The sequence below is a fragment of the Gekko japonicus genome, unplaced genomic scaffold, assembly GCF_001447785.1.
Source record: "Gekko japonicus isolate JY-2015 unplaced genomic scaffold, Gekko_japonicus_V1.1 scaffold575, whole genome shotgun sequence".
Classification (NCBI taxonomy): domain Eukaryota; kingdom Metazoa; phylum Chordata; class Lepidosauria; order Squamata; family Gekkonidae; genus Gekko; species Gekko japonicus.
In genome coordinates this window covers 445,350-516,752 of record NW_015174291.1, presented here as the reverse complement: position 1 = coordinate 516,752, position 71,403 = coordinate 445,350, and the positions used below count along the sequence as shown (strand labels likewise).

General features: G+C 43.6%; 3 protein-coding genes across 4 annotated transcripts in view; all 3 read left to right on the top strand.

Annotated features, from left to right (window-relative positions):
- Positions 1–8,488, top strand: part of VGLL1 (vestigial like family member 1) — a 12,074-nt gene extending 3,586 nt beyond the window's left edge. The window contains exons 1-4 of one of the 2 annotated variants that reach the window (XM_015424036.1): positions 558–627; positions 1,055–1,283; positions 4,374–4,787; positions 7,941–8,488. In XM_015424036.1, the coding sequence (XP_015279522.1) occupies positions 1,076–1,283; positions 4,374–4,787; positions 7,941–7,981 (663 nt within the window). In that variant the 5' untranslated portion in view covers positions 558–627; positions 1,055–1,075 and the 3' untranslated portion in view covers positions 7,982–8,488. Of the gene's footprint in view, positions 1–557; positions 628–1,054; positions 1,284–4,373; positions 4,788–7,940 lie in introns of those variants that run through there. The other variant, XM_015424035.1, reaches the window with a different exon arrangement.
- A 15,861-nt stretch (positions 8,489–24,349) lies between these two features.
- LOC107121172 (pinopsin-like) lies at positions 24,350–45,202 on the top strand. Its single transcript, XM_015424037.1, has 4 exons — positions 24,350–24,920; positions 36,289–36,620; positions 40,389–40,625; positions 44,598–45,202. The coding sequence occupies exons 1-4, from the start codon at positions 24,551–24,553 to the stop codon at positions 44,739–44,741; spliced, it is 1,083 nt and encodes a 360-aa protein (XP_015279523.1). The 5' UTR covers positions 24,350–24,550; the 3' UTR covers positions 44,742–45,202.
- An 11,283-nt stretch (positions 45,203–56,485) lies between these two features.
- CD40LG (CD40 ligand) lies at positions 56,486–70,054 on the top strand. Its single transcript, XM_015424026.1, has 5 exons — positions 56,486–56,641; positions 61,575–61,721; positions 65,104–65,137; positions 67,023–67,085; positions 69,672–70,054. Exons 1-5 carry the CDS (start codon positions 56,486–56,488, stop codon positions 70,052–70,054), a joined length of 783 nt encoding a protein of 260 aa, XP_015279512.1.
- Positions 70,055–71,403: the final 1,349 nt, after the last annotated feature.

Sequence of the window (71,403 nt, the reverse complement as noted above, 5' to 3'; positions counted from 1 at the left end):
TGTGATTTGTGTTTTCCTGTTTGAGAGAGAAAATCAGAGATTGTATTACTTGTTCTCACAATTTTTTATAAAAAAAATTAGCAATTTTGAATTTTGTGTTTTTCATTCTTCCTAAAATGCATTTATGTTTGAAAATTGGTGGGCACACGGGGGGGGAGGCGCTAGAAGGTAGCCTCGCCTAGTGTGCAAAAAACCCTCTAGCCTCCGGAAGGGTTGTCAGTTCTGGCTTGGGGAATAACTGGAGATTTGGGGGCAGGGCCTGGGGAAGGCAGAGTTTTGGGAGGAGAAGGAGTTCAGGGTTGTGATGCCACAGAATCTGCCCCCCAAAGTTGCCATCTCCTCCCGGGGGACTGATCTCTGTAGCCTGAAAATCTGTTCTGATTCTGGGAGAACACCTGGCCTCACCTGGGGTTTGGCAGCCCACCCTCTCAGATTCCTAAGCTATCAATGGATGGTTTGAGCATGTTGACCTCCTCCCATTTGTTCCTTTAGCAGGATCTCAACTGTTGTCAACATTCTGTGCTTCTGGAGCGTAATCAGTCCCCGTCAAACTGTATTTTTTCCTTCAGTCTGCAGTCATGTTGTTCTGTACATCTGAAGTATTCCTGAGAATCTAGAGATTTTTCTGTAAGTGGCTTGATTTGTTGCTTCTGCCATCTGCACAGGGCCAGATGCTTATTAGATACGAGTGCCACTGTTTTAGTACCTTTTATTATTGTTTCCCCCCCCTGACTTTAGCTCCCAGGTGTTAAATGTTTGCTGTTCTTTAGTGCAGCTCTTTTCACTCCTGCTGTAATGTTTTTGTTTGGGTTTTTTTTACTTGTTTTGTTTTTAATTTAGCTGACTGAATTTTTTAAATTAATATTTACTTTTGTTAGTTGTTCTAGATATTTGCTAGAATAGTAAGGTGGGGTATAAAAATCTTGGGGGAAAACACATTTTAGACTTGCAGTAATGTATCCGGTATATCATGTAAGATAAGAATAAGATTCAGTTTCCCCATTTTAAACCAACACCCCAATCTGTTTCTGTTACACTGTTTTTATATTTTTAGGTGCAGGTAAATGTTCCCAGAATGGAAGAAAAGAAAGACTCTTCAAAACTGAGCAAAAACAAACAGCCAGTAAAAACAGAATGGGGGGCCCAGTATGTGGTATTCACTTACTTCCAAGGAGACATTAACAGTGTGGTAGATGAACATTTCTCGAGAGCTTTGAGTGCTACCAAAAACCCACAGGATTTGAGCAGGAAGAACAAGAGTGAGGATGTGATACTCAAAAATGGTGAGCCTCTTTTTCTTCATCAGGTGCAGTTGCCATGTTACATTCTGCAGTGACTCTGGAATCATTAACACCATGGACTAGTTGTTTCTGCAGAGACAATGGTAATCTGGCACAGCAGAAGTTGCTGGCAACATAAGGAACTGGACTTAATCTGAGATGTGAGACTTCAGCACTTTCTTCAGTGGTGTTGCTAAGCCTGGGGTGGTGTGAAGTAATAGCCAGCAGTACGCTTCTGGGTTTGTGCTGAGTGCATCTTGCATACTATAGTGTAAGCACACCGTCTAGCAATCCGGGTATGGGGGAAGAGAGCAGAGGGGTATGTGAGGAGTGCTTTGGTCCCTACAAACTTTTGTTGCATTTCTATGCCCCAGGAGCAATTCTGCAAAGTATTCCCGTAACTTGCAAATGTCATTTTGTGGAAGAATGATCTTAGGATTGTCAGGTCCTTGCTTAGAAACAGTGCTGGTGTCCAAAACCCAATGAGGCAGCAGTTGCTGCTCTCTTCACCCCCTTTCTTCCACAGATCCTCTCTGCCCTCAGTTGATAAAGAGCAAAATTAGAATTCTGCCAGTAGAGGAAGTTATATGTTAGGACAAAAGGTATTGAATAAGAATAATGGTTTCATCGGTTGGCTTCTGTGTTTGAGAGTCAGTATGGTGTACTGGCTGGACGAGGGTGGGGAGGCCCATGTTCAAGGCCCCTGCTTCCTAGGTGACCTTGGTTTAGTTGTTCTCTTGTTACCCACAGACCCAAGGTTATACATGTAACTTGACCCAGACCTGGGTTTCAGAATCTCAAAGCCTAGGTATACATGGATAATAGTTGGAATGGTATTTGTCAGGGAAAGAAAGACTTCATTGACTGCATAGTGGGCAGAGAAAAGACAAGAAAGGCCATTTCAGGTGCAAGCAGTAGTAAAAATACTTGATCAATGTAAACAAAACAATTTCTACTGTTAACAGTAATTACATTATGTGTAATATGTATGTGCCACCGGTGGCTAGTCAAAGGTGAACCCACCCAGGGTGTTCATGTTTCCAAAGGGGAAGAGAAGGACAATTTGGGGGGAGGAAGAGGAGAGAGAGAGAGGGAGAGGTCCTTTCTACATTTGCCTGCCACTCCAGATTTTCTCAGTGTTCGGGTCAAGGCAACATAAGTCCACAGCAAAACAGCATCCAAATAACCCAGGGCAACAGCAGGCTGAAACCGGGCTGGCCACTGAAGGGAAGTAATGCAATGCAGAATCTGGAAAAACCCTGGATTAAAAAAGGTTGAATTCAATTTTAGTGCAGAATTGCTTGGAGGACACCGTGGTGAACATAGACTAAAAGGAGAGTGCTGGGTCCAATGCTTTTTAACCTGTTCATTAATGATTTGGAATTGGAAGTAAGCAGGGAAGTGGCTAAATCTGCGGATGACACTAAATTGTTCAGGGTGGCTAGAACCAGGGAGGATTGTGAGGCACTCCAAAGGGATCTGTCAAGGATGGGCGAGTGGGTGTCAACGTGACAAATGGGGCTCAGTGTGGCCAAGTGCAAAGTGATGCACACTGGGGCCAAAAATCCTAACTATAAATATACATTGATGGGGTTTGAACTGGCGGAAACTGACCGAGAGAGAGATCTTGGAGTTGTAGTAGATAAATCACTGAAAATGTGCAGACAGTGTGCGACTGCAATAAAAAAGGCCAACACTATGCTGGAGATTATTAGGAAGGGAATTGAAAATAAATCAGCCAGTATAATAATACCCCTGTATAAATCAATGGTGTGACCTCATTTGGAATACTGTGTGCAATTCTGGTCACCACACCTCAGAAGGGATATTATAACATTGGCAAATGTGCAGAAAAGGGCAACTAGAATGATAAAAGGGTTGGAACACTTTCCGTTTGAAGAAAGGTTAAAGCGCCTGGGGCTCTTTGGAGAAGAGACGTTTGGAGAAACGATGACTGAGGGGTGACATGATTGAGGTTTACAAAATTATGCATGGGATAGAGCGGGTAGAGAAAGAAGTACTTTTCTCCCTTTCTCACAATACAAGATATTGTGAGCATTCAATGAAATTGCTGAGCAGTTGGGTTAGAAGGGATAAAAGGAAGTACTTCTTCACATGGAATTCACTGCCTTAGGAGGTGGTGGCAGGTACAAGCATGGATGGCTTCAAGAGATAAACATATGGAACAGAGGTCCATCAGTGGATATTAACCACAAGGTATAGATAGGAACTCTTTAGTCAGGGGCAAGTGATGCTCTGTATTCATGGTGCTTGGGGGGGGGACAGTGGGAGGACTTCTAGTGTCCTGGCCCCATTGGTGGATCTCCTGATGGCACCTGGTATTTTTGGCCACTGTGTGACAGAATGTTGGCCTGGATGGGCCATTGGCCTGATCCAACATTGGCGTCTCTTATGTTCTTAAGTTCTTAAAGGGCCAGAGAGAGTCCTTATAGCCAGCAGGGTTTTGCCACCCGAGGGAAGCAAATGAACAGATAGGACAGGGATGGCATGGAATAATCTGTGGCATTTGGACAAAGTGGGGATAGGCCCAGGATAGGGGCAGCAACAAGGTTGGAGGGGGAGGATAAGACCAGTGTAGTAATAAGACAAGCCCAGGGACAGAGGGGCTTCCTGCATTTTTACAGGGCCCCACTGCATCATTCTGGGGTGGCATTCTATCAACGCACTTCCTGCATTCTTGGTTTTTTAAATCTAAGATGGAGCCTGTCTGGGTCTTGGACTCATGGTCCTGGGCTCAGGGGGGCTCATCAGATATCACACTCAGAGTAGCTTGTTCATGGAGTTATTGTGGCAGTAAAATGAGTGAGGGGAGGGGAGACAGAGAGAATATGGATAAAGGGACTGATTGGAGGACGCATAATGCTGCACCCTTGCTGAAGCCAAGCACATCTGGTTTGGTCTGTGCTTGGATGGAATACCTCTGGCAAACCACCTATGTAAGCCACCTTGAGTTTTGTGGTTGAAGAAAGGCAGGATGTAAACATAACAAAATGAACAAACAGAAGCCCATTGGGAGCCTCTGTCACTTCTAATGGCGTACATTCATCAGAACCTGTATCTTTTTTTAATCAGACAGCCACGTGACTCCTCATCAGTGGAATTTCTCACCTCCCTGGGCTAAACCGTACCAAACGTCCCCTCCTTTAAACCTCTCCAGCTCTGACCTACACGCTGCAGCTCCTGTAGCTACAGACCCCTTCCAGTCCTCCATTCTACAAGGCGTTCCTGCCCCCGGTCCAGATCTATGGCATTTGCCTTCAGTGAACCATCCCAATTTGACTGCTCCTTCGGAATACCCTTCCTCTGTGCCTGACCTGCATATGGCACATGGATCCACGTCAGATGGGAAATATGGTTCTCTGCTAGGTCTTTTGCAACAGGAAAGGTGTCCTCCATCTGTACAAGAGTCTGCGGATTCCAGCACGGCTTGTCTTTCTGGCTCTGCAAGGTTACAAAACATGAACCACAGTTTAACTTCTGGGGGAGGTAAGTAAATATTGACTTGCTTCTGCTCACTCATTGCTTTACATATTCCCACCAACCCTCCCTCCTTTTCCTGGAAGGATGAATAAATTATTTTTAAAGCGGATATACTGGTTTAGAACTGCCTGGAAATTAATCTTTAGGATGGAAGAGGATTGTGAGATTGTTTAGGTGGGTAAGGATTCCCTAAAACTGGGGAATTCCTTGGTCTCTGTGACTGGAAAGATATGTTTTGAAAAGGTGTGGGTAAATGCCTCATGAAATTTCAGAAGCCACAGGACTTGCTCAGAAGATTTTTAATGGTCGAAGAATGGGGGTTCATTACCCTGGACAAGATCTACAGTTTGTTGGGTGAATAATTACAACAGCGCAATTTCTAACTATGTGTGGATCCAGTCCCGGGCATTGAACCCTATGCAAAAATCTGGAGGTGAACGATTTTAATTACAGAATATCCAACTACATGTGGATCTTATCCTGTTTAGCTTCTGGCTTCCTCATGCTTAGCTGCATTTTGCAGACTAGTAAAAATTACAAAAAAAGGTTTACATAGAGTAATGTGCTTATTTTACAAAATGTGAACAAGGCTGCAGAGTTGAGGTTGGATCTTGTCTACATTCTGCACATGGAAGCTCTCCTGCTGTATCCTAAAATGCCCTTGAAATGCTTCTGGGGTGTGTGTGGAGGATCCCACCCCCCTTAAGAGCAGCATAAGTGTGTGTGAGGAAGTTGGAGGGTTTCTACAGAAGGGAGGCAATCAGCAAAATTCTCCCATGGGATCCAACCCTTGGCTTTTTCTGGCTGCAGAATTCAGGTTACCTTGGTGCAGAATATCCTTCAGTTTAACTCTGTCCATTGCCTAGTCACAATATTCACAAAAACTGGAATGATTGGGAGGAGCCTGTAGCTTTCTAGCAAGCATTTCTTTGGAGGGGGCAGAACTCCATAGGAGAGGGCATTCATTTATGTGCAAAAAGTCCTGTGTTCATCCCTTGGTACCTCAACTTAAAGGCCAAGTGCTGGGAGAGACCTTTCATTGCTTGAAACCCTGGAGAATTGCTGCCACTCAGAGCAGACGGCATTGTGTTAGGTTCCTATTTTTCTGCCTCCATAATATTAATCTCCATATTATTTATAAAATGCTGCTTATAGCCAGAATCACACCTCTTCATTGTCACAACCTTCTTACCTCTTGTTGGCCCCCATCCAGCAAAAACGAGGCTAGACAATGGGCTGTGTTCATTAAGGCATATTTACACAATGGGTTTCACTATGGCTTACGCCCTCAACTGACATCCGAACAAAGTAGAAATGAGGAGTGGGGACAGGATTGCATGTGCCTGCAGGTCATTCCCTGGCCCCCCACACATTGATTGGAACTTGGAGACAGTGAGACTACACTTGCGCTTTGAATGAACCGCCTGGATGTTGCAAAAAAATGGGGAGGTGCGGTGGCTCAAGTGGTTAAGACGCTGAACTGCAGGCTGTGGAAGGTCAGTAGTTCAGCAGTGCAAGACCCGAGTGCCGCAAGAAAGGGTGAGCTCTAGTTCCAGCTCCTGCCAACCTAGCAGTTCGAAAGCAAGAAATTGCAAGTAGATAAATAGGTACCACTTCGGTGGGAAGGTAACAGTGTTCCGTGCGCCTTGGTGTTTAGTCATGCCGGCCACATGACCATGGAAACGTCTTCGGACAGCGCTGGCTCTTCGGCTTGGAAATGGAGCTGAGCACCACAACCCTAGAGTCGGATTCAACTGGCTTTCGAGCAAGGGAACCTTTACCTTTACTTTATAGATGACACATTGACTGCATCCATGTGGGGGCACAAGAATTGGGAAAACACTGGGGGTGCCATGAGTTTTGTTCAGAATGAGCATGACATCATGTCAATGTTCCCCTTTAATTCAGTGCATGGAGATATCCCAGTGTGGAAGCAGCCACAGGTGGCAAGGTCCATCAGACATGAATGTGTTACTCTCTTCCCTCTCCAGTCCATACGTTTATTTTGATCGTTTATCCAGGGCTTTAGGGCTGAGCTGCAGACTGGAAGGTCTGTAGTTCAGCAGTTCGAGATCCTAGTGCTGTGCGACAGTGTGAGCTCCCATCTCTGGCCCCAACTCCTGCCAACCTAGCAGTTCGAAAGCAAGAAATTACAAGTAGATAAATAGGTACCGCTTCGGTGGGAAGGTAACAGCGTTCCGTGCGCCTTGGCGTTTAGTCATGCCGGCCACATGACCATGGAAACATCTTCGGACAGCACTGTCTCTTCGGCTTGGAAACAGAGATGAGCACTGTCCCCTAGAGTCAGATTTGACTGGCTTTCAAGCAAAAGAAACCTTTACCTTTTTACCAGGTCTTTAACCCATGGCTAGTTTTAGATGGATTGAGGTTCTCAGCTTCAGTTTATGAAAGGTTTTATTCTTGTACTGATTTTGTGCCTGATAGAAACTTTCCCTTTAAACTCGTAGCAGGAATGTAGGAGGATATTCCTGAGTGCCTTGGACTGGGAATCTTTTGTGGATTGCTGAGAGATGTTTTGAGCAACCTGCCCATTTTGCAAAGTGTTAATTATGGCCTGTTTATAGTAACTGAAGGCACTACAGTTTCTTTTCTTTCTCTGAGTTTGGCTCAGAGCATTAGGAATCAAAGGGAACCTTCTTTCTCTCCAAAGTGGTCCTTGGCCCATGGAAATACTGTGAGATCCTGTCTCCTTTATGAAACAGGGATATTGCAACTGTGCTCTTTCGCACAATAACATCATCTTATAGGAACCTAAAATGTTTCTTATGTTTTTTTTAAATTTTAGACATGTGTTTTGTCTGTAAATCACATATAGAATTACATGTGATACTTGTTTTTCATCTTTTTGGGCTTTGTTTTCATGCACATGTGTTAGATGCAAAATAGAACATTATAGTACAACCATGTTAAGCAACCATTTGACCTGGTCTCTTGTGGTCAGGAAGCATTGCCTCCAGGCAATCAGGAAAGGAAGCTTTTGTAAACATTTCATTCAGCTTGTCATTGTGCCACAACAAATGGATAAAGCAGGTATACGTGGCCACACATCTCCCCAAATCTAAAGGCTGCAGTGACTTTTTCTCAACTCCTATCCCTAACATTATTAATTCCATCCCTGGTACCTTTCATGTCTTCCAGGTATTCAGACTAGTGATGGGAGAAGAGATGTATACTTTTAGAAAATGGACATGTTTGCCTATTAAATCTTCCCTGTGGATGTTAAAAACAAACCTGTGATTAAGAGAAGCTGAAGAACATCCGTGAGTTCACGTCCCTCTCAGTCACCCACTAGTTACACAAATGCACGTGTGTTTGAAGTGTATACACAATCTTTGAAATTCTCACATAGCACACACTTTCTTGTCTTCCTTGTGGTTGTTTTCTTGTGCATTGCCTTATGTGTGGAAACTCTCCATCTGGAAGTAGCACATTTCCTAATATGAATGCGAGGGGACAAAGGCCTGCCTTCCCTGTAGCTGGGGACAGAGGAGGTGGGGGCCTGCATCCGAGGAGCCCTGATGGCTGGGATTGACAAATCTGCACCTTAGGGCTGGTCGGGCCATTGCCTGTGGGATCCAGTGTCAGATTTTCTGATCTTGAACATGCTGCTGTAGGAGTGGAACTTCTAATTTCCTTAAGAATATTCTCAGTTCACCTGGTTATGAAATCCTTGTTGTTGTCCCCCCCCCCCAGGAGTCTGGTGCTAAATTATGTATAAAAGAAAATAGAAACATTGGCAAGGTATTTGCAAGATCTTCTCTGGAGGCAAGCAGGGTAACTGGAAGGAATCAGAAAACAGGCGCATGTCGGTAACACCAACTAATTTGCATAAGAATTTGGATTTTCTGGTTTCAGGAACTGAAGCTGGTTTTGTTGTTGTTGTTGTTCTGGGTTTTTTTTAGTACCACCATCAAGACTGCACATTTCTGCCTTGCTAGGAGCTAATAAGAGATTATTCCTTGGTTGTTCCACATCAACAGCCAGCATGAGCAGAAAATAGGACTTCTTGGAGGTCCCCCTCAAGGGAAAAACACTCGCCTCTTTGGAACATTGAAGTGATATTGCACTCGCTGGCAGTGACTTAGTTCTCCTGAGTGTCATGTGTTTTTCTTTCACGAGTGAAAACTTGAAAAATATTGCATTCTATCAAACGGCGACCATCTGGTGCTGCAGTTATTTTTCAAATGAAAGTCTCATACAGCTGTACAGCCTGCTCTTTTCTGATAACGCTACAGCTGTCTTGATCCTGAATATACTTCGGTATCAGAGTTGGAAGAGGAACCCAAAGTTACATTTGCATTCTTCTGTCTGAGGCAGGATAGCCTTTATCAAAAGTTGCAATGGCCTATTGTTTTGGCGGATGTGCTGAAAAGTCAAGCCCCTCAGTAATGCAATGTGGGCACCCCAGGCCTTGGTGTAACATTGCATCTAACCTGTTCAAATTGCAGCAGGAGGTGGGTGAAGTTTACAAGCCCAACAGGTCTTGCAGGTATCGAGTTTGTGACAGGTACAAACCAGGGACATAGTTGAGGTGGGAGAGCAGACAAGTGGGTACAGCACAGTTCACTCCATTACATAGCCATGCGTATTTGAAGAGTCAAGCCCAAGTCCTATTGATATCCTTATAATCTGATTTATATTGCTCTGGTACTTGCAATACCACTTCTGGCCATCCACAGTGGTGGCACTGAAATGCAGAGAAGATAGGATAGCAAGTCCCTACTCTGGCCATCCGGCAGGGCGGTGTATACAGCAAAGCAGTTGGTCTTGTTGACATGGCCCCTTATTCAAGACCTTTGGTGCCTTACACCTGGCTCCCCAGGTAAGCCACCAGTTCTTGCTTTTGACACGTGCTACCATCTGCCCTCAAAAGAAGCATACCTGAATTATTGCATTATTACAATTATTACAGAATTATTGCATGCCTCATTTTACAAAATGGCTCTCTGAGGCTTTGCTGTTATCCTTAAATGTTTGTACAGTGCTTAATATACTTGTAACCACTTAAATAAATGGCACCATATATGTGTGTGTGCATGTCTTCACTGACTTCCTAGCCCACGAATGCCTGGACAGTGGTGTTGCTTAGGCAACAAGGCAGATTTCCCCCCATTCTACTTTCCTAGAATAAGTTTGTTCAGTACAGGCCTGAGTTGTGATCACACACCAAACTACTATGAAAAGGTGAAAAACTGCACAGAAAGCACTCCCTGTAACCTGTGGGCAGAACTACATCACTGCGTTTTTCAAAGGGATGCTGACTGTGGTCCTACCATGGATTGACCTTCTACACATTCTCCTTCCCACCACCCCAAACACAAGTGATACCCTTGAATAATATCAAAACTGCAAGCTTAACCTCCAACTCTTGGAACTGTAGCAAGTCTCAGACTGGTGACTGGAGGGAGGGCAGGCAGAGGTTCTGGTTCAAGTAAGCCCTGCAGTCCCAGGTAGCTTTATTGTGACTTCTGAGACCATCTCCATTTACTGTCGTGTGAGTTGCTTAGCCAAATTAGTAAACAGAACTATCTGTTAATTTCCAGACAGCCCACGCAAAGTGACTCCGAAGAAGAAACTTCTGAGCTCTTGCCAGTTTAACTACAAGTTGCTTAAGTTATCTTTTGCTCCAAGATAGTTCTGGGGTAACTGCAATTGAGCAAGTCTTTATAGAACAGAAAGGTTAATTCTCAAAGAGATTAGGGAATTAGCTTCCAATCTAAACCATAAACTGCACACCTGTATCTGTTAGTTAAAGCAACATGAACCTATAGACATTCTGAAAAACAATGATTTACAGTAATATCGAAGCAATATGATTATTCTTTATTAATTCTCTGGGCTGTGTTACGGCTTCTTACAAGTACTTCTGATTTTTCTTTATATGACTGAAGGACACACAAAACAAAATTATTAGGCAGACAACATTGATTTTGATGAGGCATCTTTGAATTATCAGCAACAAATCCTTTGTTAATTGTTTCTCAAGTGGAGACGTTCATTACTTCCTGTGTTTCTTTGCCCCCCCCCCGAAATACTTGATGAGTATGGAAGAGATTCATTTATTTTTGTGATTTCCAATGTCTTAAATGAACCAGTAGATAGACTTGGTTTCTTTTACCTTGTGTGCTGTGTTGTCACAGTCCAAATGTGTACTTCCCGTGTGTTCACATACAGTGTTGCATTACCTGCATACCAGAAGAGGCTTGGTTCTCCAGAACCTGTTTTACTTGGTGTTGTATTTCAACTGGAAAATCTTACACCAGTTGCATCAATGGATGTCTAAAGATGGCAGTTCTTTGCTCCTGAGCTTGTGAATGTGCAATGGACCAAAAGCTGCTGTTTTCTCCATAATACCTAGCCTGAAAAAAGAGATGTATTATTGTTGCATTTTCTCCTGATGACTTTGGTGGAGAAAAAGAGACCAACAGTACAATCCTAAGCAGAGTTACATCCGTCTAAGCCCATTGATTTCAATGGACTTAGAAGAGTGTAACTCTGCTTAGGATGGCACTGTAAAAAGACCCTTGTGCCAGTTCATTCAATGAATTCACAGTGGGTTTGGGTTTCACTGCACCTTAACACTACATTTTCTGCACCAATTGTCTTTGTTTGGTGGTTACCCAGTTTAAAGGAATTTTTTGTTTGCTTGCTTGTACCTATATAAAGGAGATATAGGTCCCGATCACACGCAGAAGTAGCCCCACAATACGGACGAATGCTGGGCGGATTTAACGGGCATGATCACACAGGAACATCTGGCAAGCGTCCCGCACCCATCGCAAACCCGTTTTGCACGGAGTTAAAAAACACTGGCAAAAGTGCACTATCAAATGGGTCTGATCACACAGGAACATCTGGCAAGCGTCCCACACCCATCACAAACCCGTTTTGCACTGCCGAAAAAGCGGAGTTAAAAAACACTGGCGGAAGTGCACTATCAAATGGGTCTGCGACAAGCTGCAGACGGACTTCCCTGTGTAATCACTCTGGTGCGCTCCCATCGCATTAGTGATCCCTTGTTGCAGCACGCTGGAAACATGCCGTGGAGGAAAAAACCTGATTCACTCGCGTCTGATTGCACAGTGGTGGGTCAAATTACTACGGCGCAAATAGCCTCGCTTCCCCCATGCGTTATCTGGCACGTGTGACCGCACTCGTAATGTGTGGTCAGACGGCGTGCTGAGAGCGGGTTAAACTGCTCCGGTTCTAACTGGATTATATTTGATCTGGATAATTGTGATCACACTTACCTCCCTTATCCCACCTCACCGCGCAGTCACATTGTTCCCCGGCGTCTACACTACCGACGCGCGGGAGCATGTGTTGGCGGGTTTTTAAATTTTTTTTCTCAGTTTGCACATGCGCATAGATGCTCATCTGTAGAATGGGGGGGCCAAACTACCATGGCACATGCGCAGAACCACCAGGGCAAATCAATCCAACCCCTCCAACAAAAGACTTCCCTTTAAACGTTTGACCCGAAAATGGCCTCCGTGAGATCCCGAACTCATCTAAACTATAAAACGTGACTGTTTAAATGTCGGTTTTCTAAACATGGTAGCAGAGCTCCGCCTATGCACACACCGCCGCTCAAAAAAAATGGCGGGCGAAAAGCGGAAGCCTTGGGCAGCTTTTGAGCAGGGATGGGGTTTAAACCAGAAGTGGCTTGACACCGAAGGAGCGATCACACAGGGGGGAAATGTGGCTTTCAACGGGAGAGCTGAGAAAACACCACTTTGGGACCTGGTAACAAAATACTCCAGTTTAAAGTGGTTTTGAGCCGGAAACCAGTGGCTGGGGATGGGAGGCAGATGTTGACTGTGTGATCGTGCATATAAAATCCGTTGCTGAACTGTCATGACACCAGATCAAATGGCGCGACTGAACACACCCATAGTGTAGCAAATCCTGAGAACTGTCAAAAACTAAAACACTAAATACCAAAATTTCATTTATTTATAAATTGAGAATTAAACCATAGTCTATGGAGATGCAGGTATTAGGGGAAATATTAAAAAGTGGATGCTAATGCCAACACAGGGCATGAAACAGAAAATAAACCATGACACAAACTAAGCCTTTCTTCAGTGTTAGAAGTACACTTCCAATGAAGTCTAGTTTGGTTTATTGATTCTAGGAGAGTAAAGCCTGGTACTTTTGTTGTTGCTGTTGTTCAGTCACACAGTTGAGTCTGACTCTTCGCGACTCCATGGACCGCATCTCGCCAGGCCCTCCTGTCTTCTGCAGTCCTCCGGAGTTTGCTCAATTTCAGTTTTAATTCTCAATTCCAGAGTTTGATCCGGAGTTTGCTCAGATTCAATTTCAAGCCTGGTACACCTCAGGACAATTGTCCCAAGTGATTTCCATGCAGTCAGTTTTTATACTGTGTTGATTTTTATCAGGCATTTTTAATTCATTGGTTTGTCCTTCCCATGTTCTGACTATGAGTGAGACATAAAGCATTTGTTTGGTTTTTACATTTATGTGAAAATCTGCTTTTTTGTTCCTGTATTTCAAAAACCAAATTCAAAACTGAAATGGAAAGTGCAGTACATTTCCCCCCAGTAATAGAGGGTGTGTGTGCGCGGCTCACTCAATGATTCTGCCAATTAGTATGTGTATAGTAGGCCAGGTATCCCCAGTGTGATGCCCCTGGGTGCCATTGTGTCCTCTTATAGATTCCCTTTGGGGATAAAATCCAAAGGGTCCTGAATGGAACAGAAAAAATGGGAAGTTTTGGGGCGACAGTGAGCTCATCCCTGATAGGCATGTCATAGGCCTACACTCTTGGCTTGGACATTGACTCAGATTTTCTTATGTCTCTGGGCTTGGAAACCTCTTACGATAGGGTTGCCAGCTCTGGGTTGGGAAATACCTGGAGTTTTTGGGGCTGGAGCCTGAGGAGGGTGGAGTTTGGGACGTCAGTGGGGTATAACGCCATAGAATACACCCTCCAAAGTGGCCATTTTCTCCAGGTGACCTGATTTCTGTCACCTGGAGATCAGTTGTAATAGGGGGAGATCTCCAGCCACCACCTGGACGTTGGCAACCATATCTCATGGTGGCTGTGCAGTCCAGAGAAAACCCACCTCTTTCCATTTCAATTTTGAATTAGGTGTTTGAAATACAGGAGGAGAGAAGACTTTCCCATATATGTGAATCCAAGCAGTATCTCTTCCCCCAAATCAAAGAGCCAGTCTCAGGTGTCCTCTAGTGTTTGCAGTCAAACCTCTCCTGTGGAAGGGCAGTTTTACACAAGATGCCCCTCTTTAATTTCACCCCCCCAAATTATGCATGTGTACTGTACAGCCTGGACTAGAAGTGGAACCAGGATGGAGCTGGAACAAACAAAATGGACGCTGGTCAGACTGAGACAAGCCTGTGAAGAACATTTTTGAACAGGACTCAGTGTAGCTGATTTGCTAATAGCTCTCCTCCACACCCTAAAAGAGATACTTAATCTCAACAGTGGGTTTCTTACGAAAGGCAATACTCCACCTTGATGTGAAGTCAGCATACCTGGTCACACTTCCCCTTGTTCATTTACCTTAAATTAATGGGCTATTCATATAACCAAACAGCCTCACCCTTCCTGTATTCAAGGGTCATCAGAGCACATTAACACTTTCAGTTTACATTGAATAATCTCATTAAGTGCCATTAGCACCACTCATGCAAACTGTCATGAGTTTCCCCAGGTCTTGGCCACCCTGAAAAAGCCAAACAAGGTATTGTTTTAGGGGCACACACATCAAACTGCCCCAGGGCTAATTTTTCCTATAACTGGAACGCCCTGCTCCATGGAGTGTGTGTGTGTTCTCTCGGCGCCAAACATCGCACCCTCACTTGCTTGTGGGCTTTCTCTTTCTCTCTGGGAAATGCTGGCCATTTTTCTAGCTGTCTTCTGCAGACCTCAGTCTCCAGGACTTGGTAAATATCGCCCTCCCCGTATCACTTTCCCTGCTACTCCCTTTTATTTTCCTCGTAGATAGTTTTTGTGTTTCCCTGTATGCTTTGTGTGTATGTTTTTGCTCTTTATTTTTTCTACTGCCATCCATTTTAGAGTTCTCAGGGAACAATCCCCATAAACATTGGTGGAGATCCCCTAGTTACCCCATCTTGCTTGTCTCCAGTTATGCTAATTCCCCCAATTAATCAGGAGATCTCCAATTAGGGTAATACTAGGTCCTTGGAGCAGCTGGTGTTCCAGAGGAACCCAGGAGGCATCACCTTTGTGTCTGCAGGGAGCATCCCTTTAGAAGCAACTGCCTCCAAGGTAGGACCTTGCTTAACTTGGTCCCACACTGAAGGTTGCCAGCAGGCCTGGAGAAAAATGTTCTGTCCTTTTAATATAGGCTTCATAGAATGTTGTTTATCAGGCGATGCTATTTACCTCCATGCCATGAAAAGCTTCAACCACCCATTTCCACATATTAAGTAGAGTTGCCAACTCCAGGTTGGGAAATTTTGGGGGGTGGAGTCTGGGGAGGAGAGGGTTTGGGGAGGGATCTCTGCAGGATATAATGCTATAGAGACCACGCTGCAAAGCAGCCATTTTCTTCTGGGGGACTGATATTTCTTGTCTGAAGATCAGTTGTAATTTCTGGAGCTCTCCAGAGTATACCTGGAGGTTGGCAACCCTAACATTAAGCCTCAATTTAAAGGGACAGGACATTCTCTCTCTAAGCCTGTTGGCAATCCTACTCCATTCTCCATGGTAGCCATTTGTGATAAGCTTTGCCCCTGCAGCAGCCATTTTGTGGTCATGCTTACTACCCTTCCTTAACATTCCAAAAGTATCTGCAGACTCAGCATGGTTGGGGACTCCTGTGTTAGGCAGTCAAGTCAAGCGTGGAGGGAGCTCAAAGGTTGAGAAATGAGGTATGGAGTAGGAGACTGGAAGGAGGTCATGCTGAAACAGTGTAGGTAAACAATCATTTGGGGGGATGACCTGGAAAAGACCACGCTAGCTTGATAAGGCATTTGGGTCTTCTTAAACTTAAAAATAGAAATTGGGGAGAAGACCTGTCAGAGGTTCATCAGATCATGCAGCTGCAGCAACAGAGAAGATCTTCCTCTCTCAGTTTGGTGTAGTGGATAAGCGCATGGACTCTAATCTGGGAGAACTGGGTTTGATTCCCCTCTCCTCCACTTGCAGCTGTTGGATGACCATGGGCAAGCCATAGTTCTGTCAGAGCTGTTCTCTCAAGACCAATTCTGGAAAGAGCTCTCTCAGCCCCACCTACCTCACAGGGTGCCTGTTGTGGGGAGGGGAAGGGAAAGGAGTTTGTAAGCCGCTCTGAGACTCCAGGTGAAGGGTGGGATATAAATCCAATCTCGTCCTCCTGCTGCTAAAACTTGAGATCATCTGATGAAGCTGTCTCAGTAAATTCATAATTGACAGAAGAAAATGTAGATTCCTTCAATCTATAACTAACATATGGGGTTTGCTGCCCTCAAAATGTGGTAATGATGAGCGCTACCTTTCAGAAAGTTGTAGATACCTTCATGGAAGGATACGGTAAAGGAAGGGCTATTATTTCTGAAAGCTACATGGAGCCTCCATGTACAGAGACAGTAGATGTCAGAATGACAGATGCTGGAGATGGTCTATAGGGGAAGCTTCTGCCTTCATGCCCTGCTTGCTGACCACAGCTGGGCACAAAGTGTTCAGCTGGATGGATTCTGGAGTAGAAAGGCAATCTGCATGTTCCTAAAGAGGTATGTGTATCCCCCTGTTTTTTTAATTTTATGTATCCACAATTCTAGTCTTGCCAACTGTACAAAAAAAACAAAAGAAAGTTGAAGATCTGGATATACTGCACTGTAAGCAAACTTTGGACTTTCTTAAAATGTTTTTCCCCTTAATAGGGCAAGAAGATGATTGTTATTGAAATAATTTTAGTGCTCATTTTGATGATCTGTTCTAAAAAAGGAGGGGAGAAAGCTATTGGATACACAGGTAACAACCGGGCAAGTGAAGACGGTTTTATGCTGCAGACATCTGCCAAGAAGGATCACATCATGCTTCATGGTGAGAATTTATAGCCCAAAGTTGGTAAATTGCCAGCTTCGTTTCCTCCCCCACTACCATGTAGACACAAAGGAGGTGATTCAGTTCAGCCTCTGGCACAATCTCTCCTGCTCAAAGACATATCTATCAAGGCTGTGTGTGAAGCTGAAGGAACAAGAGTAGACAAAGAGTAGCCCTTTAGTGATGGGTGCTCTCTGATCTCTTGGGAATCCATGGCCTCCTTTGTGCCTGCTGGAGGACACTGTGGCTCTGAACCCAGGCACTGTCTTGGTTCTTTGTCTACACTTTGGTGTTTATTGGCAACACCCATCCATAACCCACACTTCTTCCTCTCAATTTATCTGTCAAGGAAATGGCTCTTTTTCAGCAGGTGAAACTTTGTTTCTTGCAAAAAAATTGCGGGATTACCTGGCATAACTTAATCCAAGATGCTAGCAGAGAGTTGGCTCCAACCAGTTTTTCTGTTCATGACCAAGTGAGGAGTGGTCCCCTTTGATCACCCAGAAGACTATGCTGGGGATCATAGGCCTGCACAGACAAAAGCTATGTGTGATGTGGGCTGTAGCAAGAAAGGGATTAAATAAAGTGGGGGGAAACAGGCTACACACAATATTTTTGTTATTTTTTAACATTATGTTTTTTAAGGACCACCTCTGTCCTCCCCTCTCCTTTCAGTTACATTTTCTTTAAAGAGCTAAATTGAACAATCTCAGCTTGCTCACAATTGCCTACTTGGTATTTGATGGTGGCAACATCCAGCAGGGGCATGTATGGCCACAGATGATGTGCGCAGCCAGAATTTGCTTTGCATCACTGCAAGCACAACATGAGCACAGCTGTCCCCACTCCCACTGCCTTCATCTATGCCCCTCAAAATCAGCCCTCCAGGGCCAGCAGACCCCAGAATATCATGGGGGGTCATAGTTAGGGGCTGCAGTGAGAGGGAGGAAGAGCCCAAAGGTCCTTCCTTTTCTTTTATTTATACCTTTCCTCATGGTTCAAGGCGAGTTTTATGGACAGAAGTGTCTACTGCAAGTGGAAAAACCAGTTTAGGATTCAAGCCAGTGTTTTTAAGGGCAACAGTCCATGCATTCAGCTGCCATTTTTTAAAAAAACTACGGTAACCAAATCTAGGAAAATGAAGTTATCTAAAGGCATGTGTGGCCCAGCCCATCCATGACACAAAAACCTGTATATGAGGTTTTCAGGAAGTAGAACATGCTGGTGCTGAATTGCAGCTGAGATTTCTGTTCTATAAATGATTACAGAGGTTTAGTCATCATTCTTTATATTACATCATCAGGCCACTTCATGCCATAACCAGCCAAATTAGACTTCTTTGCCCCAAGAAGCTTAACTTTTAAAGCTGGACAATAAGCAGAGAGATGCAAAGGTACCAAGAAACAAATCTCACCCAAATGCACTGATGCGGACTTGGACGTTGTTGTGACTAGGGTTGAAGAAGTGGGAGTTAAACAAGGAAGGGCTTCAATTTATTTCAGCAGAGGAACCAGACAGACATCTGTATGAGCCATGACTGACATACCTCTGAGCTTGTGTATCCCCCCATTCCTACAGCACAGGGCATACATGCGTCTTCCGACACAATCTTTCCAATAATGTGCCATTCCCTTCTGTACAGTGGAAACCTATCAAAAAAGGTATGCCAGAGAGAATGCAGAGGAAGATGCTAACTTAGCCTGGAAGGGTCTCTAGCTCCAGAGCTGATGCTTTCCCCTCTCCCTTAGAATGACCTCTCTTAGCACTTTGGCCCCTGTAGCCAGGCCCTATTAGCCCACTTTTTGATGGCTACTGGGGAACCAGACATTAGGTCCTCCACATCATTGCAACTCAGTTCTAGTGGCTTTGCCACTTCTCAGTGAATGTGGATTGCACATGGCAAGGTACATGCACAGAGAGGGTTCAACCTGTGCACCTATTTTGATCACATGGTTTGAGGACAAACAATACCAGTCAGACCCATTTATTCCCAGGCCTTTCAATGGGGATTGACCTCTTCATTGCTCTGTGCCAATGAACACAAGCCGACTTGGCTTCCCATCCATCTTCTCAGGTGGATATGTCTGGCTGCTATGCAAGGTGAGTCAGAAAGAACTCAAGCAGAGATATTGAACCCTTGAGCATCACACGTGGGCTCCTCACCATGGCAGTAAAAGGGAAACATCTACAGCCATATTTCAGGGAACAGTCAGCCAGTGGGAAGAAACAAGGCCCTTGGAGTTTTGTTGGCTGGCAGGCTGGTGGCTTTCAGCTTCCCAACAATTCACCAGGGGCCTTTCTTGCATAGATTACCTCTCTGGGGAATGCACTGGTGCAAATACAGACTCGGTAGATGAGCCCAAGGTGATGCTAGTAACAGTGTCCACCAGAGGCAACTCAAAAGACAAACACGAGAAGCGACTGGACGAGAGCAATGAGGATGGCTGTAAAAGAACTGCGTAATAACATAATATCTAGCTTATATCCTCTGTTCAGAAAACTTGTCTGAAAATGACTCCATTGTGGCTGTTACAGGGATATAAAAATGAGCCCATCTTTTGATTTATGACCCTTCCAGCAAGCCTAATATGCTTTCCTTTGGCTCTCCAAAAACAAATGCTAAGGACACAATCTAGCCAAAGCCGTGCCTCTTAGAACATTGCTGGTTTCATGGCCCTGACCTGGATAGCCCAGGCAAGCCCTATCTTGTCAGATCTTGGAAGCTAAGCAGGGTAGACCCCAGCATGTACTTGGATGAGAGACCTCCAAGAAATACCAGGGCCGGTATGCAGAGGCAGGCAACAGCAAGCCACCTCTTCGAAATGGCCAAGCTACACTAGGGGTCACCAGAAGTCAACACACACACACACAAATACACAAAAAAGAAGAAGAACATCACTGGTTTCAATGGGAGAGTTCAGCACATGTTTATACACATCCTATTGAATAAAATGTTCCTCAAAAGGACTTCGCTTTGCCTGGGGCATAACTCTCATTTTTTATCCAACAGACCCATAAACCAGTTAAGCTGGGCCATTTGTTTATTATTTATTTGCCCTGTTTTATCAGTTAAACATCTCCAGGGCAGCTCATTATAAAACAATACAGCGAGATGAAAACAGAGAAAAACATGCTAAAATCAAAAGGCAGACAGTTAAAAGTAGTATCTGATTTAAAAAGGGAAGATCTTAAAAATTCCTAAAATTCCAGGCTGGCTTCAGACAACAGTAGATTTCCAGATCATAAAGCATTGTCGGGGTTTATGTCACACAAATGTTTCCAGATCACCTGAAACTGTAGGTTTCCAGATCATCTGGAAAACTTAATGAAGATTAAATTGCATATGTCTAATGGGAACAATATTAATACTGACATGTTTTCAGGTTCTGGAAAACAGAGAAAGGAAGAAGAGAGAAGTTAAAAAAATCTGTAATGGAATTTGACTTAATTCTGTTTTCACTTGTAATGTTTAATGTTTAAATAATTCCTAAAATATGGTTTAAAAGAATGCATTCTGAGATTTTTACAAGGCGATGGTAGTAATCTAAAAAACTAATGTATGTGATAGTCAAATGAAATATTAAAAGCAAATATAAGTAAGTTATACATACATGATTTGTAATACAACTAGTAGTTTATATTTCATGTTTGTATGTTTTATATGTTTGTGAACTGAAATAAATATATATAAATAAAAAATGTAGGCCTGCTCACCACCTTTAAGGCTGGTAGATCATTTGGCTCATGAGGTACAATTCTGCTCACAACACTTGACAGCTTAGATGGGACATTGCCTGTGCCTGTCTTCCTCTCCAGAACCTGCACCCCCAACTAGATAGGTCCAAACTGAGTGTGATGGACAGGAGAACATTCCACTCTCTTTTCTCCCCTTCTGAACTGACCAATCAGATTCAAACAGGCAGAATGGAATGCTAGAAGGGGGGGGAACCTAAGGGAAGTATGACTGTCAACAATCAAAGGACAAATAGAACAGTTGTGTTTTGGAGGGAGAAGGAATAGGGCAGTGATGGCGAACCTTTTAGAGACCGAGTGCCCAAACTGCAACCCAAAACCCACTTATTTATCTCATAGTGCCAACACTGCAATTTAACCTGAATACTGAGGTTTTACTTTAGAAAAAACAACTCATACATTAATTTAAGATGATCCCAACAAAGTAAGGAAAGCAATCCCAAATGCTTTCATTTACTTAAAATTATTTGGCAGAAAATTCGACACTTTAATGATGGTCTGGGCCTGGCTGGGACGATGGCATGCGTGCCCACAGAGAGGGCTCTGAGTGCCACCTCTGGCACCCGTGCCATAGGTTCACCACCACTGGGATAGGGGGTATCTTGGAGTAGGCAGGGAATCCAGTAGGGACTGTAGTGATTGTTTTTGACAGGCGGAGTCTGGATGCTGTTCCCAGATAAAAACAGTGAACTTGTTCAAGCTGTCTAATTATGAAAGAAACAACATTGTAACCTTTCAGTATAACACACCTCCCAGCTCTAGTATCTGTGTCAGCTACCAGGCTAGAGTAGGAAGGCATTACAGGTCATGCTTACAAACTAAATAAGCTTATGTGTTTTGTTATATATGACTCCCATGTTATCCTCAGCCCATATAACCCACTAGACACTCTGTAGGATTAAAAGGGGTCTTGATTTGTAGCTGATGTGCTCTTTGGTGCAGGATTAAGTTATCTAGGTGTGTAAAAGACACACTTGCAAGGAGATCAAATCAATCAATCCTAAAAGACATCAACACTGACTGTTCCCTGGAAGTCCAGATACTGAAGCTGAAGCTCAAATACTTTGGCCACGAAATGAGAAGGGAGCACTCACTGGAGAAGACCCTGATGCTGGGAAAGATTGAAGGTCAAAGAAGAAGGGGACAGCAAAGGATGAGATGGTTAGACAGTGTCATAGATGCAACGAACATGAAGTTGAGCAAACTCCAGAGGATGACAGAAGACAGGAGGGCCTGGCATGGTGTGGCCCATGGGGTCACGAAGGGTCGGACTGGACTGTGTGACTGAAAAACAACAAAAAGATACACTAATAAAAGAAATGTACCTCACACACCTAAAGTTAATAGTGGACTTGGGATGGAAACAGATGAGGATGAGGTGAATCATGACTCTCCAGCCTAAAGGTCCTGTTATTGGCAAAGTGGCATAAAATAAGAGAAAAGCCTGGATCAGGGGTTGTAATATTGAGCCCCTGTGGCAATGCTAGCAGGGCCAGATTGAGACTCCCTCCCTCACCATCTTGAGGCCTCAAGCTGTAGCTTAAATTTACATAAATCTGGCTCTGACTTCCAGAGCTGAAGGGATTCAGTTTGCACCTGGCTGGAGGAGATGTCTTTGTTCATTTATTCCATACATTACATCCAATATTGAGAGTTATTATATTTTTGCATCCACAGTGTTTATAGTCTTTTGGTTTCTGTTGTTTATACACTGTGGTCCCGTTTGCCTTTGTTTACTTGCTTTGGAGGAGATAGCAGGCATCTTTCACTTGAGGTGACAAAATACCTTGAACCAGCTCCTCTGGTGACACTTTAAAGGTTGGCAAATTCCCACTAGCAGAAGCTTTCACAGACCAGAATTTAGGGTGCCTGCAAGCCTGAGCTGCTGGGAATTAACATACTGGAACATGGTCAGGTTTACTTTTGAGTTAAAACACATGGGATTGGGCTCTTAGAGCAATGAAGTGTGTCCTTGGTTGGAAGCTGGGCCAGCTGATGGTATTTTGTTGCCCCAGGCAAGGTACAGCCGTCCCCTCCTGTGCTCACTGGCTGGGTCCAAGCCAGGCTGCTGTAGCAACACCAGGGGGACTTGGCTTGCTTGGATCCAGATAGTGGTGGCCTGGTCCCAGAAGGTAGGATCAGGATCCATCTCCCCATGACTGGAAGTGAGTTGGTCCTCTTTGTGCAGTCACTTTGGTGGAGAACTAACTCTGAGAGGCATGGCAGGCATGTGAGCACATGTGTGCATGCATACACCCCAGTAGAGAGAAAAACTGCAAAGGGGTGGTGGTCAAAAGGCAGCGACATTGACATGCAATCCTTTTCATAGGTCAGATCAGGGCCATAGCCAGGATGTTTAACTCTGGGGGGCATTTAAATAAGTTGAGGGGCACCCCCCCACACACACCCCGGCTGTATCAGGAGCAAGAGAGTAACAGTTTTTAAAAGTGATGAGAGAGAGAGAGAACCGGTGGGCAGGGCAATGGCTCAGTGCAGCATGGGAATGGTGCTCATGAAATATAAAATAAACTGGCTGGATGGGAAGTTGGGAGGCCTGGGTGGTAAGTCAGGGGGCCTGGCCCCAAGATGCCCCACTGTAGCTATAGGCCTGGGTCAGATGCAGTGGGCTCCAGCGCTCCCTCTAAGCAAAAATTCTACTTTGTGAGCTACTGGCCTTAAAGTTGTGAGCGAGTGATTTGGCTGCTGCATAAATTAGTTTTCTCTGGAGCCCTCCTTCCTGAGCTAAGACAAAAATGTGTGAGCTGGAGGCTAAAAAACTGTGAGCTAGCTCACACTAACTCAGCTTAGAGGGAACACTGGTAGGTTCTACTCCACAAAATGGTATACACAATGGATCTGCACATCTTTAAGGTGCCTGCAACGGACAAACACGGTTATAGAGTGATAACCGTGTTTGTCCATTGCAGGCACCTTAAAGATGTGCAGATGCATTGTGTATACCATTGTGTAACTGATCATTGTGTAACTGATGCATTGTGTAACTGATCATAAAAATGCCACTAGGATATTTATTTTGCAGTAAACATTCCCAGGATCTGGTTACACAAAACTAGGAATCGGAAACCAAGGCAAGGCTTGGGAAGAGGATTTCAGATTGTGTGACATAACCCCCGACAATGTTTTATGGATCGCTGTAGGCTCTTGGCGTGTGGTAGTCAAACGGTAAGATTGGCTCGTCGTCCGCATGCAATCGGAATGAAGGGAGAAGGTCGCTGCTTCACAGGTGCGGGGCAGGCAGGGGAGAGGCGGGGGTAGAGTGGAAAGTCAGGGAGCCGTCTGGGGTCCAGATCCTCCGCTGCATCCACGTGGGAAAAGCACTTTCGAGAAAGAAAAACACCCTTGGTGTGTCATTATCCCCTTGCGCGGTATCTCGCCCTAGTTCTGGGACCGCAACTTTGCACCCGCTTATCAAGTCGGCATGAGATCAGTCCAGGACACGATGGTACAAGGAATGATCTTCACTCGACCGGCCAGCGTCTTTTTGCTTCTGGCACTGTCCCGTCTTCAACTCAGGGCAAGCTGGACCACCCACAGCGCACTTGGTTCTGGTCCGGCATGGACAATCCAGATAGAAAGAGCGCATCTGCCCTGGGGAGCTGGCCTTGGCCCACGGTGCTGATTAGATCCTCGGCCAGTGCCTTTCATACACAGTTTCACGGAACGGGGCCTCGGGGATGGTCAGGGCCCAGAGGGCAGGGCGTCACCGCCCATGTAAGTCGAACAGAAGGCTGGGCGCGTGTTTTCCTGGGCGAGGGCTCGAATGTCCTCTCGGGCACTCTCCAGGGAACCGCGATTCCCTGACGCCAGGAGAAAAATGGAGCTGCGCTCCCAGGTTTGTCTCAGACCAGAACGCACAGCGCCCAGTACCCAAGAGCGTGCGTAAAGGCGCACCGGGTGCCAGATCAGCCTCCCGACTTGACAGCGCGCCCTTGCCGCGGCCATGCACCCAGCTCTAGGCAACCAGAGCCTCAACCAGAGCGCGAGGGGAAGCGGCGGCAACCTGAGCGTAGAGGGTCCGCTGCAGGCTTCGGCTGAGGACCGCCTGGGTCGCAAGGGCCTGGTGGCGGTGGCCGTGTGCCTGGGGGTCATCCTGCTCCTCGGCTGCCTCAACAACCTCCTGGTCGTGCTGATCTTCGCCAGGTTCCGGGCCGTCCGCACGCCCATCAACCTGATCCTGCTCAACATCAGCCTCAGCGACCTCCTGGTGTGCGTCTTCGGGACCCCGCTCAGCTTCGCCGCCAGCGTGCACGGCCGCTGGCTCCTGGGTCGGGCAGCCTGCCAGTGGTACGGCTTCGTGAACGCCTTCCTGGGTAAGTTAAGTTTCATTCAAGGATCCCGGCAGGTGAGGCAGCTTCCCGTTCACACCTGGGGCCGCCGAAAGCGGAGGGGGAGATGGCGGGCTGGGGTAGCAAGAAGACGCCACTTGGGTAAGCGGGGAATCCTTGCTTGATTTGTCCACTCCGAGCTGCCGCCGCCGCTCCTCGGTGAAAACCACACCAAAGAGAGAGAAGGCTGCTGCCGCCCACAGAAATAATTCGGGGGGGGGGGGGGTTGTTTCGCATCCTCCAGTCCGAGTTGCCTAGCTCCAGTGACAGCGCCTCTCCAAGATCGCAGGCAGAGACAGACCACCCCTAAGGTTTGCTGCCGGGAATCCTTTAACTGGAGGTGCCAGGAACTGAATGAGCCAAGGCTCCCTGCCTTGAGGAAGGACATGTGTACTTGGCATGTCTGCAGTGCTTTTGCATTCGAAGCATGTCATATTGATTCTCAGAGTAATCCTTACAGCAGCTCAGTAAGGTAGGCCAGTATTATTATCTTCCTCTTTGATGAGAGGCTGGTAGAAAATAGCTTGCCTAGGGCCAGATTCAGATTCAGACACCTTTAATGGCATAATAGGATAGAATAAATACATTTAAGAAGCATTTAATTCCAGTAAGGAAATTTAGACAATAAAATATGCATATTATGTAAAAAGACTGTATCTAAGTGCGGCTGATTCTGCTAAGAATTCTGCAACCATAATTGTAGTATCAGTATTAACATCTTAAGAAAATATGAACAGCTGTAAGATTATTAGCCTAGGGCCAATTCTGTGCCTGAGATGAAATTTGAACTGGCAGCCTCCTGGATGACAGCTCATTCTATGACAGTGTCATCCTAAACAGGTCTATTCAGAGTCCTATTTGGGTCTATTCTACTACTCCTAGGAAAGTGCTCCAGATTGCACTGTTCAGTCCTTATGCTGTAGCAGAGCTTACTTATTGTACTCCTAAATTAGAACACCTTAATCATTTTAGCATTTAAGTTTTGTACAGGACTATGCCCTCGAATCACTGTCCTACTTGAAGGAGGGGAGAGGGTGATGGAAACAACCTGTGGTGTTTCTCCCCCTAGAATGGTGATTGCAGATCTCTTCCCTCAGTCTGGCATTCCAGAGACAGGGTAAAGTGTGATAATTCCAGAGAGGCAATTATGAGTCTGCAGCCGCAAAGGAAAACAGGAGTCCAGTGGCACCTGGAAGAAGTTGTGCCAGCATTGCCTTTTGTGAGTCAGACTCAGAACTCACTTCATCAGAGGCACTGAAGTATCTGTCCATTTAATAGTTACAACAGGAAGGGGTATGTGTGTGTGGTGGGGGATAAGTTCCAAAGTTTGGATGATTTAAAAATATGATCCAATCAAAACAGTAATTGTCTCACTCAGAGAGGGTGAGACCCACCCTCAACAGGGTAGAATTTGAAAGAGTGAATCTCAATATGATTTATTTATTTATTTGATTTCTAGCTCTCCCTCCCCTGCACAGCAAGGCTCAGGGTGGATTCCAATGTTCCCTCTAAGCTGAGTTAGTGTGAGCTAGCTCACAGTTTTTTAGCCTCCAGCTCACATTTTTGTCATAGCTCAGGAAGGATGACTCCAAGGCCAACTGACTTATGCAGTAGCCAGATTGCCTGCTCACAACTTTAATGCCAGTAGCTCACAAAATAGAATTTTTGGCTCACAAGACTCCACAGCTTAGAGGGAACATTGGTTACAACAATAAGTAAAATAACACAATACGATAGTTAGACATAATGTCAGCAATCATTAAAAATCCAGCATAACATCAGTCAGTAACAACATATCAAGTAGCAATCAGTGGCGCCCATTAAATATATTCGGAGGACAAAACTACACGAAGCATTGGGGACCCTGACATGTAAATTAAACTGCAAAAATAGCTGGTGGGGAAGGAGGATCTGGACTGAGGTGACAATTCAGGGGAAGATGGAGGTTACCATCCCCCACCCTGGTTGTTTCCATGATTGAAAATGGCTATCTTCTTGGTTTGAGCTCTGGCTGTGGAAAAAAGTGACAAAGGGTACCCTTGTTCTGCCAAATTCTCCCGGGCATCCATATCTCTGCAGCCATCTCATCCGTAGCCTTTGATGTCCATATATGATGCAATTAATTTTTTCATCTGTGAAATGTCCCTATTTGCCTGCCTCAACCAGATACTTCAAAAGGATGGTTTTTCCCTTTGCAGCCTCCCCCACTTTTTCAAATGCCTTGCTATTTTTTCCAGTTGCATTTCCCGTGAGGAGTTTGTGGTAGTTTTGTGTATGAATAAAGCTGTGGAGAGCTATATACTGAGGATGGCAGAAATAACCAGCCAGTCCCCACTTTCCCATCACAAAACAAAGCATAAATGATTTCAGTGTTTCTAGTGCATTCATGAGGTGTGCTGGCTTAAGATGAATGCACTAGAAACACTGAAAACATTTATGCTTTGTTTTGTTTAAGATGGGAAGCGGGAACTGGCTGGTTATTTCTGCCATCCTCAGTATAGAGCTCTCCACAGCTTCATAATGCATAATGCTAAGAGCTAGAACTTGCGGCTGCCAGACAATATTTGGATCTCCTGGCTATTCAACACACAATGCCATATGATGATAATAATTATTATTACTCAGTGGAAGTGTCAACCCAGTGTGTTGCAGCAGTGAAAAAGGCAAACTCTATGTTAGGAATTATTAGACAAGGGATTGAGAATAAAATTGATGATATTGTAATGCCCATATAGATCTATGGTGCGGCTTCATTTGGAATACTGTGTACAGTTCTGGTTCTGTATCTCAAAAAGGACTTTGCAGAGCTGTAAAAAGTACAGTGTAAAAAGGATACTGCTGTGGCTCACTTTATAGTTATTATCGTAGAGGTTCAGATTATTGTTTGTAATGTTAATACCTAAATATTTTACCTTTTTTACTACTTCTATATTGGATATCTGGTGCAAATTTTTTGTGTCCATTTTGTTACAGTTTTTTGTTATTATTTTCGTCTTTCCTAAATTTATTTTGAGACCTGCTTTTTCCCCATATACTTGTATAGTATTCAATAAGTGTCCAATCGAGGCTATGGGGTCCTCCAGGATAAATACCAGATCATCCGCAAATGCTAGAAGTTTATACTGTTCACCTTTTAGTTTAAGACCAGTTATCCCTGCATTTTCCCTCACCATATCGTTTAAAGTTTCAATACCAAATATAAATAGTAGAGGTGAGAGTGGGCAGCCTTGTCTTGTTCCCTTTTGTATCGGGATATTTTGCGTTAAATCTCCATTCACGATTATCTTTGCCCATTGTTCTTTATATATGGCATTTATCAGGGTCTGAAATTTATCGCCACACTCCCATTGGTTTAACTTGCTTTTCAAAAAGTCCCAGGTTACGTTGTCAAATGCTTTTTCCGCATCTAGAAAAACCATTGCCATTTGACTTCCTGGATGTTGTTCATAATATTCTATTATATCTACTATTATTCTTAAGTTGTTTTTTATTTGACGTTTTGGTAGGAAGCCTGATTGGTCTCTGTTTATTACTTGTGTTAGCACCTTTTTTAATCTTACTGCTAATATTGTCGCGAATATCTTGTAATCCGCATTTAGGAGTGATATTGGCCTATAGTTCTTTATCTCATTTGCTTCTGTCTTTGGTTTGGGAATTAGAGATATTAATGCTTCATTCCATGATGTGGGTAAGTTTCCTGTTTCCGTCGCGAGACAAGATGGACCATTGGTCTGATCCAGCAGGGTTCTTATGTTCTTGTGTTTCCATCTCTTCCCTCTCCTATTAGTGGACTTTTTGCTAGCTACTCTTTTGCTTATCAGTAGTAGATACATCACTGTAGTGTATAACTCTATAACAATATTTCTACTACTTCTAACCTTATTCTTTGTTCTTCATTAAATTTCTTTGTATTATGCTTTTCAAGAAATTCTTTAATTTCCTTCTGATCTGTTGGTGATTGACTATATAGTTTTTTGTAGAACTCTTCCACAATATTTTTCAGATCCTGGTGGTTGTGTTTTATTTCTTGATTTACCTTCTTTAGACTTGAGATTGTCCTTTTTTCTTTCTCTTTCCTAAGTTTATAGGCTAACCAGCGTGTTGGTTTATTCGCATTCTCAAAATAATACGCTTTGGTATATTCGATTTGGTTAGCTATTTCCTGTGTTAATATTAAGTTTATTTGGTGTTGGATGTGTTTTATCTTAATTTTTGTTTCCTCCACAACCCCCTTACTCTTCCATTTTGCTTCTTCCACTTTAAGCTCTTTTGTCAGTTTTTTTAGGTTTTCACGTTTTAGCTTTCCTTTCCATGCTTGATGTCTTATAAATAAGCCTCTCACCACTGCTTTCAAGGTGTCCCATATAATAGTTAACGGCATATTTTCTGTTCTGTTAACATTTATAAATTCTTTCACTTCTTTTTTGATCTCTTTTACAAATTTTTTGTCTATTAGCATTCCCGTGTTTAGTCTCCATCTTGGTTTTTTTTGTGGTTCCTGTAGTGTTAACCACATTGGGTTATGGTCTGCGAATGTGTTGAATGTCTTAGGGAGAATTTCAGTTTCTAGCACATCCTTTGCCATGCCTATAGTTATCCACATCATGTCAATTCTAGACCACGAGTCATGTCTCGCGGAAAAGTATGTGTAATCTCTTTTTCCTGGATTTCTTGTTCTCCATATGTCTATCATGCTTAATTCTTCCGCTGTTAATAAAAAGGTTTTTGGGAGTGTTGTTCCTGCTTTAAGCGTTTTTCTGGTTTTCTTTCTATCTTCTATAGGATCAAAAACGCCATTAAAGTCTCCTGCAATACATATCTCTTCTGGGTTGTCTTTGGTTAAAACCTCCTTTAATTCTTTGAAGAAATTTTCTTGATTCTGATTTGGTGCGTAAATATTTGCAATCCATGTAGTTCTTCCATTTCTGTTTATCTTTATAATTATTATTCTACCATCTTTGGACTTATAAATTAATTCCGGGAGCAACTTTTCTTTCGCATAAATTACCACTCCTCTTTTTTTTACCTTATCTGATGCGATAAATGGAATACCTATTTTTTTATATTCTAAGTACTTTGTATGCTCTTCCTTTATGTGTGTTTCTTGTAAACATGTGATATCTGAGCGCATCTTGCTGATTTGATATAGCACTCTTCTTCTTTTTTGTGGGCAATTTAGACCATTTACGTTTATAGATATTAAATTTAATTTTCCCGCCATCTTATTTCTTGTCCTTTGCAACTATTTTTTTAAATTTGAAGTCTTGTACATATTTGTGACTCTGCTCTAAATCTTAGCTGCTGTTTCTTTTTCTCCTTTTTCCCGTTTTTATCGTCCTCTATCTCACTGGGTTGTGCTGCTATGTCAAACTGTGTTTCCTCTTCTTCCTCTTCCTTCTCCTCTTCCTCTCTTTCTCTTTCTTCCTCCCCTTTCTGCCATCCTAGATCTTCTCCTTCCTTTTCTAAGAAATGTTCTACTTTAAAGAGAGAGTCGATCCTATATCTTTTGGATTTATAAGTGAATAGCACCCCTTCTGGCACCAACCACCTGTACATTATTTTGTTTTCCCTTAATAGTTGTGTTAGTATTGTATAATTTTTTCTTTTGTCTCTGACCCTCCACGGTGTGTCTTTTAGGATCTTAATTTCTGCGTCTTCTATTATTAGTTGTTTTGTATTTGCTTCTTGCAGTATCTTGTCTCTTGTCTTTTTATTATAAAATTTGACTTGCACCTCCCTTGGAATTTTACGTCTTTTCGCGTACGCTGAGTTTCTCCTATAAATGTTTTCTATATCTTCAGCCAGTTCTTTTTCTGTTCCCATATTAAATTGTTCAGTTATATTACATACTAATTCTTCTTTCAGCTTTGTGTTTAATTGTTCTGGTATGTTTTGAAATCTGAGAATAACCCCAGATTTTTCCATTTCCAGCATTATTAGTGTCTCCTCTAACTTCTCTGTTTTAGAGTTTCGTTCCTGTACCTCCATGTCTAGATCATCTACTTTTTCTTCCAGTCTATTTGTGTTATTCATAATTTTCGCTATTTCCGCCTTAATTTCTTCTGTATCTGTTTTGATTTGCTTTGAGATTTCTCCTATTTCCTTGTGTATTGGTTCTAACTCCACAGCTTCTGAAAGGAGAAGTAGAAAGGGTCAAAACCACTGGGGAAGCTTGGAGATAATTTAAAACTTCAATCCTAGTAGCTCAGAAAAGATATATACCACAGGGTAGGAAAGGCACAAATTGGTATAGAAAAAAGCCTGCATAGTTAACAAGCAAAGTAATGGAAGCTGTAAAAGGTAAGAAGGATTCCATTAAGTGGTGGAAAGCTAGTCTCAGTGATGTACAGAAAATAATTCTGTATGAGTGTGTGTGTTTCCCCAGCCTAATCTGAGAAAACACTCAGCACAATCCTGTAGAGTAGAATACTATGCTTTTATATATAAGGGAGAGATAATTAGCATTAAGATAGTAAAGCACTTAACTTTTAATGTAAGTAATAACTAACAATATAGGTAAGGTAAAGGTAAAGGTTTCCCTTGCTCGAAAGCCAGTCGAATCCGACTCTCGGGATGCGGTGCTCATCTCCGTTTCAAAGCCGAAGAGCCAGCGCTGTCCAAAGACATTTCCGTGGTCATGTGGCTGGCATGACTAAACACCAAGGTGCATGGAATGCTGTTACCTTCCCACCGAAGTGGTACCTATTTATCTACTTGCAATTTCTTGCTTTCGAAGTACCAGGTTGGCAGGAGCTGGAACTAGAGAAAGGAGCTCCCTCCGTCATGCGGCACCTGGGTCTCGAACTGCTGAACTACTGACCTTCCACAGCCTGCAGTTCAGCATCTTAACCACTTGAGCCACCACAGCTCTATAGGTAACAAACCACAATAACAAATATTAAATAGAGCAACCACTGAAGTGAACTGATAATAAAAGGCTGAAAATCTCTGATTTTATAATCCATTGATCATATGGTTATATTCTGAAACTTGCAAGAATAAAACGAACTTCAGTTTCCTGAAGTTACCACTACAAGATTCTTGATAGGTACAGCCTCAGCATTATGCAGTTACTATAATCCACAAAGTTAGACAAAATAACCATGTTATCTTATCATATCCTATCCTATTCAATTACTTTACAAGAGAAAGCTCCTTTCTTTTCCTTCCTTCTCTTAAGGTAACTGCCTTCTCCCTCTTCTCTCTGAGCCTCTTCTCAACCGTCCATTTTCTTCAACTGCCATCCAGTGGATTCGAACATTCTGAGCTCTCAGCCCCTCCCAATCAGAGAAGCTGCAAGAACAAGCTTTGAGTCAATCTTTCCTGAAAGGTCTTTTCTTTTAAAGAAGACTGTACAGCTTCATATGGTGAGGGTGAAACGAAGTTTACTGGATCCACCATTGCTACTGATATTAAACTGTGATTGGATGTCTGGGATGGAAGGCAGGTGGCAGCTAAACTATCTCTATTAACAATTGAGCCTGAGTCTATTCTACCATCTCGGGCATTCTCAAAGTACGGAGCATTCATTTTCCTCTTGAGTGGCATCTGGAGACAAAAAGGTAACTCAAAATGTATTTTCTCTACACAACTCTTTCCAAGTTTGATAGCAAAGTTCCAGAGTTCCAAAAACAGGCTGCAATAAATTTTTCAGATTTCAAAACAGGCAGGCAGGATACACAATGAATCTTTCAGCTGTAACAATACTAATTTTTCCCACACTCCAAAGCGCACACACACACAGAACAATGAATTCTTTTCCAGATTCCAAAGCACGTTTCCCAAATAACAGTGCCAGTTTTTAAGACAAACGCAAGAGGGTCTAACGTTTGGCACACAGACACTGACACATATACAGATTCAGAACAGTTTCCTGGCTATAACCCAACTCTCTCCCTCTGGAGAGAACAGAAAGCAGATTCAGAACAGAATATGTGGAGGAGACGTGCATCTACAGTTGCTTGTCAATCCTCCCATTAGTCTAGGCTGATTTCGCACTAGAGCTGCCTCGATGTTGCGCCGCCGTTTGCCCCGATACTATTGGTCAATTTCACACCTGAAGCTGTGGGGCTGCATTTTGACTCACAACTTTGCCCGATTTCCCCCGCAGTTTTGTGATCCTGTTTTTTGAGGATCACGAAACTGCGGAGGAAATCGGGTGGAGCCGCAGGTCAAATGCAGCCCCGCAGCTTCGGGTGTGAAATTGACCAAGAGTATCCGGGCAAACGGCGGCACAACATCGAGGCAGCTCTAGTGCGAAATCAGCCTAGGACTACCTTTCCCCAGGACTCCCACCAGTGAGTTTAAATGGATAAACTGTCTTCCAACACCAGCTACTAAGCCTTCAGAGAGATGCACTCGGACTGAACAAATAAGGATAGTATCCCAATCTCAGTAAAATATTCACAACATGTAACAAGGCATCAGCCAGTAAGCGATGCTGATTAAAACCTACTAACATCAAGAAGAACAAGGTCAAGACTTCCAGTGTACAAGCAATATACAGCTTTTGACCAATATAATAAGACCTTCATTCAAGCACTGTATAACCACATTATTTTCAGGGGTTTGAAAATTAAGGTCTTTCATAACCCGGTTCTGTAACATCCAAGTCTCGCAACAAGCTAACAATTTTAGAAGATACTAAAAGCATGATGGCAAAGTCAGACCTGGATAAAGGAATTCCATTTTCCCAGAAGCAAACCTATTCAGTTTTGATATCTTCTAGAGCTCTGGCAACATCTTTGAGGGACCCAAGGTTCCTGTAACTTAGCCAGTTTAACACTGAACATCAAGAAGCTGCCCAATTTTAAGAAACAATAATAATTGCATTATGCATTGTTGAACAAGCCAGACTTATTATTTTTTTGATACAGCAATATTGTAAAAGCACACACAGATTCAAAACAGTTTTTCAGTAACCAGTTCCTATGATACAAAACAGCAGAAAGCTTTCTTAAATTCAGAACAGAACAACAGAAAGCTTTCCCAAATCAGAACAGAACAGGTCTCGCTCTGTGGGGAGAGAGATGAAAACAGATCTCTCTCTGTGGGGAGAGAGATGAAAACGGCAGAAAACAGTCTAACTCCCTCCATGGAGAGATTAAACAATACAGAACAGATCTCTTCTGAAGGGGAGAAGCTCTGCAATAGCCCCCCTTTCAGGAATAATGGGGAGTAACTCCCTTTTCCAAAACAGCGTTCAGTTAAGGACAGATAGACAGACAGACAGACAGACAGTTAAAAACAAACAAATCCCAGATATCCCCTGACAGCAGCCATGAAATTAAAAGACGCCTGCTCCTTGGGAGAAAAGCGATGGCGAACCTAAACAGCATGATAAAAAGTAGAGACATCACCCTGCCAACAAAAGTCCACACGGTCAAAGCAATGGTATTCCCAGTAGTCATGTATGGCTGCAAGAGTTGGACTATAAGGAAGGCCGAGCGCAGAAGAATAGATTCTTTTGAACTATGGGGCTGGAGAAGACTCTTGAGAGTCCCTTGGACTGCAAGAAGATCAAATCAGTCAATCCTAAAAGAAATCAACCTTGACTGTTCCTTGGAAGGCCAGATAATGAAACTGAAGCTCAAATACTTTGGCCACCAAATGAGAAGGGAGCACTCACTGGAGAAGACCCCGATGCTGGGAAAGATTGAAGGTCAAAGAAGACGGGGACGGCAAAGGATGAGATGGTTAGACAGTGTCATAGATGCAACGAACATGAAATTGAGCAAACTCCAGAGGACGGCGGAAGACAGGAAGGGCTGGCGTGATCTGGTCCATGGGGTCGTGAAGAGTCGGACTCGACTGTGCGACTGAACAACAACAAAATATTTTTTCATGTCTTTTGGCTCTCAAGCATCTGATGTTTATTCTATGTGGCTCTAATGTTAAGCAAGTTTGGTCATCCCTGATTTAGACAATACTGACCTTGACAGACTGATGGCATGCAAAGGACAAAGGTGGGGGTTGTCCTGCTCACTTCTCTGAGAAGTTAAAGAATCCTGGATTTCCAAATTGTTCCCCCACCCACAGGTCCCTTATTGAGTTCCCAGATGGTATATCCTTAATAGTCATATCAGCCAGTGTGATGTAATGGTTAGAGAGTGTCAGGCTAGAACTGGAGAGAGTCTGGTTCTAAGTTAAACTCTGCCATGAAACTTGTGGGTTACCTCGGACCAGTCCCTCTCTCTCTTAATCTGTCCTCTTTTGCAGGGTTATTGTGAGGGTAAAATGGAGGGGAGTGTTATGTATACCACGTTGAGTTTCTTGAAGGAATGGAAGGATAAAAATATGTTAGATCAATTTTATTCAGTGACTCAGGAGCCACATGTGACTCTTACATGCTGCTTATGGCTCTTCTGCACACTGTTCCTCAATGTGGCACCTGGGCCACATGTTTCAGGGCTACCACCTGGTGGGGTTGGCAGCTGGTTCCCACTGAGCACAGGGGAAGGTTCTAACCCCCCCCCCTCTCTTGCAGCACTAGAGTTCAACATAAAAGGGCAGTTTTAACACCCAGCCTCATAAAGTTTTCTGGAGAATGTGAAAGCTTGCACACTGTTTTGTGTCATAAGTCCAGTTCGCAAGCCCTTCACCTCATTCTAGAAACGCAAGGGCTGGCTATGGTTCAACAGTGGGATGGAGAGGCCACCCTATGTGCTCAGAGGTATCCCAGTTATTAAAGAGGTTATAGTTATACGCTTACTTATACTTATATCTCAGCATGTGTATGTGTTTGGTGGGGTGGCAAAGAGGGTACACCGTAGCCATGTGGCTCTTTTCACTGATGGTAGTTGCAAAATTTCTACCCCAGAGTAGTAGAAACTTGGGGGGGGGGGTCAGCCTTGTGAGTAGGAGCATTTTTTGTTAATATTTATTTATAAACTAGCAGGAGTGTAGCCTTTAGAGCAGCATCAATTTCCTCTCTCAAGGCAAACCATCTGCAGCCCTTGGATCTGTCTCTCTCACAGGCACAGACACAGACACAGACACACAGAAGCTGCTTCTTGTCAGCTGGTTCCAAAACACAGGCTCTGTCCTCCTTCACAGGCTCCGTGTCAGCTGCCAAGCTGTTTTCCCCCCAGCCCTCACCCAAGGACATGGGGTGTGTCTGGTAGCTCACAGCTGCCAAACATCTGAAGCCATTAAAGAAACCTGTCCTTAGTCGTCAGTTATACAAGAGCCTGGAGATGGTTATCTCATCATGTGACACCCCACAGTAGCATTCCTGTTAGAAGAGATGGGTATGATATTTTTTGCATGTGCCACAGGCTGACTTAGGCCATGAGATGGGCAAATGCAAGCTGTTAACTTGTTAATTGGGACGGAGTCTCTTTTCTCTTGTCAGGCATTGTCTCCCTGGTCTCACTCTCCATCCTTTCCTATGAACGTTATGTGATAGTCCTGCAAAGACACACCAAGGCAAACGTGTCTAGCTACCAGAAGTCCTGGCTGTGCATAGCTACATCCTGGCTCTACTCCTTGATCTGGACCTTGCCGCCTTTCTTTGGCTGGAGCAGCTATGGCCCCGAAGGGCCTGGCATTAGCTGCTCCATCACTTGGCACCTCAGGACTCCCAGCAACATCTCTTATGTCATCTGCCTCTTTGTCTTTTGCCTTCTCGTCCCCCTCTTGACCATGATGTATTGCTATGGGAGAATCCTGCAAGCCATCAGACTGGTAAGGCTACTCACCCCTGCAGCTTCTCTGATTATATAAACTTTTGGCTTTGGCCAGGTTGTATGAGTAGCACAGTGACATTTAAATCTGGACAACTGCTGATGTCAGAGTTTAGAAGCATCAAACAACACAAATATACACTGCAAAAACCTTTTATAACTTTATTTTTATAAAATATCAAAATATTGCATCTCATTTCTTCAAATAACCATTTCAACAATAAATAAATCTCAATAATATGCAAAATTAACATACTTTGCAGGTAAGGCACTACCTGTATCATTTGTTTTATTAATATAATCAAAAAATCTGAACCATTTTTTGGTAAAGTTTTCTTTACATTTTGTACTCTCCTTTTCTCTTATTTGTGTTGCTATTTTATCCATAGCAACTTATCTTCCATACCTTCAAGAACCACTGTCTAAGAGATGGTATTTTATCTGTTTTCCAGACTTGTGCCAATATTGTTTTCGCTGCGATTAACAGTAAATCAATAAGCTCCCTTATAGTACATGTAAATTGACCCTTATTCCAACCATTTAAAATAATTCCCAACAGGGTTTTAGGAATCTGAATATCCATAATCTCCTCTATCTATAAAATTATTTTTGATCAGTATTCCTGTATTCTTAGACATGACCACCAACAATGAAACAACGATCCAAGCTGTCCACATCCCTTCCAACACATAGGGTCCTTCAATATTTTTGAATGAAACAATTTAAGAGGAGTCATGTACCATCTTGAAAAGATCTTATAATTTTGAAAACGTAATGCTGTAGTAGTATATAAACCCGAATTCCATATTTTATTCCATTGTTCCAAAGAAATGTCCATCTCAAGATCTTTATGCCAGGCATGTTGTTGTGCTGAAATCTTAGACCATCGCAAAAATGCCAAGGACTTATACAAGAGAAATACAATTCCTTTTTGTTCCGTCAGTTTTTTATGAATTAAAGTTTCAAAAGCCATTAATGGGCGATTTGAGTTCTCTATTATGCCATTGGTGGCGATCATATGAGATATTTGTTGCTCTTGAAACCATGGTATTTCCACATTATATTTCTCTGCCATTTGTTCTCTAGTCCATTTTTTCCTTTGAAAACATAAATCTCTAATTCTAAATTTTCCCACATTTCTCCAGTTTTTATATGTGTTTACCCCCTGTCCAGGGGGAAACCAAACCTGACCTTAAAAAACTGCTTCTGTAGAAATACCCAGAGGTAATACTTCCCTATTTCTATCCCACACTTCTAAAGTAGTTTTCAAAAATAGATTCCCCCTTATTGATTTAGGTCTATTATTTGGTGAAGCCCAAAAGACTTCATTTAACAAACCAGGGGAGGTATAACTTTTCTCTATTTGAACCCAGACGTTACCAGATTCTGGGTGAGTGTATAATAATGCGTGCTTCAATAGTGCTGCTTCATAATATAGTTTTAAATTAGGCAGTCCCTGCCCTCCCTCTTTCAAGGGTCGTGTAAGTAATCTGAAATTTATATGAGGGTTCTTCATTTGCCACAAAAACTGAGACAGCATTCTCTGCCACTCCTGGAATACTTGACTTTTTATACTAATAGGTAGATTTTGGAATAAAAGCAAAACATTAGGAAGAATTATTGTTTTTATCAATTCTGTTTTTTCAAAAAAAGATAAAATTGTCTTTGACCATGAATTTAGCATATTATTTATTAAATTTATCAATGGTTTATAATTACAATCAAATAAATCATTCAGATCTAATGGGACATATATACCTAGATGTCTCCAGGTTTTCATTACCCATCTAAAAGGAAATGTATTTATGATTTCCTGTCTTTCCACCTGCAAAAACCTTTTATAAGTTAATGTGTTCTATTTGTTCCATCTTATAAAGTGCATTGTGTGTTATTTATAATATTCTAAAACAGGTATATATTCATTACATGCAATATCAACAATAATAATCAGTTTATACAATTCTAATAACTACCAGTCAATTTACATCCTTTTTATACAATTTACATCCTTTTTACACAATCAACAATAAAAAGGATGTAAATTGACTGGTAGTTATTAGAATTGTATAAACTGATTATTATTGTTGATATTGCATGTAATGAATATATACCTGTTTTAGAATATTATAAATAACACACAATGCACTTTATAAGATGGAACAAATAGAACACATTAACTTATAAAAGGTTTTTGCAGTGTATATTTGTGTTGTTTGACTCTTCTAACACTGCAGCTGGAGTTTCTACAGAGTTTAGAAGCAGCCTACCTAGAAGCAAGGCAAATGCTTTTGTCCAGGTAATTGTATAACCAAGAAACCTGGCTGTATTCCTCTGTTAAATAGATAGATTTGGGAACAGAAGATTCAGGATCAGGTAAAAAAAAGAGAGAACATCATAGGCATGTAAGGATAACTTAGTTTCTTGTTCGAAGAATTTTATGCCTGAGATGCCTGTCCTTTGACAGACAGTGCAAGCCAAACAAAAGGGGAGAGAGGGGGCAACTTTGTCTTGTCCTTCTAAAAATTAAGGGAAAGGGAAACATTAATCTATTACAAATAACCTGAGCTCTGTTGGGATATTTGCGAGTTCTCTTCCTGTTTGTCATGAAAGCATTTCCCCATTTGTTATGCATGCCAGTTTATAGTTCGGGATCCAATAGTATTGTCTGCATGTTTTTCCTGCTAGAGCAAGGTGACAGAATGCATAATTAGCTAGTGTTGGGAATCTCCAATTGGTTAATCAATAGTTTGGGGATGAGCCAAGGGAGAGAGCATAGGGTTTCAACTTATTGGTCTTTGTTCATGAAGTTTTCTCTCTGAGGGTGATTCTGCATCTAGCATTCGCTCCACATTTTGTCAATTGGGAGGAAAAAGTGCACCTCAAAATCACATTCAAATACCTCAGGGCAATGCCGTACTGACTGCAAAAGCACCCCTGAACAGCCATAAAATGGCCATAAATCCATGCAGAAGGTACAATAAAATCCTATGATCAAAGAACTTGAAACTGGCATGGAGTGTGGAAGCTACCATAAAACCCAGTAATCAAAGAAAGTGAAACCAGCATGCAATGCAGAGGGGAATTTCTGTTCCAACATGGGTTTTGTAAAATAATGGAGGGAAAAGCCAATGCAGAATCAGCCTGAGTCACAAGTTAAGTTCTTAGAGAAGCAACATGTAGCTTAGAGCTAGTAAGGATGAGTTATTTTACTTTTGTAATCCAAGTATTCTTTACCTAATCTTTAGTAAAGTTATCTTTTTATAGACAAAATACACGTGTCTGGCTGCTTTAATCTAATTCTGCTATTTTGAATCTCATTACCTAACAAACTCTAGGTTCTTCATATAATAGCTCTAACAATCTAAGAAATTCAACGTTAATTAAATTAAATCCTACTGCGATCTATCAAAGGCTTTCTCCAAATCCAAGGCAAGGACATTCCTTCACTGGAAGCTGTTACATTTATAAGAAGACAAGTATAATTTGCCCCCTGCCTCCCTGGGACAAAGCCTACTTGCATTGGGTATAATATTTTAGCCAAGCAGACTCTCAGACATTTGGCTGTAATGGTGGGGAGGGTTTCAGCATTGATGTTTATTAGCAAAACAGGTGTCATGGAATGCTTGTAAACATTCCAATCATTAAGGAATTAAATGGCACTAAAGTAGTCTAGAGGAAGCAGAGATGATGTGCTTTTTGTATGAGAGGGTACAGAGCAGTGGGGGGGATGTGTGGGTATAAGTAAGTTATCTGTGCTGTCTTGTTTTAGCAGGTTTCTAGGTTTCACCAAACATCTATTCAGAAAAGGGAGCACCACATTCTGTTTATGGTAGTAGCCATGGTTACCTGTTATTTCCTTTGCTGGATGCCATATGGGATAGTCTCTCTGATTGCAACTTTTGGCAAGCCTGGAATGATCTCACCAGCAGTGAGCATCATCCCTTCCATTTTGGCAAAAGCCAGCCTGTGTGTTAACCCCATCCTTTATGTGCTCTTGAACAAACAGGTAAGGCTCTGTTTTTTCTGCATTTGTTCTTGTACAGAAAAACTTTGTATTCCTCTGCTGGCCATGATTAGCAGGTTGCTGCTGCAAGAAATCAGAAGAGAAATGTTACTTTTTTTTTAGCATATTGGGGGTGACCCCTGGCGCTTCTAGGACTCTGTTCGAATTAAAATATTTTAGCAGTTTAAGAGGTTAGGGGATTAGGCTGAAAGTCAGCCCAGGAAAAACTCTGAGGGCTTTGCTGATATTGCTTTGGTTTAATATTTGGTTACTTATGATTCCAAAACTCTGGCAAAATTTCACATGAGTTCATTGGTATATCAAATATCAATTGACAAAACTGAAATATTAGTTGGGGAAAAACAACTAGCATGAGAATCAGTTCAAAACAGCAGCACAAAATCTCATATCTCAAAATAAGCAGTACTTATTCAAATCATCACTAATTATTAAAATGCAGCAAATACATTTTTTTTTTAAGTTGCAGAAGATTTCAACGGATGGGCAGGTTCATATGAGAGAAGGTGTCCAAAGTTTTTTAAAACTGAGGTTTAGTACTACACACCTGTTTAGCTAACTATGGTTGCAACTAACCAAGAATTCCTCAAAGCTATGGAGTGAAATGAAATGAGCTTCCTCATGTCCTCATTTTCCATTTGTTGTCTTTTTATGTTTTCCTTGTCCTTTCTCTGTGCTTTCTCAAATCACCTGATTTAAGAAAGCAAAGAGGAACTACAAATAAACCATTTATTGTGTAGTGGGTCGCCACATGGAGGAACGACAGAAACTGACGTAGTGCATAGCACACTTTATTCGTACACAACAAAGACAGGGAACAACGGCCGGCAGGCCAACTATATACACACCCCGGGGACACACCCCTGGATCCCATTGGCGGGTTTAAATCTCCCGCCACGGTCCCATTGGTTCCCCAGTGGAGGGACTAGGATCCTAGTCCCTATTGTTATGCCGGGTTCAAGCTCAGGAGTGTACGCTGGCCCCTGGTGGCGGTCAGCGGACACAACACCATTGGAAGACATCAAATGGAAAACGACATTGTGAGAAAGCTTGGAGGTGTTTCTTGGCTGCAGCTTAAAAGGGAAAGCCCTGATAGCCCCATAAGCCATGATCAGAAAGAGAGTAGTGTCATATGGAAGCTCCCAAATAAAGCAAGGCATGCTGTGTTCCACTTGAGGAAAAATCTCTGTGGGCAAACAGCCATAATCAAAGTTGTATAAAGCCAAAGGTTGCCACAAGGTGGCAGTGTGCAACAGAGAATGATTGCATGCAGCTTTTGGCCACCAGTATAGAAATGACTGTAGGCTAGAAGGATCAATAGGACAGGGCCTTCTCTGCTGTGGCACCTCAGTTTTGAAATATCTTCGCTCTGTCTGACACTGTCTTGAATTTTTTGGCACCAGGTCAAAACCCAAGAAATGTTCTTGATAAGTGGATTGTGCGCAGTGGTCTGCTGATATATATATTTTTAAATACTAGTTATTTATTGCATATTTTATAAGGTTTTTGCCAGATGAATATATGGCCTTTGCCAGATGAATATCTTCTCTTCCCTCTTCTCTTCCTGCCCTTGACTTTAGTAGTAGGAAGGCAGTATGTAAATACATCCAATAAGCAAACATCAATGGCAGCCACTGCCCACTCCTCCTTGCCCATGCTTTGAGACAATGGCAGGAGAGCAGAACCATGCAAACCAAGTATGCGAGTCAGCATGTGCAAATCAGCACCCCTCCAAGTCCTGGCCCCCACTGCCCCCTTACAGGTGCTGGTTCCCAATACTGCAATAATGGCTGAGGTTACAGCAGGTATAATGGTCCCTCTATACCCTTCTTTAAGGCATAGGAGCCTCCTCCGAGTTTAGATGTGGCAATCCTGTGCTCCCTTGGCTTACTACCCCACAGCCCCTCAAGCTTTCCTCTACCACTGCCATTTCCATCTGCCCCTCCTTTAGCTTCATAGGCCTCACTCTGTTATTTACTGTCAGGCACCCTGGCTCCCCTCTCTGCCCTTTAGGTTGCCTTCTTTCAGGTTCCTTTCCTGTCCAGCCCTTAGCCTCTCCCACCACCATTTCCTTCCACAGGTCCTGTGAGAATTTTTAATCAGAGCCAAACTGACCACAGCTGGGGTGTGAACATCTGAGATAACGGTCAATTTCTCCCCTAAGCAGATGGAATAACAAGCTGAAACTTAATCCTAGTGTGTGAGAATTTTTAATCAGAGCCAAACTGACCACAGCCCCCTTCTCGCAAAAGCTGGGGTGTGAACATCTGAGATAACTATCAATTTCTCCCCTAAGCAGTTGGAATAACAAGCTGAAACGTAATCCTAGTGTGTGTGTGTGGGGGGGGAAGGTTTGACTCAGGAATTGGGATATTTTCTGTTCTGGATGGGGTTGCACGCACCCCAAAGGAGCAAGTTCATAGCCTGCTTCAGTACCCAGGTTGGATAAAGAGGTGGCAGTGCCAGGGGTCCCTTTCACCAGCTTGGCTGGTCAGCCAGCTGTGGCCCTTCCTGGAAGGGAAAGGTCTTGCCCCTGTGGTGCATGTCCTGGTAACATCTTGAGTAGATTACTGCAGTATGGGGCTGCCCTTGAAGACTGCCCAGAAGCTACAGAATGCTGTGACCAGAAAATTGATTGAAGACTGTCAAAGAGACTGTCTTGTTCCATCTACACTTATTTCCAGTTTGCCTCCGGGCTCAATTCCAGGTGCTAACAGGGCTATTTTGGGGCAGGAACGCACAGGAATGGAGTTCCGACTGGCTTCACAGTTGGCCACGCCCACTACAGCCAAAACCTCTGTGTCCGTGGCTATAGAGGGAAGGCCTGGAGAGTAACGCCGCCCGGCAACTCTGAGGCGGGCGAGCCAGGGGGGACCCTGGAAGAATCGGGGAGGCATTTAAATGCCTCCCCCTGCCTTCCCCAGCCTGTCCAAGGGACGGCTTGCCCAGGCTCCCCGCGGCAGCAGGGCGCCCTGGCAAACCAATGGAAGGCAGTTTAAACTGCCTTCCCTTCCCTCCAAGGGCCAGCTTGCCTGGGCTCCCTGCAGCCGCGGGGCGCCCAGGCAAGCCAAAGGAAGGCAGTTTAAACTGCTCCCCCTCCCTTCCAAGGGCCGGCTTGCCCGGGCACCCCGCAGCCACAGGGCGCCTGAGCAAGCTAAAGGAAGGCGTGGGTGTGGCCTAATATGCTAATGCATCAGGGGTGTGACCTAATATGCTAATGAGTTTCTGCTGTTGGGTGTGGCCTATTATGCTAATGAGTTCCTGCTGGGCTTTTTCTACTGGTATTGATCTATAAAGCCCTATATGGCTTGAGGCATGCTTACCTGAAGGACCACCTTTTCCCATATGAACCTACCTGTACACTCTGGTCATCTTCAGAGGCCTTGCTTCTGGTATCCCTGCCATCTGAGGCTAGATGAGTGGCAACTTGAGAAAGTGACTTCTCAGTTTTGGCAACAAAACTTTGAAACTCCTTCTACGTTGTCTTCCACCAGTGGGTGAAGACTTTTTCATTCTGTTTGGCATACAGTAACCCTTATTGGCCCTCCTCACTCGTTATGTTGACTGTGTTTATATGTTGTTTTAAATTGAAGTGTTTAAATATTTTATATATACATTATTTTAAACACTGTTTTAATGCTTGAACTGTTTCAGTGTTTGATGCTTTAGGGATCCTATTTGAGTAGAAAGGCAACACAGAAATATTTTAGATAAATAAACATGTGTGCTGCCATTCTATAACATCTCCTTAGTCAAAAGGCTTCAGTGCTTTAAGCACAAGTCAGGGTAGATTATTTCACCCAGAGGAACAAGGAAAATACACTGGCTGTTTTCTTTAAGTTGTGAGTTTGTGGCTAGCTGAACAAATAGACAAGGTGGGTACAAATAAACTGTGATGATTCTCTCAAACTGCTGGCATGCTCCTGCAACTGTTTTGTTTCCTTTCTGTCTCTTCAGTTTTACGAGTGTTTCACAATCCTTGTGAAATGTGGGCCTCCCCCTCAGCACATGAAAACTACTTTTGAGGTCAAAAGTGAGCCAGGATTCTCAAACAGCCAGCAGAGCAGAAGAAACCCACTTGCTTCAAATTCAGGACAATAAACAAGGAGAGGCCAAATGCTCTACAAGGCAGCCTGAAATGCTTGTGGTTCATTACTGGTTCTAGCTTTATATGCTCATTTGCCATTGCCATTGCCATTGCCATTGTTATTGTTTAGAATCTCATGTATATACTCCTGGAGCACTTTGGTGAAGTGCTGGAAGCACATTGATCTAGAGCCTTCTGTCTAGCAATGTCAGCAACAATTCAAATGTGCCAAACACTGGCCTCCGACCTGAGCAATGACCAAGTGACAAGTGGTGATCTTGGCTGTGTGGGTGCGAGTCCCCAAATTCCCTCAAAATTTCCAACATTGTCCATCACAGCAGACTGTTTCATAACTGTCAGTGTCTGAAGTATCTTCCAGATGTGTGTGTGGAGTTCCTGTTTCTGTTATGGACTTCTGTCCATTTGAATTACCATCTCAGTTTTACAAAATAACTACTTTATATAGGTAGGTAAAAAACAGAAGTGATGAACACGTATTACAAAATAACTATTTAATACAGAGTTTGGTAAAAAAAAATGATAATCATGCATTAACAATGTAATACAATAAACTCTGTAAATTATATATCAGTTTTTGTTTACTGTACTAGTTTCACTGTTATGGCCTCTCGCAAAGAATCCTGGGAATTTGTAAGTTGGTGGAGATTCTGGGACTTCTGTATCTGAGATTTCTGTGCCTCCCCCTCCCGCTCCATAAAACATTAATTTCCAGAGATAATGATTATTATACCAGGTTATAAATATGGTTGGAACTACCTATTACCAAGTACTGAGGCCTGCCAGCAAAAAGCAGTAGCCCCGTGCCATATTTCCCTTTATATACCATCTGGTTCAACTCACCCCACCTCCTGATATCAGTATGATATGTATCTCCTCTCCCTCTGTCAGTCAGATGGAACTCGATGCTGCCAGGAAAAAGGGTGGGGCATGACATGGGGTGAGTGTTTTCAGAAGCCGTCCTGTGTGATTGATAACATGTAGCTCTCCACCCTATCAGTGTATTACATTCTCAGTGCATTTACTAAGTGGTCAGGCCTGAGGGCAGGTGCTTGGATAACAGGATGTTATCCTTGCCTGGAGGTTAGACGGCGCAGAGGGTGGCCTTGTCTGTCTCTCTTGCATTTTATCCTGGCGTTTCACTAAGACTTCTCCTCTCCTCTGCTTTATCCTCAGTCATCTTGTGAGGCAGGTTAGGCTGAGTTCAAGTGACTGGCCCAACATTGCCCCATACAGTTCGTGGCTGAGGGGTTGAACCTGATTCTCCTCTGTTCTGTGGTCACTGTACCCATACCGGCTTGGTGAGGAAAGGCAACTGATGTGTGTATTCTTGTATCTCCTAAGGGCACGTGATTGGACCTCTGTTATTAGCAGACGCCCCAGGCAAAGAGCACTAGGGACTGTTCCATAACTCTCCTGGCTTGGAAATCCCTAGTGGCGCAAGGGACAGAGAACTGGAATCTGATCTGCAGGGCCCATGGTTCCTGATAACATATCTGCATTTCGGAGATGTGCCAAGGGCAATGTTCTGCTTTTCATGGGCTGAGTCTTGTCCATGAGTCCCCCTTCTGACGATTCAGTCTCTTCCTCAACTTAGGACATCAAGTGTTTTCAATTGCTAACACTGTTGGTTCTAAATATTATCCTGAAAGGAGATGCAGATAAGCATGTTTTTGATTTTGTTCAGGGCATGTTGTTTGAACCCTTGTTTTGACTTAGGAATCCTTGCCCTGATTTGGGGGTTCTCTTTGCTCTGCTGTCCCCCACTGGTGCCTATTGTCAGAAGAACCAAGAAGTGCATGAAACAAAAGCAAACAATGCAGCTCTTGTGTTATGAAGTTCAAATAAGTAACTCCATGCTTGAGTTGTTTCTGGCACATTAAGACTGAAGAACTGTACAGCCCTGTTCTGGAACTGTGAAATATTGCCATTAAAATAGATTCCCATTGGAACAGTCCACAGCCTTTCTGGACTTGCATGGTAACTTGGGGATGGTTCAGACGTCCATGCACATCTCTTGATTTCTCCATATGTGATTGCTGCATGCCTTATTTTATTATTAATAATAATATCTTCCACATTGGCAGTCTTTCTTCCAAGAAGCACATGATAGTATACATGGATACCCCTGTCATTTATCCTTTCAACAACCTGGCAAGGAGTTTTCTGATTGGCTGTTCTGACTCTGTTGAAAAGTGTTATAGGCCCCTGCCACACGGCAGGGAAAACACCAATGAAAGTGCAGCTAATTAGAGCTGCACCAAAATAGAGACGCTGCGGGTGGGATCCCACGGATCCTGTGAGCCGCGCGCCGTGGCTCCCCGGCACGATCAGATGCTGGGGAGGAAGAGATGAGTGCGAGGGGGAGGCTGCCGAACTGCACATGCTTGAGCATGCACAGTTTGCCCGGGGGCCGGGGATGCGCCAGCACAAGGACGCGCCGCCGATCCCACGGCCGCACTTGCCGCGGCCCTTTCGATTGAACCACCCGGTTAGGTGGTTCTTTTTTGGTGCGCTTTTTCGGCGGAAGGGACGGATGGGGGACGGGCGCAGCACGATTCCCAGATGTTGCTGTGGGGTCGTGCCCGTTTGCTGCGGCCCCAATCCGTCCCTCTCCCGGCCCAAAACCCCTCGTGTGAACAGGGCCATAGTAGACAAAGTGACCTGTGAGTTCCATCTGTGGTATGAGAGTTTGAATGGCCCTTTGAAGCATGTCTTCTTTTGATATTGCATTCGTTGGCTAGTGAACATCCACATGTGTACTGGCCTTTAATGGCTTCTGTCCAAATGAGAAATGGAAATATATGTGTGTTTGTGGGGAGGGGATATAGATGTTCTACCTGCCATGATTCTCTTGTGATGGCTCATTCACCCATGGAAGTTTTTACTTCTCATGGCTTAAATTGCAGGTGGGTCTAGAATGGATGCCCTGTCAGAAGAAGGGATTCAGCCTGTACGCCACCACCCCAGTCTGGCCAAAGGAAGGACATGTGGGGTGACTGGTCACATCAGCTAAAGATCCTCTTCAATAGGCCATAAAAGGTCAGGTTAATACTCCTGGATATTTATAAACACTTCTAGGTCAGAATGGCATTAAGAAGTATGCTGCCTCCAAGCATGCAGGTTCCGTTTAGCCCTTGTAGGACTCTTCCTCCATGAGTGCACCGAATCCCTTTCTAAAACCACCAAAGCTAGCGGCCATCACTATGCCTGCTGGCAGTGAAGACCAAGGCTCCTTCCATCAGCCTGCCTGGACAGCTATCTGCTGCCCCCTCCTCTCTCAGGCAACAGCAGAGACCAGCTACTCTGTGGGAGAAGGAGAGCCAATTCTTTTGACAATTCATTTTTTACATTTGTATTTATTTCTTTTGAATAAAGAAAGTAAGAATACAAACAAAATAAATATGACTATAATAATCAGTAGCTTTAAGTGTACCTCAAGCTGCTGGTCTTTCTACATGAGTCACTGTTCTAAGCATGACTCCTGATGGGGAAGGAGGAAAGTCCAAAGCAGTGGCTCATGCAGAGGTGCGACAGGTAGCTTAATCTGGGGAAATCTGTTGGATTTCCATTGAGAGTGATTGGTCCAGTCACATGCCTGATGCAAAGATATGGCAGAATTATTCATCCCAGAGCTGGGACCAGAGGAGTGTGCATCATGCAGATGGGAACTGTACAGCTTTGTCTGTGGGCAGGTTCTTTGGGTTCTTTGTTTTTTCGTACTGTGCTAGCTGTTCCCTTGAGCATGCCAGTGTGTCTTGGCACAGAGTTTGGAAATGACCTTCCTACATCAATGCAGCTGAGCTGCACCTGTGACTCCCAATTAAAGCTACCGCATATGGCATGGCTGCCTTGGGTGGTGATGGGGCCTAAGAGCTCTTGCCTGAAATAGCCGTCAAACCAAGCATTGACTACCTAAGCAACCACATCCTTTCTTCGGCTTTGCTCTTCGGCAAGTTGCACCAAACCTGCTAATGTTTGTCATAAACACCCGGGAAACTGATAAGCATTTCCGTAGGAAACAAATGAAACAATTGGCACATCAGCAAAAACATGTTTAACTAGGTCAGCAAGCATCCAAGTTGCCAGTTTTCTTGTAGGGTCCATTTTGTGGCGAATTTAAAGGCGAAAGTGACCTTAACAATGCATGGAGCTCCTGCTCATGTGGACCTCCATGTGTAGAGACTTTCGATTGTGGTGACAGTCCGTGCTCCCTCCAAGCCGTGGGGTCTTGTGAGCAGAAATTCTACTTTGTGAGCTCCTGGCATTGAAGTTGTGAGCGAACGATTGGGCTGCTGCCTCAATCAGTTGGCTCTGGAGCCATCCTTCCTGAGCTAAGACAAAAATGTGTGCGCCAGAGGCTAAAAAATGGTGAGCTAGCTCACACTAATTCAACTTAGAGGGAACACAGGTGACAGTGTATCCTAAAGCTAAGAGGAAGGGTCCATGGCTCAGTGGTAGAGCATTGCATGAAGGAAATCTCAGTCCCTGGCACCTCTAGTTAGAAAGCGCTCCCCACTTGTGATGGGGTGTAATTACCTTTGGCTGCTCTCAGTCCCTGGCACCTCTAGTTAGAAAGGATATCTGAAGGGTGTAGCGCTCCCCACTTGTGATGGGGCGTGATTACCTTTGGCTGTCTCCATTAAGAGATTGGGAGTATTGCTAGACTTCGTTCTTCCAAGAAGAGATGGGTTAATGTGGTGGCTAAAGTTCCCTTCTATTACTTGCATTTGGTGGAGAAATTGGCCCTTTATCTTGACTTGACCAGACTGGCCGTACTGATCCATGCTACAATAACCTCAAGGCTGGGTTACTGTAATGTGCTCTATGTGGGTCTGCTCTTAAAGGCAAGCTGAAAAATTCAGCTACTAGTGTGAAATGCTGCAGCTCATTCACAATTTGGAGTTGGCAGTTAGTCACATATTATAGGTTTGCCAACCTCCAGGTGGTGGCTGGAAATCTCCGGTGACAAAGATCAGTTCGCTTGGAGAAAATGGCCGCTTTGGACGGTGGACTCTGTGGCATTATATCCTATATTGAAGTCCCTCCCCTTCCCAAACCCCACCATGCTTTGGAGAGTGGTCTCTCTACTAGTATACTCTGCAGAGGTTCCTCCCCAAACCCTCTCCTCCCCAGGCTCCACTCCCAAAATCTCCAGGTATTTCCCAACACGGAGCTGGCAACCTTATATACCAGTGGTAAAGTTACTGCACTGGCTGCTCATTTGTTTCCTGGTCCGATTCAAGATGCTGATTATAACCTATGAAAACCCTTCATGGCCTAGGACCCACATACCTTCAGGATCACCAAATATACTGCAGAGTGCTACTTAGATCTGCATCCGATAACTCTAGAGCTTTTTTGGTGGTGGCTTCGATGTGGTGGACTAGCCTCCCTGTTCAGGTCAGGAGAGCCCTCATCTTATTCACATTTCAGCAGCAACACAAGACCAAATAATTTAGATGGACCTTTAAATAAAGGCTTTTCTGTTTGAAGTCAGTTTTGTCTGTTATACGTAGATTTTAATGATGTGTTATTCCTGTGCATTTTAAAAAATCATTGTAACCTGTCTTGCATCCTTTTAAGGAGAAAGGCAGGCAAAAAATGTCTTAATAAAAATACCTTGTTAAGTAGAAGGTGTTAGGAAAGACCCTTTTTGACCCTGGCTCTGAAAACAACAATTCTGAACTGGGGGCTTCCAATGGCATACATTCAAAGTGTACCAAAAAGCCTGTATTATCACATATGAGTTTGGTTGGTGAAGTGGCAGAGCATTTTCAGCTGTGACCTCCTCCTTTCTGTCCTTCTGTTGTAGTTTAAAGACATTTTTAAAATTCCAGAGAAACTCTGAAATTAGCCAGTGATCTGTTGTGCCTTTCTTCTTCTCTAAGGTTTCTTGGGATGCTGCTTTTATTGCTGTACTTATCTGATTTTTTTCACCCTGCCAACAAAAGTCCGCATGGTCAAAGCAATGGTATTCCCAGTAGTCATGTATGGCTGCGAGAGTTGGACTATAAGGAAGGCCGAGCGCCGAAGAATAGATTCTTTTGAACTGTGGTGCTGGAGAAGACTCTTGAGAGTCCCTTGGACTGCAAAAAGATCAAATCAGTCAATCCTAAAAGAAATCAACCCTGACTGTTCCCTGGAAGGCCAGATAATGAAACTGAAGCTCAAATACTTTGGCCACCAAATGAGAAGGGAGCACTCACTGGAGAAGACCCTGATGCTGGGAAAGATTGAAGGTCAAAGAAGACGGGGACGGCAAAGGATGAGATGGTTAGACAGTATCATCGATGCAACGAACATGAAATTGAGCCAACTTCAGAGGACGGCGGAAGACAGGAGGGCCTGGCGGGAGATGATCCATGGGGTCGCGAAGAGTCGGACTCGACTGGGCGACTGAACAACAACAACAACAAGCTGACCTGAGTGTTTGTAAAATGCAGGATTACAAATCTTCTAAATCAATAATTACCCAAGGACACACATTTCCAGAGCACCCAACAGCTATACACGAACCTACACGTTTCTAGTAGTAAAATCTATCTGAGAATCTACACGCATTTCTTTTTCAAAATCTACAGTTGCAGATTTGAAAGACAAAGTAGGATTCGGTTGCTGTGATCATTTTCTTTTTTTTAAATCTTTTTTTTTAACATGCAGACAACATTTGTAAAAATGCACACCCACACAGCAAATGAGAAGCAGAACTTGACTCGGTGCTTGAAATTTGTGGGTTTTGTACATGCTAAAGTTTGCTGAATTGAGGTAACTGATCCTATCACACATTCCGGTGCTGAGAGCAAACTCTGGGGCTAAGCCTTGGTAGGAACGGGTTCAGATGATACCCTGATTTTGGTTTTTATCAGTTTGGAAAATCATGCCTTCTCTTGCTCTCTGTCTCATTCTCCCAATCTCATTCTTAGTGCTAAGATTCCAGATTTCAGTGGCTGATAGTGATTACTCCTTCTTTCCAACATGCGTCAATATTGAAGTGGCCGCTTTTCTACATAGAGGCAGCACAGCATTGGCAAATGGAACTCTCCATGAGCAAGTCTGAGCAGGTCTCTTCAATCAAGGATTTAGACAACTCTAGGTGTGAAACCTCAGCTTCTTTTTCGAGAAAATCCTTCAGCTGTGGCTCACAGCTTCTGTCTGACTTTCTCAGCCTTGACTCAGCAGCAGTCATGGTATCCTGGCAGTAATGAGGTATGTGGACCATCACGGGCCACCAGATCATAGCAGACTAGTCATTCACCTACCTGACTGCCTGCGATGACTAAGAATGGCTTCTAGGTGACCAGGCAAGGTAAATGGACCATATATGAATGTGGCCATAAGAAATTTTAAGAGTACTGGTCAACAAATGTAGTATTGTCTATTCTGAGGGCTGATTCACATTTTACATGGTCCATACAACCACTATGAGGACTTTTGGATGAAATGTGTGTTTGGAGTTCTGTGCTGGGAATTCAATTCCGAGGTGTGCGGGAGCCCAATTTGTATCAGGACTGTGGCATATGGAGAGAAGGAACTTTGTTTGTTCATACTAAAGCAAAAATCTAAAAGGAGGTATAAGGAACAATGATGAAGGTACCTCTTATGGTAATTTCTGACTCTTTCTCCCACTGTTTGTCAGCCTTAATTCCACCACATCTGCAGATCATCGGCATTTAGTCTAGCCCATCACCAACATGTATCTGAAATGCCTATTACATATATATGTGCGTCAAGTCACAACTGACTCATGGTTACCCCAGCAAGGGGCTTTCAAGGCAACTGAGAAGCAGAGGTGGTCTCCTGTTGCCTTCTTCTGCAGAGTCTTCCTCGGTAGCCTCCCTTCCAAGTCCTGACCCTGCTTAGCTTCTGAGATCTGATGAGATCGGGCTCTACTGTGCCTCCTTCCCTAGCAAATGCCGATTAAAAGGTAAGGGTAAAGGTTCCCTTGCTCGAAAGCCAGTCGAATCTGACTCTAGGGTTGCGGTGCTCATCTCCGTTTCAAAGCCGAAGAGCCAGCGCTGTCCAAAGATGTTTCCATGGTCATGTGGCCGGCATGACTAAACACCAAGGTGCACAGAACGCTGTTACCTTCCCACCAAAGTGGCACCTATTTATCTACTTGCAATCTCTTGCTTTCGAACTGCTAGGATGGCAGGAGCTGGAACTAGAGAGGGGAGCTCACTCCGTCATGCGGCACCCGGGTCTCGAATCGAAATGCCGATTACTCAATGAAAAAGAGGCAGCAGCATGGCAACCCTTTCTTGTGCCTGGATCCAGTTCTAGCTTCCTCCTCCCATTAGTGAGGAACGTCACAAAAATTTAACATGTTAATTGACCTTTGAGTTAGTTTTAATTAAGCTGCTTTGAGAGCCACCGTTTGTTTTAAACCCTAGTGCTATGGGTGCCGTGTCCTGCGTGACTTTCCCCCCAGTTCAGTAATGAATATATTCCGGGCATCTTCTTTTATACTGTAATGAGGCATTTAATAGCATATCCAGGATGCTGGTGACTGAATGTAACCCTATGCCGAGTTACTGCTATGGGTTTAAACTGGAGAACCTCCACATACGATTGCCCTGATAGTTCTAAAAACCATCCTGCTTTGCTACGATTTGCATGGCTAAATAATTAGCTGTATCTGAAACATTCAATCTCCCATACAAGACCTTTTTAAATGTAAAAATCCATATATCGCTTTTTTCAATACCGTTTATAAACTTTAAAAGCTGTCTTCTTATTGGAGTAGTTTAATCTTTGGAATACTTAATGAGAGAAAGTGTGGTGGTTAGAATGTTGGGCTCGCGAGGAAAACTTGTGTCCAAATCATCCCTCACTCATGAAGTTTGCTAGTCGTTCTTGAAACACACACTCAGCCTAACCAACTTCAAGAGGAGGAAACAGAGGTGGGGAGAAATAAATGATACTCTGACATTTTCAGAGGAAGGGTTGGATAAAAATTGAATAGCGATACCAATTTTGCGAGGAAATTCATCTTCAGATTACCACCTGTGATGTTCAGAAGGGTGTAAGTTTTTCCTAGTGTTTGGCCCTTTCTGCACTCTCCTTTTAATCCATGTTCACTGTGGTGTCCTTCAAGCAATTTTGCACTAAAATCGAATTCAATCTTCTTTTTAATCCAGGTTCCCCGCCCCCATTCTACATTAAAATCAAGTTCAACCTTCTCTTTATTCAGGGTTCCCCCCCCCACAATTCTGCATTACATTACCTCCCTTCAGTGGTCAGCCCAGTTGCCCCAGGTTATTTGGATGCCGTTTTGCTGTGGACTTAACATTGCCTCAATTCAAATACTGAAAAAAGCCGGAATGGCAGGCAAATGTGGAAAGGATCAGTGTCATTGTAAGTAGAGTTACACCCTTCTAAGTCCATTGAGGTCAGTGTAATTTTAATAATGTAATTCTGTTTAGGATGGCACTGTAAATCTTTCTTTTGAATCCTTAGTATATTGATATTGGCCAACATTTTACCCTATTTTGCAAACTTTGTTATAGAAATTAAACTACACTCTTGTAATCTAGAATTCAACCTAATAATTCTGAGGTTTTTTTCATTACAGTTATAACTTGAAATCAGCACTTAATGCTTAATACTTCTTTTAAGGAATTAGCTGGGCTATTCGTGCAAAACCAGGCGTTTGGATAATTTTAAACCAACTTTTGGCATTTTAACACTGAGTTGTATTTTTAGTGATAGTTCTAAGCAAAGAAATTCACAGCACTTGTTTCCCACACAACCTGAAGTGACAGATCACTTTCTTGAGAAAGGATTATTTAACTACATCAAAAGTCTTATGTGTCTTAAAAAAATACCCCTCCTTTATTTTAATGTTATTATTGACTCCTATTAACTTGCAGTACATTTTTCACAGTGTCCTATAGTCCTTAACGCTGAATAAAACCCACCTGGAACTCTTCTGCACAATCTCCTGATTGTGTTTTATTATTTCAGAGGAAGTGCCTGATAACGCAGGATAGATAACCTGTTCAGAACCTTTCTTTCTTCCTACCCCCACAACGTTCCAGTTTTATACTGCCTCTTTTGGATACTTCCAAAGACCAGCAATTGAATGCTCTCCATGAAGTATTTTTACTAGGAAGCTGGATAGACTCACACAGGCCAGGATCTAAATAAAGTACTATGCAAACTTTTTCTAAGCAACCAAAAGCCAGGCTCGTCTTTTCTGAAACAACAGCCTCTCACATGTTATGGCAAACCACTTTTGAATTTGAGGGACACCTCAAAAACAGATTGCTGCTCTGCATATTTCTCTAGCATTCAAAAACTCCACTGGCTCTTAGGTGTACCTGGAGGAGCCCTTTGGATGTCATTCCCTGAGAGCTACTTTAACACCTGCCAGCTACCTCATGGACCCTGACCGGGGTGGCCTAGGCTAGCCTGATATCATCAGATCTTGCAAGCTAAAGAAGGTCTGCTCTTGTTAGTCCTTGAATGTGAGACCACCAAGGAAGTCTATGGCTGCTATGAGGCAGGCAATGGCAACCCGCCTCTCTTGCCTTAAGAACATAAGAACATAAGAGATGCCAATGTTGGATCAGGCCAAGGCCCATCCAGTCCAACACTCTGTATCACACAGTGGCCAGAAATACCAGTGCCATCAGGAGGTCCACCAGTGGGGCCAGGACATTAGAAGCCATCCCACTGTTGACCCCCCCACCCAAGCACCAAGATGACAGAGCATCCCTACAGGATTTCGACAATTTGGCTTTGACTTGATGGCACTTTCCATAACCAGTTACCTCACAGAGAACAGTTATCATTGTTTCATGTAGCTACAATTACTATTCGAGCATATATATATTTTTACCATCAAGTCGCAGCTGACTTATGGCAACCTTTTAGGGTTTTCAAGGCAAGAGCCATTCAGAGGTGGTTTGCCAATGCCTGCCTCTTCAGTGACTCTGTGTGCTTCCTTGGTGGTCTCCCATCCAGATATTTACCAGGACCAACCCTGCTTAGCTTCTGAGATCTGATGAGATCAGGCTAGCTTGGGCCATCCAGGTCAGGGCATTCAAGCACAGTGGTACATGAATTTGGCAATTTATTTTTAAACCACCTCAGATATACAAGTTAACATTTTTTGCATTAACGTGCCAAAAACTGGCCAGTTCACATGCTACCAACCACCATGAGAGAAGATTTCAGAAGACTGTTATATATACACTTGTAAAAGTGCAAATCAACCCTGCGTTGATTCATGGCTCAGCAGCTACCATTAATGTGTGGTGGCATCCTTATTTCCCTCCTTTCAGTGCATTAAATACATCTTCGCCTCTTTTTCTAGTCCAGCAGTTGAGCAAAAGATTATGTTGCTTTCCTGTGAGCTGGTTACCATGTTCAAAATTGACTTCGATCATGGATTCTTCCTTTCTTTGAAGTCCAGCGAGACAAAAACAGTGATTCGTGAGGGGGGGGGAAGTGGGTGGCAGTATGTGAACACACTGGGAGAGGAATACATGTGGCTTTTGACATAGTAGTAGGCAACGACCTGGAAGTGAAGCATCCTAGAGAGCTCAAACAATGACTTTGTTTTGCTGCTGCTGAGGAGATGACACCGATCAGAACGTCCCACAGTGGAAGACTAGCTTGTTCCCCAGGAAGTTGTGGGCAGCACACTGCGAGCGTCTCATCCATGTCTTGCGCAAAGTAAGTGTAAAGTGGTATTCATGCTGTGTGTGCAGTGGGCATCGGACGCTGGAGGCACATGGACCCGAACGAGCCATATTCCCCAACGACCCCTAGACCTGCTGCCACCACCGTCGCCATGAAAACAGTCCTGTACTTGATCATCGCGTTTGTGATAGCTCAGCTAGTTGGGGCTGTACTTTTTGGTTTATATCTTCACATGAAGCTGGACAAGGTAAGACTGGGTTTCATGACTGGTGTGGGTTAGTGAATAAGAATAGTTTTAACTGCTAAGCAACAGAAAGGCTTCACAAACATAAGAAGCTGCCTTAATCCGAGCCAGACTGTGATTTTGTCTCACTCAGCCTTATCTACTCTGACTGGTGGCAGTTCTTCAGTGTCTGAGGCAGAGAAAGGTCTTGCCCAGCACCTGCTTCCCAAGATGCTTTGGTAGCCATCAGTGACAAGGATTGGGACCTTTGGTACTCAAAGCAGGTGTTCTGCCTTTGAGGCACAGTGAAAATATCACACCCAGGACCACTAAATGTTCCTTCCCAAACCACAGATACTCACTGTGAGGGTTATTTTAACAGGGATTCTGGTATTCAGGCAACTATCAGGCAGCCTTCAAAGTGTACAACTCAGCAGCTACTGGAAAACAGAAGTAAAAGGAAAGGACTGCAGGTGCTGAAATGTGCATCCCATAACCACTCAGTTAACCCTTTTCAAACACTTGGCTACAGATGTTAACATATGAAGCTGCTTTTTAATGCAGGGGGGGGGGCTGTGGCTCAGTGGCCGAGCATCTACTTGGCATGTAGAAGGTTTCAAGTTCAATCCCTGGCATCTCCAAGTAAAAGAATCAGGTAGTATGAAAGACCTCTGCCTGAGACCCAGGAGAGCAGCTTCCAGTCTGAATAGACAATACTGACCTTGATGGACCAATGGTCTAATTCAGTATAAGGCAGCTTTGTATGTGTGTATATCATTCCCTCCAACTGGTGACAGTTCTCCATGATGACAAGCAGAGAAAGGTCTTTTCCAAGCACCTGTTACCTGACATCCTTTCACTAGAGATGCTGCAAATGGAACCTTCTGCACACAAAGCAGCTGCCCTACCACTGGGGGATAAACTACCCAATATGTTGGGAGCTTCACGTGTATACCTCCCAGCATTTAAAAAAACAACAACCCTCATTGGGTGCACAGGAGCCCAGCTCAGATATGGACCATGGCGTAAGAGGATGGTGCTTTTCAATCTTGCCTCCCTTGACATTTTCCCAACCAAAATTGGCCTCAAATGAGCATTTTTGTGTATGTTTATGCTTTCACAGCGGGACAAATTGCATGTTCCCAAGGCCACTATTTTGATCAGGGAAATGGCACAGGGGGAGATTTAAAAGAGCCAGCAAGGTCTAGTGGTTAGAGTGACCCAGATTCAAATCCCCAGTTTGCCAGAGAAGCTTTGATGGATGACCTTGGGTCAGTCACTCTGAGCCTAATTTACAGCAATGGGTTGATGTCGTGAAGATACATTGGAGTGCGGGAGAACAACGTTGTGCACCTCTTTGTGTCCCCAGTGGGGAAGCATGTGGGGTATAAATAAAAACATAAATCCCCTCTGCTGGCACCATAGCACCATTTGAAATTGGGCCCTTGTGTGCCTTGTAAATAAGTTTTAAAGAATTCTGGGAGCTCCATACATGGAACACCCAACATACTGTGTAGCCGGTCCCTGAGCTGCAGTCACCTCCTACTGCCTCCCCATGTCTCTCAGGGTTTGTTCAGGATGTGTGGACAACTGCAGCTTATCCATAGTTACTGCTGTTAACTACTGCAGTAATGCTTGCCTCCTGTTTCTATAATAAGACAGAATCCAGTTTGGACTGGGGCCATAGTTCGCATTCTTCAGTGTTTCAGAATGGTGCAATGAACCCCTTGGCTGTAGATTCAGTGACCCAAACTCATCTTTGGTTATAAACGTTTTTGTAAGTATTTGGAAACTGCAAAATCTGTGAACACTGAGGGCAATGACAGCTCTTAAATCCTTCAGTCCTTAAACTGTCTATTCCTTGCCAAAAATCCTAGAACCACCATTCCAGCCATCCCAGGAACAAGGAAGAATGTGGAACCCTTTCATAGCCTAGAGTGATTAATTCTGTGCTTTTCTATAGAATAGATTCAGGACAGACCAAAAAGAAGTATTGTTTCACACATTGCACAATTAATGTTAATTAATTAGTTGCCATGAGATAAGATAGCCACTAGCTTAGATGATATTTTGAAACACAAAGTAATGGAGGATAATTCCATCCGTAGTTCGCCAATGATAGCTGAACAGAACCTCCATCTTCAGAGCTGGTATATGAAGATTAAGGTCATATTATTTCCCCACCTGCAGAGCCCTAACCCTTTATGTCCTCTGTCTAGACTTCCTGGAATCATCTGGCTGGATGCTGGACAACGGTTGCTTCCACATGCCGGTTTGGCATGAATGGAGCCAGGTTTTCCCCCTGCTTTGCTACAAATGTTTGGGAAATATTGAATATTTTTCTTGCCCAACCCTCTCCCCCTATGTCTGTCTCCCCTCCCCAGACAACTGGAAGGCTTTCCCCAGTTGCTTTTTAAAATCAGAAGGTGACCTATTTTAGCGCTGTTGACCTGGAGTCAATCAAAGTACAGGAAAATCTGCCATGTGGATGCTCCTTTGCTGCTGTGAATGCACAGGCATTCATGGCAGTGGTGAGAGCTCCGTGGAGAATCATCAACATGTGGAAGCAAACTAGATGGACCTTTGGTATGATCCAGCGGGGCTCATCTTTACGTTCTTGAATTCTTAGCTCACACCAATGGCACTAAAGTCAGCTCTTGGAACAAGAAAAAGTACTGAAAAAGAGAGAGACAGAGAAAAGCCAGTGTAGTATAGGGTTGTGACTAGAGTTTTAAACTAGGACTGCAGATAAGTAGGTTCAAGTCTCTATTCACCCATGAAGATTATTGTGTGACCCTGGGACATTCATTAGCATAACCCACTGGCTAACCCACAGAAATATAAAATGGAGGAGGGAGAACCACGTATGTCATCTTGAACTCCTTAGAGAACTGGCTGGACAAAACAATAATAGACGATAGAAAAGCCAGAGAAGATACAGTAAAATTAATAATCTGATAAAAATTAAAAACCAGTTTACAGGTGGCTGTCTCAAATAGGTCCTGAGTGTGGAAAGACCGTAAGACATTGAACTAATTATTTATATTAGAAATGCTATTCCCCCCCTCCAAAATGGTATGAACTCAAATTTGCTTGCAAATCAACTGGGGAGCTTATCCAGTCTCTCCCCAATATTTGCAGCTATCTGTGCAGCTATCTGTGCAGCTATCTGACTCTCGTACACAGAACTTTGCATGCATTAGGAAAAGGGAAAAGGGAAAAAGGCAGCAAGGGTCAGAATGGGTTCCTTTATAGATTATATTTCTAGATTCCAAAATAGTTTGCCATCTTTCCCAATTATTTGGGCTGTTGGATTCAGGAATTTGGGGTGCAGGGAGGTGCAAAAGCTTGAATGTTGGGGAGGGGAATTAGTGTCCGAGTCTTAAAATTCATTTCCATTTTAAAGGATATGCTTTTGTCAAATGCAAAATCAACTTTTTCAAAATTCACAGTCAAATTCAAATTCTAAACTTTCCTCAAATCTGAAATGTGTTGCAAAAAGGTCAGCCCTATTTATCGAAGGAAGCAGCAGTTCATTCTGTCTTAGAGCCGAGGTACACAAGATGGCGGGAGATCCTGTGGCTATCATGTGAGCAGCCCCATGGGATTCAGAACCGGCTCAGGATGTTGTCATTATTGTTGATATTTACTTCAATTGTATTTGGTTTAAGCTGTTTTAAAAATTATATTTCATATTTCTGTATGTCCCTTTGGGTCCCCACTGAGGAGAAATGCGGAGTACTAAATTACCTAAACCTAATCAATCAAATCGTGTTTGGATTGCCTGGCCTTTTAAACAAAGCGACGAGTGGGGTAATGCTTCAGAACAGGCTTGCAATGCTGGGGTAGGCAAAACCTTTCCTTTGTATGCCCCCTGGTCCCAATCAAATTGTTCCACCCTCTCTGTGGCTACTTCTAAGAAAATGGAAGAAAAAGACCACAGATCTTCTGCCATCTTGATTACTTTGGCCTTTCCTCTCCAAAAGCTCCTGAAGTCATGGGATCAAGTTACATCGGGACTACTTAACACTGACAAGATGAGACTGATTTGGAGTAGTTATTGTGGGAACAGGACCAGAGGCAAAGGGGAAAGCTTAGACAACTGACCTTCACAAAAGCGTGGAAGCAGAATTTGTTGCTTGCTTGTAAGACCAAAGTCAGAGCATGCCGGTGAATGTCCTCACACTGAGCTTCTCTCAGAAGGATATTTCTCAGTGCTTTTGTACGCAGGGAACTGAATGTTTATTTGGGAAAAATAACTGTATCCTCTGATACATGGGAAGCTGCCTCATGCTGTTTCGTGACTGTTTATCACCCTAGCTCAGTACTTTGCACTCCGACATCCAGTGGGTCTTTAGGGTTTCAAGCCAAGAAACTCCTTTCCCACACCTGCTAACCTCTTTTAACTAAAGTTTCGAGGGACAAAACCTGGGCCCTTCTGCATGGAAAGCAAGCACCCAGCTATGGAGCCATGGCTTCAAAGGTGAGGATAAAATGTGAAGGAAATGAGCATGCATCCCTGAATTCCTTAGAGGAAGAAGGAGAAAAATGTAACAAATGTAACAAATAAATCTTCTTGGTGGTCTGAAAATAGACCTGGCTGCATAGTAGAACAGTCAAGGAACTGCTTTTCCGATTGGTGAGCTGTTATATGCCAGAGATTCACTGACCACAATCAAACACCAAGCCCAGAATCCTTAGGCCAACTGATTTCAATGGAGGGTCTCAGTGTCTGGCATTGCACTGGGAATCATCCTGAACACCTAGAAAGCAAAATACTCATCAGATTTGTTAGAATTAGACCAGGGTGGGTTTCCGGCATCCAGCCTTCCTCTGCATATTTATTTATTCGTTTTCTCTCTGGAAACTAAACCCTTGTTGTTTTTCACAGTCCAAGATGATTTGTTACATTTATCACACCTTGGTGTAAACAAACTTGCTTTCTCTGATTTTTCAGGTGGAAGATGAGATGAATTTACGAGAAGAGTTCTTGTTCCTTAGAAGATTGCAGAAATGTCTGAAACCACGAGATGCTGACACAACTTTGCTGGATTGTACAGCAATCTTAAACGTTTTCTCAGATCTCCGGGACCAAACAAGTGTTGCACAAAAACTGCATGGTACCCGGGACTCTGATTTGCCCTCCAGAACATTTTTCCCCGCAACAACAAGGAAGGTAAGGCATCATCTAAAATGTGGCTGGTTCGTTTCTTTAAATATGCAGCTAAAGGCACTGCAAACTTTTTGAAACATACTGTATTTGATAGCCGTCATGGCTGAACCTTGAAACAACCTTGAACATCCAGCATAGTGTAGTGGTTAAGAGTGGTGGACTCTAATCTGGAGAACCAGCTTTGATTCCTCACTCCTCCACATGAAGCTTGCTGAGTGGCCTTGGGCCAGTCACAGTTCTCTCAGAACTCTCTCAGTCTCACCTACCTCAGAGTGTCTGTTGTGGGGAGAGGAAGGAAAGTGATTGTAAGCCACTCTGAGACTTCTCATGGTAGAGAAAAGCAGGGTATAATTTTTTTTCTTCTGCTTCTCACCTTCCCATGGCTGGTGTTGAGCAGCTGTTGAGCAGCTTTGCAGCTTCTACACTATTGCTAGAATGTTTCAGTTCAATTTCCTTCTGCCTTGTAAGCACTTTTTGCATCTGTGCACCAGTTGAAATAAAATTGCCCCTCAGGGTTGTGGATGTCCAGGTCAAGAACCAGCTTTGATTCCCCACTCCTCCACATGAGCAGTGATCAAAGGGGAAGAGGGGGGGAGGGGAATCTAGGACTATCTTGGCTGTGTAAGAATGCCCATTCATGAAGTACTGCTGATTGCATTGTGCTAAAATGCACTAAAAGCAAGTTTAAAAATGGGTTTGAGCTGCACATAGACAGCTGAACAGTCCATCAAAAATGGGCTCCCTGCTTGTGAATGGCAAGCAGAATATAAGCTAACCAGGTTGGTGTTTGAGCATTCCTTTAGGCAACAAGCCCTGCAAAATTAGATTTGCCCACCTCTGCTCATCTGTGGTCTAGTTGATTCTAGCATTGTTTCGTCACACTCCAGTAGGAAGACAAGAAAGGGCTCATTGGGGACCCAATTTACCTCAGAGCTGTGCAGGGAAGAGAGAGGATGTTTAACCCTGCAACCTCCTCTTAGTTTTGCCATAAAAATAAGCACCTAGCTTTGTTATTAGCATTTTAAAGGAGAAAAGATATGTTATTTAACAAACACTCCCCCCATGCTAATAACAAAGCCTGGCTTTGAATGGCAAAACTAAATAGAAGTTGTAGGGCTCAATACCCTCTCCCTTCCCTGTATGGCTCCTAGGCAAACTGAACTGCGATGTGCATTTCATACTTGGTATAAGACACATTTCTGACTGTGCCCAAGGGTCTTGTAATTGGAGAGTATATGAATATTTGAAATGTTACTTTCTTCATCGAAAGCATGTGCCTGGCCTCTGACTCATGCCCCCTGCTTTCAAGTCAGATTATTTGTCTATCTGGCTCAGTATTGTCTGTAAAGACTAGTAACGTTATCTCTAAAGTTTCAGGCAAAGAATGCTCTTCATCAGCATTTGCTATCTGAAATCTTTTTAACTGGAGATGCCAAGAATTGAACCTGGGCCTTTCTATGTGCAAAGCAGATGCTTGAACAGAGATTGCTGTCCAACCCACCTTGACCTTTAGTGCCTTGATCAGGCCAAATGAGGCAATAAGAGATTTCTCTCTCGTTCTGCCTGCCTCAGCCAAGATAGGATTTCCATGTCTCCTGCTATAGCGAAGACCTACTGCCAGCACCGCCACTTGGTGAAGAAAAAATGCTGTGGATTTTTATTTCTGGGATGATGTCATACCATCACCAGAAATGATGTCATACCGTTCTCAAATTCCGTTGAAGTTCTATGGTAAAATCATGGAGTTTCTGCTGAATTCTAGAGTAATGTGATGTCACTTTCAGGTTTGGCCTGGAAATTATTTCATGCCATCAGTGTAACAGTGCCCCCCATGACTCTGCCCTCCTAATCTACCACAAGGTGCCAGTCACTGCTGGCAAGCTCACGATGCCAACTCAGTTGCTAACAGCCTGCTGCATGGCATGCAGAAATGCAGTAGGTGACCTTTTCCTGGTGGAGCGATAGCCAACCTGCCATCACCAGCCATGTCGCTGCACAGCAGGCAGGCAGCCCATTCAGGCAAAGGAAAAGCAAAAGCTGCCACTTCGAAACTAGTTCTGGTGGTGGTACAAAGGAAATCAACAAAGTTGCAGCCGCCTCGTTGAAGATTTTCATGCCCTTGTTTTAGACTTTCCGTTTATATAATAGCTTTTCCTGTCGCAGCATTCTCACCATGCAAATCCAGTAAGAACAAAAGCTTTTGAAGACTCTGAGTCACAGGCAGAAGGCCTGCCCCAGATAACCTTTACAGGGGAAGTATTTTCACAGTCAGCAATACACCGTCAGGATATGCATTCAAGATCAGTTGGTGGGGGTGAACAGGACTGGCTCTGGGCTTTGAGGGGCCATTGGCAAGATGTTCTCAAGTGTCCCCTCCATTAAGCACATGGTTCCCTCATGCATGCACACTCTCCATACACATAGTTGGAGAAGGAAGTGGAGTGTGACATTGTAGCATGTCTTTAAGCCCTACCAGGAAAATGTTGCATTCTGGGAAAATGTTGCACTCTGCTGCCTCCCTGGGTGCTTCTCCCAGCAGGTGAAACTACAGGGGTTTCTAGGGCATTCACTTATTCCTGCTTGGACCAAGCAACCTCTGCTGGGCCATGGGCCTCAGGGGATGTTTAACTATGCCAGCCTTTGACTCACTGTCCCAGATAGGAACCATGTCATTGGACCAATCCAAATGGGTGTGTCTTTATAAAGGTTATACTAAGTTAAGTTAGGAACAGGCCAGTGGGGGGGGGGCAGGTAACCTTGCTACTCCAGGAACATATGGATTGATTCTGTGAACAAAAGTATGAAAGGGTAGTTACTCCTTCTGAATTAATATGGAGTAAATGGAACCTCCATGTTGAGAAGCAGTATACCTTTGCATAACAGTTGTTGAGAGGGCAACATTGGGGGAGGCTTCTTGCCCTGCTTGCCATTGGGGCATCTGGTTGATTACTGTGGGAAACAGAATGCTAGACTAGGTGAGTCATTGGTCTGATGCAATCAGGCTCTTCTTATGTTCTAATGGTGTCTCATAATTTTGACCCTATTTTCCACCTTAAACTAGGACCACATTAATCATTCCTAGGGCCCAAGACTTTGATTCTCCCCCGCCCCACCCTTACACAACCATCTAACCTAACCCTGATAATATAATCCTATTTGGGGATATGTTCTTGATGAGAAGTCTAGAAGGGTTTCCCATAGGATAAAATGTTATCTGCCAGCCACTGAGTTTTCATCAATGTCTTGTGTAGCATGCATTGCATAGATGCTATTGTGCTTTCACTAATAGGGCTTTTAAATCATTTTGTTCCAGGTTCCTGAAGAAAGTACCATTGCCATGCAAAAAGGTATGTGATTGACCTTAAGAATTAGGCCGAAAGAAGCAATGGGTTGGATCCAGCCAACTTTCCCACTAAATTTTGCCCATTTGCTCTGTTTATTACAGTACCTCATCAATGGCTGTTGTTCGTGCAGATCCCATGATTCCCAGTATAACCTTCTTGTTGACCAAAGGGGACTTCCCCTCTCCTTTTTCACCAGTAGAAAAACTGGCTGGATCCAACCTGATGTCCTGAGGGCTGGAATGACTCCTTTCAAACTTCAGTGCCCCAAAGAGGTTAAATAATTTGGGACAGACTGAAAAGCCATGGGTTGTGAGTTTCAAAAGAGCAGAGCGAGGTTAGAATGTGTTACCCAGAAAAACAACTTGTACTGAGTTGGACCGTTGAGGCATCTAGTCCAGTGTTGCCCACTGTGGCGGGTGGTGGATCTCTGGAGTTGGGAGGGGCAGGTGTGTGGTATGTTTCCTGCTGCCTGTGTGTCTTTGTGTGAAGATGCCAGGGATATGCAAAGCTATAGCCCCTCGCCCCCGCTGTGCTGTCTTAATGTATGGCAATTGGTGTGCCCCAATTGGGCTTTGAAAATCGGGCAGGCCTAGGTATATGATGGAAATGGAAATGCTGGAACTAATTCCAAATCCAAACAAAACAGACCTCCCAGTAATCACACAGCCAAGGAAACAAGACAAAACTGGGGCCAATATAGAACCAATAATACACTCTGAACCATGAGTAGTATTATTGGAACTAATTCCAAACCATTTTTTAAACTGCTAGAGCCCTTGTGAAGGGCCTCAAACTTTTTTTGAGCCTGTGGGCACCTTTCGAATTCTGACACAGGGTAGTGCATACAACCAGAAAATGGTCAGTGTAGAAGGCAGAGCCAACCACAAAATAGCTGCTGTGGGAGGCAGAGCCCCCCCCCCAAAAAAAGCTGAAGTGCAGAGGACGTGAGGAATTATTTTTAAAAATACACTGGGAAAGAGGAATGTGGTAGAGAATAAAACCAGCACTGTGGTGGCAGCTTCTGCCAAAACAAAGTTATTTTAATTGGTCCAGCCAATCATATCTGTCACCTCCTATGAAGATTCCCGTCAATGTTCCTCCTCGTTGGACTTGTTATGACTGCTCCTGACATGCCCCCACCTTCTTAATTTGCACTTACACACATCGGTTCTGAATTCGGTGGGGCTAACTTCTGGGAAGTGACAGGTTGATCTGATTTGATATCTGTTCCCAGTCAAGTTCATCAAAGAGTTTTGTCAATTGTGCTTCCTGCATCTCAGACAAGCTTGCCTGCGGGGAGGGAGGGGAAAGACCTGTTTGAGGGAAGGCTGTATGGCTCCATGACATACCTGTGTTATGTACAGAAATCCCTGGCATCTCCAGTTAAAAAATGACAGGCTTGGAGAGAGCGCTTCCTCTGCCTCAGATTCTGGAGAGCAGCTGTCAATCAGTGTAGCCGCTTCTGAGTACGCAGGACGCAATATGAGGCAGCTTTGTACATTCCTAGGAGGCAACAGCAAACCGCCTGTGAATGTCTTTTGCTTTGAAAACCCTGTGGGGTCACCATAAGTCAGTTGCAACTTGATGGCACTTTCCACCGCCACCATGAGTCAGCACATGGCCCCATGGTCTTCTGAGCAAGCCTTAGAATGTGTATGCCTTATCTACGGTTAAGAGCTAAGAAAACTTGTCAGTTAAAAGGCAATGTTTGGAAAAATTAAAAGCTGAAGATCCAAGGTCTGACTCCAAAGTTGTTCACAATTTAGTTCTTACATTTCAGTTCTAGATCATCTAATGTACCTCAGCTCTTAAGATACTGGATCACACTGAGCCAAACTGTACCTTCTCTAGTATATGAAAAGCCAACTGAGAGCCATTTTCTTTTCAGGGAAGAAGCCAACAGCGTCCATTCACCTTGCAGGTTTCCGGGACAACTCTCAGCCAGCATCAGGTATTGGTTGAAAGAGTCTATTGCTGATGTTGTTATGGAGGAGGGTGCAATTATGAGAGGAAACCACAACACAGTCAGCATTTTCCCACTGCGTATGTGTTTAATCAAAGAATTAAACTGAGCACTAAATACAGGAAGAATAGTTAATGCAAGATTTTGGTCCAATCCTGCCCGCTGTCCAGCTGCAATTAGTAAAGTTCAAGAATGCATTGAGACCACAAGCAACTTGGCTGGACAGAAAATGAAAGGAAAGGGGTTCTGTTGGGGTTATTTATTAAAGCTATAATGTCATTCAAACTGCTTGGCTGGATTTCTACCAATGACATCCCTTTGAAACCCTGAAAGACATATCTATAGTATTAAAGTGGTATAATAGTAATCATATCCAATCAGGGAACCCTGGGAGTTGCTTATTAGTTATAGTTATCAGTTATCTCTAATATTCTCAGCACTTATATCAGGCTCCAACTCCCAGGATTGGGGGGGGGGGGACATGACAGCTGAACTAGACTACACCCAATATAAATTTTTAGATATGTCCACTGTGTGAAGCAAGAAAGGTGCCTAGCTGTCTCCCTGACATGCCATCTTTCCACACACAGGGAAATTTTGACACAGGAAAGCATTCACGTGTGCCATCCCTGCTTGTATTCTGTAGTTATCATCAGGGGTCTTGTTGTAGAAAAAGAGCTGCCGGAGCTCATTAGCATAACTCATTAGCATAACTTATTTGCATATGCCACGCCCCCTGACATCACCGGAAGTGACAGAAGGCCACACCCCCTGACATCACCGGAAGTGTGTCAGAAGGCCCGGCTACTTACCCTCCTGCTTCATCCTCATTCCCAAACGGAATGAGGATCGAAGCAGGGGGCGGGGTAAAGAAGGGGGCGGGGCTTCACCACGTGACCGCCCCGCCCCCTAGAGGTTCTCTTCCGGAGCTCCGTACCTGAGAGCTCCCCCCCGACTAGAGCCCTGGTTATCATCACCATTTCTGAAAGGCCTGTATATGTGCTTTTTGTTGATGTTTATTGGCTCCAAGATGAACCAAAAAACAACATATAGCCAGTCTTATCTCTTTTCCCCTTTTTCTTAAGGACTGGATAAATTTGTGGGGGGAAGTTTCTAGGGCTGACTGTTAGCCATGATAGACCGCTTTCCTTTTCAGAGATACAACTACTCTGATCAGCAACAAGGACTAGATCCAAACACACCAGCAAGGATAAAAGGAAGCTTGTGGCACTGTAAAGGCAAACAAGTTTTTTTTAAAAAAATTCTAGCATAAACTTTCATGGGCTAGAGCCCATCTGGTCAGATACTTGTCATGGGTCCTCACAATATTGAGAGCCATTGTAAACAGGGTTCCCAACCTCCAGGTGGGTCTTGATTTAAGATCTCCCAGAATTATAACTGATCTCCAGACTACAGAAATCAGTTCCTCTGCAGAAAATGGCCGCTTTGGAAGGTGGACTCTACGGTATTATACTCTCCCCTCCCCTCCCCAGGCTCCACCCCCAAATCTCCAAGAATGTTCCAACCCAGAGTTGACAGCCCAAACTGTAAATCAGGAAGTACAGAGAGAGACATAAATTATATAACATACAACTGTATTTATGACAGCTGCAGAGAACATCAGAAGCACACCATCTTTGATTAGGATAACTAGAATGTTAAAATAATGAGCAAATTTTCAAGTTCCTCAAAACTCTTCATCAGGCTGGAGGTTTACTAAAAAAAAAAAAAGGTAGAGGAGAACACCTACGAGAAGTTTCAGGGCATCATGGGGCAGCTCTCCTGTTGATGCCAGCTGTAGCTTCGATCTGTCTCCAGCAAAGTGCACTATGTATGTAACAAGTCAACAGGAGCCTGATGGGGTAGTGTTTGGTAGTGGTTGGAGGACCCCCCACCCACTAAATCCTGTTGCTGGTATTTCCCCAAAGAGATAAAAAGCATGGATAGCTGTGTTGGATAATTGGGAGGGGGGGGGAGACTCAAAAACACAAGTAGTAGCTTCGATCTGTCTCCAGCAAAGTGCACTATGTATGTAACAAGTCAACAGGAACCTAATGGGGTAGTGCTTGGAGGACCCCACACACACTAAATCCAGTTGCTGGTATTTCCCTAAAGAGATAAGAAGCATGGATAGCTGTGTTAGATAATTGGGAGGGGGGGAGACTCAAAAACACAAGTAATCACAAATTTATGAGCAAGGTTTTGAGCTCCACAGAACTCTTCATTAGGCTGGATCTTAAACTGATCTATGTCAGCATAATAAATGCATCCTGTGTTCTGAGGCATATGGCAATTTACAGACTTCTGGGCTATCCGTCCTGTCCTGAAACATCTCTCCCTCCCACTTGGTTTTGTTGTGTTCAACATTCAGGCTGATAAACAGTATTAGGGAACTCAAAAGTTCGTACAGCACATGGGATATTTTAATGGGTCCTAATAAAGTGCTCCATAATACAATGCAGCCACTGACGGGATTTTTCTCAACAAATACTAAGCTAGATGGACCACTGGCTTGATTCAGACAAAATGTGCTTCATATAAGACAAATAAAAATAAATCTGTTCTTTCCCATAGTTTTGCAATGGACTGAGGCACTATATGCACCGAGTGACAGCACATTTTCCTACCAAGATGGAAAGCTAAAAGTTGACAGAGGAGGACGATACTACATCTATGCCCAAGTCACCTTTTGCGTGAAATCTGAGCCACATGAGCCATTCACTGTGTACATGTACCTGCATCTGCCTTCTGAGAGAGACCAGCTACTGCTGAAAGGAATGAGAACCCCTGGCTCTACAGATAACGTATGTAGCCTGCAGTCAGTTCATCTTGGAAGAGTTGTCGAGCTCCAGCAAGGGCACACGGTCTTCATCAATGTGACAAACTCCTCCAGAGTGAACTACGATCACGGAAACACATACTTTGGCATGTTTGAGATCTCTGAGAAGAGCCCTTGAAGCTTCACTTTGTTGAACAAAGTACCTTCCTTCAGTCCGTAATATTTATAACCTCATTCCTCTTGGGTTTTATTGTCATCCTATTTTATTTTATTTATTAACAGAGAAGTGGAATGTTAATCCTCAGAACATGAAATATAATGCTGGGTGGGGACCTCAAACCCACATATATAACAGCTGGGTGTCAGAAGTTCTGTGTAAGTGTCCTAGAGGCAGTGTGGCTAGGCCCCATCCTGATCCCTCGTGTGCTGGCACAATGAGTCTTAGGATCACTGCCTGTTTTGCTTTCCGTTTCAGTAGGCCAAAACCCAAACCAGTTACTGGAAAACAGTGCATCATATCCAAAAGAAACCCAGATCAATCTCTCCTTTCTGGTTGTATCGTTCGACTTTAAAACAAGCAGCGTGAAGTCAGCTATTTTCCAAGTCGTCTTCACATCACGGCCTTGAAGGAGTTGCTCAGTTTTCTGTCGCAGCACTGTACAACAGGACCTTCTCTAAGTCAGGAAATAACATGTTGTGCAAACACTCTGATGCATGGTTGTAGCTGGTGCAGTTGCACATCAGGGTTTATCCGGACACCACTGAATTGTACGGGTGCAGATGAGGATGTGCAATACAATCTGGGACCACGACTGGCATCCAATGAAAAGCGGCTAGAGCTGGACTGGGGTCATAAGACACGCAGCAATGAATGAGCCGTATCTCCCACAGCACACAAGTGAGAAATGCAGGCGCATGTTTCATAGTCGGTCTTTTGAAAACGACCTTCCAGAACATTATCAAGCACTGTTTTGAAAACTTAATAAAGTAAATGTCATCTTTACTGTGCTAAACTTTGAGACAGACATGAATTTTAAGAAAAGTGGTTTGAATGGAGTTTTCATATCCCACAAGGTGCACGGCTATTTCTTTTGTCCTGTGGTTATATTGCAGGTTTTTGAAACAATGTCAAAAAAACCTATTTAGCATGAGTGAAAGCAGGAAAATTGTACAAGCAACAAGCTTTCAAACTCTCTGGGGGGAAAAAATAATCTCTTCTGGCCATAACATTTGTATGCTCTCTACTATGAACTTGATCGGCAGCACTGACATTTAGAACTGGATACATACTATGGTTTTTGAATGGATTTTGTGTTTGGCTGTTTCCTGTAAGCTATCACAGGGATCCTCTTGAATCAAAAGACAGGAACAACAAAAATGGTAAATTAATAACCTGGTCATTTTCAAAATCATGTTGCAGGAAACAAAGCAATACATTGTGTGTTCCTCTGGTTTGCTCTCATAAAAGTTGTCAAAGAGCCTGGGAGACAAGGAGTGAGAGATGTGGAGGGAAGCAAGAGGCATTTT

Bases quoted from the DNA above. Each gene is read 5' to 3' on its own strand.
- LOC107121172 (XM_015424037.1), top strand. From the start codon at position 24,551: ATGCACCCAGCTCTAGGCAACCAGAGCCTCAACCAGAGCGCGAGGGGA. The intron at 24,921-36,288 runs GTAAGTTAAGTT...TTCTCTTGTCAG, and splicing joins CTTCGTGAACGCCTTCCTGG to GCATTGTCTCCCTGGTCTCA. The intron at 40,626-44,597 runs GTAAGGCTCTGT...CTGTCTCTTCAG, and splicing joins ATGTGCTCTTGAACAAACAG to TTTTACGAGTGTTTCACAAT.
- CD40LG (XM_015424026.1), top strand. From the start codon at position 56,486: ATGGACCCGAACGAGCCATATTCCCCAACGACCCCTAGACCTGCTGCC. The intron at 65,138-67,022 runs GTATGTGATTGA...TTTTCTTTTCAG, and splicing joins TACCATTGCCATGCAAAAAG to GGAAGAAGCCAACAGCGTCC. The intron at 67,086-69,671 runs GTATTGGTTGAA...TCTTTCCCATAG, and splicing joins CAACTCTCAGCCAGCATCAG to TTTTGCAATGGACTGAGGCA.